General features: G+C 40.6%; 1 protein-coding gene and 2 pseudogenes across 2 annotated transcripts; 2 read left to right on the top strand and 1 right to left on the bottom strand.

Moving 5' to 3' along the window:
• The first annotated feature begins 507 nt into the window (after window positions 1–507).
• Window positions 508–12,570, top strand: LOC112830582 (striatin-3-like; annotated as a pseudogene).
• A 77-nt stretch (window positions 12,571–12,647) lies between these two features.
• LOC112830888 (PHD finger protein 6 pseudogene) lies at window positions 12,648–13,869 on the top strand (annotated as a pseudogene).
• A 15,670-nt stretch (window positions 13,870–29,539) lies between these two features.
• Window positions 29,540–70,894, bottom strand: LOC112830661 (uncharacterized). 2 transcript variants are annotated; one of them, XM_073904469.1, is made up of 9 exons: window positions 70,809–70,894; window positions 69,155–69,375; window positions 68,557–68,609; window positions 47,560–47,660; window positions 41,521–41,803; window positions 40,606–40,664; window positions 35,698–35,874; window positions 35,363–35,489; window positions 29,540–33,739 (listed from the first exon to the last, which is right to left on the bottom strand). In XM_073904469.1, the coding sequence occupies exons 5-9, from the start codon at window positions 41,597–41,599 to the stop codon at window positions 32,088–32,090; spliced, it is 2,094 nt and encodes a 697-aa protein (XP_073760570.1). In that variant the 5' UTR covers window positions 41,600–41,803; window positions 47,560–47,660; window positions 68,557–68,609; window positions 69,155–69,375; window positions 70,809–70,894; the 3' UTR covers window positions 29,540–32,087. The 2 variants fall into 2 exon arrangements, with proteins under 2 accessions (XP_073760570.1, XP_025736417.1); XM_025880632.2 differs by lacking the exon at window positions 35,698–35,874.
• Between the last annotated feature and the right edge of the window lie 1,195 nt (window positions 70,895–72,089).

Raw genomic sequence — 72,089 nt, 5'->3', positions numbered from 1 at the left:
CCTGTCTCATGTTTAGGTCTTTCAACCATTTGGAGTCTATTTTTGCGTGTGGTGTAAGGAAATGGTCCAGTTTCATTCTTCTGCATGTGGCTGTCCAATTTTCCCAACACCATTTGTTGAAGAGACTGTCTTTCTTTGTAGCAAACTTTCACAAAGGAATTGTCAATATGTTCTCCAGTTCCTCTCCTCCTATTCTCTCTTAGATTCTCTTTGCTCCGGGCACACCACCCACAGTCTTGGCTGCTCCTTCTCAGGAGCCTTTGCTAAAGGTTCTTCCACTCCTACCTGACATGTTCAAGTTAGACAGCCCACAGGACTCAGCCTTTGATCTTCCCTTCTGTGTCTGTACTTCTCCCTGGTGATTTCATTCTGTCTTGTAGTTCTATATGGCATCTGTATCAGTTAACAATTTATTGTATCTCTGCTACAAATTCATTATTAATTGCCTACTCTAAAAATGTTTCCTTTGACACTGGCATATGTATTAAGTTTTGTAAGTAGGGGGCGATGGAGAGACTTTGCAGGGGCAAGCAGTCTTTCTGCCTGGTTTTGCTCTGCTTCTTGGCCAGGCTCCTGCAGGTGGGTCATCTTTCCAGGGCCAGCGCCTCCAGTATGTGGTGCCCAGCAGCATCTGCTGGTCAGAAGGCCCCACTCTTTCTCCCCCTACCCCCACCTCCTGGCACTTTTGTCATGGAGGGACTCTCCTGAGACACCTACCTTTTCCCCAGCACCCAGATGGGGATTGCCAACAAGTTCCAGTGGTGCAGCACTGCAGAGACCGCCCTGACACCAGTGGACCGTGGCCATACCCCTTCAATGAGGTCTAGATCTCAGTTGATAGGGCTTGGAGTTGAGGAGGGGGACTCTTCCTGGGCCTTCTATCCCTGTCCTAGGGTAGTGGCTGCTCCTAAGATCTGCTATTCTTAATATTCTTTAGAGTTTTCTTCTTACTAGCCCATACCTCATTGCTCCAATTCCCTGTTGTAGTTAATAATGCTTAATGTAAACTTTTCCTTTTCAAATTACAGTGAGTTTCTCTTTCCTGATTGGACCCTTACCAGTACACCATCATTTGCCAACAACTTCCAAATTTAATCAATGACTCAGACCTCTTTCTTGAACTCCAGCTGCCTCCCTGACATATCCTTTTGTTTTGTTTTGTTCAAGATAGAATCTCCCAATTATTAATGCCAAAAAAGAAAATTTTACACATCATTTAAAGATACACAATAGGGTGCCTGGGTGGCTCAGTTGGTTGGGCAACTGCCTTCGGCGCAGGTCATGATCCTGGAGTCCCGGGATTGAGTCCCGCATCGGGCTCCCTGCTCAGCAGGGAGTCTGCGTCTCCCTCTGACCCTCCCCCCTCTCATGCTCTCTCTATCTCATTCTCTCTCTCAAATAAATAAAATCTAAAAAATAAAATAAAATAAAATAAAAAGATTTTCTTAAAAAAATAATAAGGATACACAATAAATCAGTTATGTCCTGGTAATGGAACCAAATAGCTTGGGGACAAAAGTATGGGGACTCTTCATGCATGCATTTACAAATCTTTTGAATTTTGAATTATATGAATATATTATCTAAATTAGAATAAAAACAAAAATTTTAAAAACTTTACAAAATCTTTTCTGCCAATTATTTTATCCTCCCCCTGTCCAAAAGTGTATGTGTGATGTGATGTGTGGTGGGACCTTTAAAACTGAGCTGACATATGCATTTGGATGTATAACAGACATCTCAAATGTAACATGCCAAATAGACTGGCTGCCAAGTTTTTATCTCAGTTGATGACGATTCCAGCCATAAAGTTGATTAGGCCAGACACTTCAGACACATCCGTGTCTCCTCTCTTTTTCTATCCTCCATATACAACCTGTCAGGAAATTCCTGTTGACTCTACCTTTAAAATACAACCAGAATCCAACCACTTTTCACCATCTCTGGTACTACCGTTCTGAGCTGAGCCCCGTCTTATCACACATGGATTAACACAAAACCTCTTGATGATCTTCCTGCTTCCACCGTTGCCCTTACAAATTCCCAGTGCAGCAGCCAGAGTGATCCTGTTAAAACATAAGGTGCCATTGGGAATTTAAATTGTTATAAACACTGGAAAATAGTTCAGCATATTATTACCGAGCATATATTTATCCTATAAGCCAGTGACATAAATATATACAGAAAGACATATACAAGAGTGTTCATAGCATTATCCAAATGGGGAAAACTCCAAAAGTCCATCAATAAAAGCATGAATAAACTAGTATATTGATACGATGGAATAATACATAATATGTAACAGTGAAAATAAACCACCATGAGAGACAACATAGATGATGTTTAGTAAAAGAAGCCAGACACAAAGGAGAATATGTTCTTTGTTTCTGTTTAAAGTTTTAAAATTAGGCAAAATTGACATGGCAATGGAAGTCAGGATAATTGTTACTTTTATAGAGGAGGGGAATATATGACTGGGAGGGGTCTGTGGACAGCTTCTGGAGTGCCTAGTAATGTTCTCTCTACTCATCTGGTGCTAGTTGATGGCTTGTTGACTTTGTAAGTAATTATTGAGCGATACACTTGAGCTTTGTTTACTTTCTGAGTGTATATCCTATTCATGTTTCTAAGACATGTTATAAGTCAATGTATATTCTATTCATGTTTATAAGTATGTATTTTGTAGTCAATAAATTGCCATGTTATGTTCTTTGCCATTTTTCTTTCCCATTAATACTTAACTATGGATTAAGTTTCCCCATTTATATCTAGGAACCTTACAGAGATTGCTGAGGGGCTCCTTAGAAAAAGTGATTCTTAGCCTATTTGGGGTAATAGATCCCTTAGAGAATTTGATGCATGTGCAGGGGCGGTGGGAGCCAGTGGCCTTCCAATGCAGCATGTGCAGGGAGCTTGCCAGGGGACCATTTCACACACATGACCATGAGCCCATTAGTCCCCTGAGAATTCACAAAAATCACAAGGTGTGCTTTCATTTCCAAAGTTGATGGAAATTTGAGCCAACCTTATGTTGATCTCATTGGGCTGATGGCTATAATGAGAGCCCCCAAAAATCTAATTAAAAAACTGTATCTTTCTGTGATAAAAGGACCAAGTCCAAGGAAAACTTAATATATTTGTCGCCCCGATTTAATGCTTTGTTTCTATTCGCACCTAGGGTAGCCGGTGAGACATAGGCAGTGGCGAGACGCTGCGCCCAGTCAGTGAGAGAGCTGAGGGGAGTGGCAGAGGTGCTGTCCGTGCCGGGGAGGCAAGACCATGGTGCAGTGGCCTTGCTGGGGGTGAGGCTTTGGGTCCTGAGAAACAGCAGGGAAGTTTGGACAGATTAGCAGCCGTGGGGAGGGCAATCGAGTTTTAGCCTAATGCCTTGTTGGCAGAAGAGCTGCGTGGGTCAAGTTTGCCTTTGCATCCAGAATCTGGTGACTGATTTTCTCTCCGCCTTGCTCTGTGTGTTGCCCTGTCCCCCGGTCATCTGGGTCTGCATGTCCTGCAGTAAGGGCCATCACGGAGCACCCCAAAAGGACCCCGCAGATCCGCAGTTCAGATCTCATTCCCCATGGTCTAACCCGAAGGGGTGAAAAAGAACCCACTCCTCGACCTGGGACAAATACAGCAGAAAGTGATAGTCAAAAGTGCCAACTAAAGAAAAAAAAACGTTTCAAGTGCAAACACCGCATGCTCAGCACAGGCTGAGCACCGCCTTCCGCATCGGCAGCCACTAAGTCGGCAGCTGTGGGGAGTAGGAGCTGACCTCCCAGGGCTACAGAGCTAACAGCTGTAGAGCAGGATTTTGTTACAGATAACTCCACTTTTTGATAGATAGGCTAACGGTGCTTTGGCTATTAGGCTCTCATTTCAGTTCTGGGGAACGGAGCTCTGGTAGAGATCACAGACATATACAGGGGATGCCTCACAGCAGCTAGAGCTCATTCCAGCAGCCTGGGCGGGGCCGCAGCAAGGAATGGAGGCCTGCAGGAAGGAGTCCACCCCTGTGCTCCATTGGATAGGCCTGCCCAAGAAGACCATGAGTGCGCTCTCTCTCTCTCTCTCTCTCTCTCTCTCTCTCTCTCTCTCTCGCTAGCTGCAGTCTTTCCCAAAGCTGAGCCAGCAGACCGGGGAGAGCACAAAAGCCCGAGTTGCTCTTCTAGGATGCCATATTCTCTGGGTAGGGTTTACTGTGCTGAGTTTCCCACCCCTTCCTAGGCTCGGCCTCTCCCCTCTGAAAGCCCAGCATTGTCATACCCGAGGAAGGGGTCTCGGGGTCTCGGAGTCCTAGCCTGTAGGAAATCCCGGGTGAAAAGTGATCATGGACATTTGAGCTTCCTAGTGCCATATATTCTTCCATTACAAGAAAGGCAGGGAAATAGGAGCGAATGACCTTGAGATAGTTTTTTGACCTCTCTGGACTTATTCTCTTTTTTATAAAAGGAAAATTTGGACTAGATGAAGTCTAAGTTCCCTTTATCCCTTGAAGAGATCTTCTAGTTGCAAAAGGAGGCTGAATGGCAAATAAACCAGGCCATTCCGTAAGTCATTTGCCAATAATAGGCAATAGAAGTTTTTTCTACATGGTTACATTTGTTCAACTGTATTCCTTGCAAAAGTAAAGTGGAGGGCCCAGCTTAATCCTGGGCAGGAGCTCTTACCCTTCCCTGATCTCTTGCAGGGATTAGGGAGTACAGACAGGCTTAATGGAGGTGGTTGTGTTGGTTTTGGTTTTGGTTTTGCCAGGTCACCTCTCATGGGGTCATAGTATGTTTGTAAAGGAAAATATTTTTAGTTAATTTTATTTTGACAGCTTACCTTGTAACGGGCAATTTGCTAAACAGCTTTCCATTTGGCATCTTCTTTAATTCCTTCACCCACCGTTTCTGAAAGTTCTACCTCCATCTTACAGCCAAAGGACTGAGGCTTGGCTAAGTGGCAACATGTCCCACCGCACAGCAGATGTAGATGATCAAGCTGAATTCAAACCAGGGCACTTAAAGCCTGAGATCTCAACTACTGTGCTCATCTCCTCAAATAACAGAAGAACAAAAGCAATCAGTTCCCTTGTTTCATATTAGTAGACATTATGGAATGTGAGCTATTGCCCAGCAATGCTTTGCACAGGTGTTCTCTGACAGTTTGGGGGTGCCCTATACATAGCAGTCCACCTGAGCCCCGTAAGCTCCAAATGTGTGCATGAGAGAAACACTGTGCTTCATGATACCAAAGCAAATCAACAAACAAATCTCAGATGGATTCAAAGCCCACTTTGAACTGATCATGTACCTTGCCTCTTGCAACAGTGAAGGAGGAGAACCTACATATACGTTGTTCTTCAGCGTATGGGACATGTTGGGGGGGCAGTAAGATGGTTCTGAGACTCCACACCTTGCACATTCTTACCCTCAGAATGGTCTGAAGTTGGGCAATAGGCCACGTCTATTGTTGAATCATAAACCACTTTACTTAGACTTACTAGCATACACTTTCTCCCATTAATGGTTTTATTGGTTTGCTGCCATAATGTTAGCCCTGGCCCATGTTTACATCATGGGTTTCCAAACATAAGGCTTCTTATTCAATAATTATTCTGTTTATGTGTCATTTCTTTTGAGTCACTGAATTTCTGAGAAAACCTTGCTACTGCCTTGTTTCTCCTATGAAGGACAATCTACTGGGTTAAAAAAAATATTGACGTCTGATTTATTTGTTCTTCTTCAGAAAAACATTTGGGCTATACTGTAAGTATTGTTACTAAAATTTTTGCTTTATATAAGTGATGCACTTAAAGAAAAAATTAGGAAAACAATGGAAAACTGAAACTATGATTTGTTTAGGTATGAAAGTCTATGTCGAATATTCTCACACCATTGTTATCCTGTTTTCTGAGGTGTGAACAAACAGACTGTGATAAAACATTTGGCAATTTTTCACTTCATATACTTAATATTTAAGTTTTTTTCTCTTTATTGATGTTGCTTCAACCTCACTTCAAATAGGATTACTGCTGGGTGGAAAAAATAGAATGTATCTAATAAATGACATCTAAATATTGATGTAACTAAAACATTTCTGTTAAATGAATGGATGAAATCTATTCTCAGATTCCATGGGGATTATGTGGCATAAGCCCTTTCCCCAGACTGTTACAACCAGGATAAGTGGACCCAAGGACTACAGGTATAATGAGGCACTTGTATTATAGCCTGTTTCTGGGTCCCCTTGGAGCCTGAATCACCTAGCAATCCAGGAATATGAATTGTGTCCCATTTTTTGCACATGAGACAGCATGGAGTCACTTGGAGAAGACTTTGAGGAATTGTTGGAACTTTGGTGGTAATGGCTCACAGACCCACTGTAGAGGTTGACAAGGCAGGATAGTTCAGGTGGAATCTAAATAAAAATGACTTGTATCCGTTTGTATAGCAATCTAGCACTGTGTATGGAGTCTGAATGTACTCATGGCCTCTAACTCAGAATTTCCCCTCAAGGAAATCATCAGGGAAACAGACATGGGGATGTCCCTCAGTGACTGGAATAATCCCAGTAACCTGAGAGAGCTGCCATCAAGTGCTCACTCTGAGACAGGACTCTGAGAAGCCTATTTCTCAAATACTAACTCACTTAATCTTTACAAGAGTGCCTAAGATGTAGCACTATTATCTCCATTTTACAGATGGGAAGACTGAGGCTCAGAATAGTTATATCATTAAAGGTCACAGGCTGTGGGGCCAGTGCCACAGTTCAGAGAGTGGCTGTCTACCTTTACCAGCCCAAGTAGTGCTCACTGTGCCACCTAACTGCAGGTCTGCTCATGAATTCTTGAGTGCCCACTAGACCAAGGCCTGTTTGCATTTGCTCAAGTGGCCCACCATTAAATTGAACCAAATGAGTAATAAAATCAACAGGTAAATATTGTGAGATACCAAACATGACATGTAAAGATACTTAACACCAAAGTTACAAAGTGCTTTAAGGATTGAGATAGTATTTAATTAGAGCTATTAGGGAATTGTGTCCTTTCTCTTTCCCTAAAAGATTTGAAGCAACTTTAAAAGTTTCACACTTTTACAGTACTTTGTGGTTTTTTTTAAGACTGTTTTTGTTTTTAAATTCATTTGAGAGGGAGAGAGAGCTTGGGCATGAGAGGGAGGAGGGGCAGAGGGAGAGGGAGAAGCAGGCTCCCCACTGAGCAGGAAACCTGATGCGGGGCTCTGTCCCAAGACCCTGAGATCATGACCTGAGCCAAAGGCAGACTCCCAACCATCTGAGCCACCCAGGCACCCCCACACTTTTATAGTTCTTAATGAGAGGGTAAGTTGGCTCCCAAATTCTTTGCCATTCATGTAGGAACATTTGTCAGGCTTTGGGACTATATAGCTTCTTTTGTCCACTCTTCATGTCTGGGAGTTCCTCATACTACCTGGTTGTCCATTACTGAGATAAAACTGGAGCCAGCCTTCCCAGATGCCCTTGTGGCTGCTGTGGCTAGACTGTGGGCTGAGGCTGCCAGCCCTGATGTAGGGGTGTCCGCCCCTGGGACTGATGTCGGTGGTGGGGGAGAACCACAGGCTGCGGAGAATCTTCTGGCAGTGGTGGCAATGGAAGTGGTGGCCAGACCCGAATCTCTACTTCCCCTAGTGATGAATATTTACATCTGATTTCAAAAACCGTATAAAGATGGATACAGTGGCAACCTTAGTGAATATGGGAATTAAGACTTTTTATCCATAGCTAAGAGAAAATGTACAAAGCCAATTTAGTAGACTCCTACATAGACCACATAGAATTATAAACACACACAAGGCACCTACCTTCTTAGCCCTAAATACATGAGTTAAATTAAATCTAATCACCTGGAAAACTTGGAGAACATCTGTCCTTCCCTTCCCTTGGGGTGTTAAAGGGAGATGTTAGGGCTAGGTGTTGAATGACTCAGGAGTGACAGTCTGGCTCCTTCAATTGAGGGTGATTTTTTTTTTTTTCTCTTCTCCATTTAGTTCACAGCTACATTCTCCTGCTATGGTTTAAGCTAAAACATAGGGTAAGGTGGGTAAGGATAGTGTTATTTTCATCTCTCTATCCCTAACTGCTCTTAGAATATTCATTATACATTAATATTTATGAATAAAATCTCCACCTTGGGAAAAATCTTTTCACATAGTTATAGATCACACAAAGGGGTGATAACCTTTGTAGTGCCAGTCCTCTCCAGAGCTGGAAACCTAGGACCCCAGAACCCCTGCACAAAACCTTACTTTCCCCCTTAAAATGACCACATAACATTGTGCTTAAAAAAATTATACTTGACAGTTAGGAAATAAACATCAAAGGAAAAACATCAAAGAGGAGATCTCCTAGACATGAAATTACGTGTCATCTGCAGTGGCAGTTAAGACCAAGACTTGAATCTACCCTGAGTTACTTGCTTCCCAACACACATTCTCGTCTTCACCAGACACCACTATTTAGACTTTTCTCCTCAGTGCTCCTCTGCTTAGTCAAGGGAGTTTCATAAGGCCCGAGCATATGTTGGGGATAAATATATGTGGATGTAATAAATGATGAGAGGATTTTCAAAAATCAGGGGAGGGAGACAAAGAGATGGTGATGTGTTAATACCCAACCCCCAGGCTGGAAACTTTCCGACCATCCTAGGATCATGCCTCCCTCAAGCAAGACCATTCTAGGAGACTCTTTTATAGCAGGATTCTCCAGAGAGACAGAACCAAGACTACATAAATACAGAGACAGAGATATATATGATGTATTTTAAGGAATTTGTTCATGTAATTGTGGAGGCTTGGCAAATCTAAAATCCGATGGAGGTTGGCAGACTGGAGACAGAAAGAGTTGCAGTCTGAGTCTGAGGACTATCTGCTCCACCAAGAAGAGCCAATATTGCAGATGAAGTCTGAAGGCAGTTTTATGGAGAATTCCTTCTTGCTTGGGGAAAGTCAGTCTTTTTTAAATTCAAGCCTTCAACTGATTGGATGAAGCCCATCTAAGAGAGCAATCGACTTTATTCAAAGTCCACCAATTTAAATGTAAATCTCATCCAGAACACTCTCACAGAAACATCCATAATAATATTTGACCAAATATCTGAATTCCGTGGCCCAGCCAAATTGACACATAAAATGAACCGTCACCGGGACCTGCTTATCTAGGGCATGGAAACACGTACAATCACCCTGGGGCTTCTGCCAGGCTTCCCCTCTGGAAGACACCTACCTCCCTTAATTCCACTACATGGCCTTCTCCCCATACTCATGTGGCTTGGTTTCAGATATAATATAAAAAAAATCTGTGCATTTGCTCTATCAATGAGTACATCTGTTTTCACTCAATAAGCTGTCAATATTTATAAATAACCCACTATCTTTTGGATAGCTTAATGATGAGATAAACATTGTATTTAGAGCTTCATTTGAAGTAGACAATTATATAGCATACCCAGAGTAGTCATGTGGGTCTAAATGATGGTACCTAATCTACTGGTGTTGGTCTGTCCTGAAGCAGCCCTGAGATTTTTTTTTTTTTTTAAATTTATTTGTCAAAAAGAGAGAGAGTACAAGCAGGGGGAGTGGCAGGCTCCCCGCTGAGCAAGGAGCCTGTTGTGGGACTCAGTCCCAGGACTCTGGGATTATGACCTGAGCCAAAGACAGACGCTTAACCGACTGAGCCACCAAGGCGTCCTACAGCCCTGAGATTATTAAACTCAGAGTTCTGTTTATCTATTGCCACTTAACAAACCACCCAAAAACTTGGAACAACCACAAGATTTTTCCTGTGTTTTCTTCTAAAAGTTTTATACTTTTAGGTTTAACATTTAGGTCTATATCCATTTTTACTTCTTTTTTATATATTGTAGAAGGTATAGATCAAAGCTTTTTTTGCATAAGAATATGTAAATGTTCCAATGCCATTTATGGCATTTTGCTCATAGACAGTTCTCCATATATATGCTGGTCTATTTCTGGACTCTATTTTCTGTTCAAGTAATACATTTGTCAATATTTATGCCAATACCACCCTGTCTTGATTTATGTAGCTTTATAAAACTTGAAACCAGGGAATCTTAATCCTCCGATTTTGTTCTTGTTTTTCAAAGTTGTTTTCATTATTCTAGGTCCTTTACATTTCCATGTGTGTTTTGTTTATTTTTATTTTTTTTAAAGATTTTATTTACTTATTAGATAGAGAGAGAGCATGAGCAGGAGGAGGGGCGGGGAGAGATGGAGAGGGAGAAGCCGGCTCCCCGCTGAACAGGGAGCCTGATACGGGACTTGATCCCAGGACCCCGGGACAATGACCCGAGCCGAAGGCAGATGCTCAGCAGACTGAGCCACCCAGGCGCTCCTTCCATGTGAGTTTTAGAATCGGCTTTTCAGTGTCTGTTTTTTGATAAAAGCCTGCGGAAGCAGATGGACAAGAGCCTAGAATGATGGCTACCAGCAGCTCCTTGCTCTGATTTACAGCAGAGCAGGATATAGCAGTGAACCGCCAACCCCCCCCACCCCCAGCTGTAGGCATCTTACGCTGTGCCCTGGTAGCAGGAGGGACCTGGGACCTCGGAGAAACGTGAGCCTTTCTCAGAAGTGGTGGGTAAAGGAGTGGGTCCTGCGGTGGGCCCAAGCTGGGCCAGAGAGGGCAGTACGCCATCTGGGGGCGCTGCACTCTATCTAGCACTAGTGGGTTTGTCTGAAGATAGACTGGGTGCACTAGGATGTGGGATGGGCCAAACTGCAAACCCAGAGAGCAGTTTTGCCGAGAAAAGGAAAAGATGAAGAAAATGTGAAGTACTTTGTGAGAATAATGGTGTTAGCATATGCACTAAAACAAGAAAGGGTAAAATATTACAAATTATATGGCACAAAGCTGAACCATGATGATCTGAAAATGCCACCCTTTGAATCAGAAGAAACCAAAGATACAGAAGCTGCCACAGGACCTCAGAAGAGCCAGTTAGAGTGGAAGCCAGGCAGACAGCTATTAAGACAACATCTTTAGGAAGTGGGTCACACAGATACATTAGATGTACAGTGTTAGTCGGTAAGGCCGTTACTTGGACTGTCTAATCCAGAACCAAACGGATCACTGGAAACAAAGAATTTAAAACAGATCCTGAATGGAGGGGAGTCTCCTAAGCAAAAAAGACAAATCAAAAGGTCCTCTGGTGGTGGTCCTGAGACAGTTTCTTAGAAAATGCTGATGACAGAGATGAAGAAGAGGATAATGACCTGACTGAAGCCATCCCAGAAAGAAAAGACAAACATCAGATGAATAAATACAAAAAGGTAATGAAGGTTTAGCTGCTGACCTAATGATCCTGATACTGAGGAAGAATGGAGAGAATCTGAGTCTTGTGTGATTGAAGATGTTGAAGGAGCTGAAGAAGCATGAGGGGCAGGGATGGCACAGAATGGGCTAAACCAATAATGTTTCTGTTTGGAGGAGGCTAGTCATTTTCTATGGGTTCCAGTGATGTTTGTGAAGTGTAATAGGCCTTGGAGACCTTGCAGACTTGACGGGAATAAAACATGCAGACTAGAGCTATGGCTTGTTTGGCTGTCAACAGGGATGTCTTTCAAAAGACACGGAACCCTAAGTATACACTACGTAGGCATTTAGATGGAGTATAGGCATTCGCTTTTCATCCTTTAGAACTAGTGCTGGTTACTGCCTCTGAGGACTGCTCTGAAACCTTGGAACTTGGAAAAAAACAGCTTCTGCTCAAAAGAGTGTCTCTTTAGAGGTAAAGCCTACCTACACATGTAGGGCCCACACTGGCCATGTTCTGTAATTCCCTATTAGGCCTCATGGAGAACAGTGTTGTAGTGGTAAATACTGATGCAACCATCCAGTGGTAGAATATGCCTAGCCCCACTGTGGACCCTTATGATACATATGAACTAAATGTTCTACCTGGCACTTCAGTTGCTTGTAATAGATGCTGTTTAGGGTCTTGCTTGTAGTGCAATTAAAAAAAAAAAAAAATCAGTTACTGTCTTGTTCAGCAGATGGCACTGTTAGGTTATGGAATCCAGGAAAAACTGCCATGTATTATTCACTTAGAGACAAGGAGTGTGTAATACCTACATCAGTTCACTCAATAGCTGGGATCCAGTTCATATGGTGACCTCTTTCAACACTGAAAGTACAGGTAACTTATGATTGAGAAATATCAGTCATTGGTGATGATTTCATCCGATTCTGGTTTACAATCCAATAAACATATTAACAGAGTAGCAAATCATCCCACACTTCCTATTACAAAAAACTGCTAATGAAGATAGACACATCAAATTTTTTTACAATAAAATGGGTAAAATGATCCATTCTATGGTTTTTCATTTGGATGCTGTTACAAGTCTAGCAGTAGATCCTACTAGAATCTATCTGATGTCTGGAGCCATGGCTGTTTCATTAGATTGTGGAATTTAGACAGTACATAGGAAGAAATTTGATAAATCAACATATGTTGTTTGCCATCCATCAAAAGCATGTATTACCAGTGCAGGGGCTGATACCCTTGCCAAAGTATTTGTGTGAATCAACAAAAACTTGCATCATAACAACAGATTCGCTTGGACAGAAAGAGGGTCTCTATCACTGCCATCAAGAGGTCACCGCTGTGGAGCCCGTCTCTCCTCGAACGAAAGGAAACAACCTCCAGCGACAGAGCCCTGCTCCCAGGCGCTGCCGGAGAACCGACACCGACTTCTTTCTCTTTTCCCTCATTGGCGCTTCTCCGCTGCCGTTCGCCTCTGGGCCCCGCCGCATTTCTTGAGGCTTAAAGTGGCATTCTAAAAGCAATTTAAAAATCATGTCAAGCTCAGTTGAACAGAAAAAGGGGCCTACAAGACAGCGCAAATGTGGCTTTTGTAAGGCAAATAGAGACAAGGAATGTGGACAGTTGCTTATATCTGAAAACCAGAAGGTGGCAGCACACCATAAGTGCATGCTCTTTTCATCTGCTTTGGTATCATCACACTCTGATAACGAAAGTCTTGGTGGATTTTCTATTGAAGATGTCCAAAAGAAAATTAAAAGAGGCACGAAGCTGATGTGTTCTTTGTGCCATTGTCCTGGAGCAACAATTGGTTGTGATGTGAAAACATGTCACAGGACATACCACTACCACTGTGCATTGCATGATAAAGCTCAAATACGAGAGAAACCTTCACAAGGAATTTACATGGTTTATTGCCGAAAACACAAGAAAACTGCACATAACTCTGAAGCTGACTTAGAAGAAAGTTTTAATGAACATGAATTGGAGCCCTCATCACCTAAAAGTAAAAAGAAAAGTCGCAAAGGAAGGCCATGAAAAACTAATTTTAAAGGGCTGTCGGAAGATACCAGGTCCACATCCTCCCATGGAACAGATGAAATGGAAAGTAGTTCCTATAGAGATAGGTCTCCACATAGAAGCAGCCCTAGTGACACCAGGCCTAAATGTGGATTTTGTCATGTAGGGGAGGAAGAAAACGAAACAAGAGGAAAACTGCATATATTTAATGCCAAGAAGGCGGCTGCACGTCATAAGTGCATGTTATTTTCTTCTGGCACAGTCCAGCTCACAACAACATCAAGAGCAGAATTTGGAGATTTTGATATTAAAACTGTACTTCAGGAGATTAAGCGAGGAAAAAGAATGAAATGTACACTTTGCAGTCAGCCCGGTGCTACTATTGGATGTGAAATAAAAGCCTGTGTTAAGACTTACCATTACCACTGTGGAGTACAAGACAAAGCTAAATACATTGAAAATATGTCACGAGGAATTTACAACGTTCTTCTGGAGGGTTAAGCCGGTGCAACAAGAAAAGGAAGAAAAATGTATAATAAATACCATGAAGGAGCAAAATAAAATTGTCAGTATTTGTTATTGATGTCATTGTCTACCAAGAAAATCCAAAGGGATCAACTCCATTTACTAAAATTAATAAAAGCTCAGGTTGCCGGAAAAAAAAAAAAAGAGGTCACCGCTATGAAACTACATGAGATCTGCCTGGTGAAGACTATTTGGGGCAGGCGTACATTAGTGGAAGTCACATCTTAATGTCTGGCTCATTCATTTAATGTAATTACTATATTTTGTGGGATAAAGAAAAGACTCCAGTATTTGTGGCCTGTACTGCATATGTTTGATTTTTAGGTGTCTTAAGCTAATATGGAGTCTGATCTTACAAAGACTTTTATTTTGGACTCTGTGTGCTGCCTTAGGGTTAGGAATGTGGTGCTTTTGTTGAGGGGAAGTGAGCTCTAAGAGTATATTTTTTTCATCTCTTAGTGATCTTCTGTTTATGAGGAATGCCACAGATTTCCTTTTAGACATTGCAGAAAATGTTTGAATAAAATTCTAGTTTTTGTCTTTTTACATATTTAGCCTATCACAACAGTGGCCAAGATTGCACTGAAGTTTTTCTGCATTATACAACCCTACACAGAGATCTCAATGATCTGCTGCTGTGCAACCACCTCTTTCCTTCTTTTACCTAATATAGATCACTCAGCTAAGTCATCCAATAAAGATGCTAAATCACCTTCATCATCACATAATCGTCTTCATAAACCAAGGACTATTAACGGTGTTAAAATGAAACAGTGGGGTTTAGTATTCCAAATGAACTCCTAAAAAAAAATAAAAAATCCCCAAATGAAACAAAACCTAATCTTGGCATCCTATCACTATGTGATACTTAGTCCATTTTACTGTATTTACAAGTTTATTTATTAAGGATTATCCATCTTTCTAAAAGCCTATTATTTATTTCACTTTTTGTTGATCTTTGTATCCTTTCATTAATGTGCTAAAGGAACCTATTTTGGAACTCCTTGATTATTCTAAAATAGACCAAAAAATGGAGTATTTCATAGTTTAGGTTATAAACCAAGGTGATTCTCCCAGATATGTGTCTTGGTTTACCAAGATTCCAAACGAAACTATCCTGTTTAAAACTATTTGTACTAAAATTTTATTTGCACTACTAACAGGATATAAGAATAGTAGAAACAAAATTCAGAAATCTGGACTGGTTATCCCTGTTTCATTTTTTCAGATGTGCTTAATTTTATGGTTTAACTAAAGATTTTGTTTGTGTAATGCATGATTAAAACAGTATTTTTCCTAGTCATCCAAAAAACTTTTATTAATTTATTTATTCATTTTAGAGAGAGAGTGCACCTGAGGGCATGCGAGCTGGTGGGGGGAGGGGCAAAGGGAGAGGGAGACAGAGAATCTTAAGCAGGCTCCACACCCAGTGTGGAGCCCAATGTGGGGCTTGATCTCAGGACCCTGAGATCATGACCTGAGCTGAAATCAAGAGTCAGACGCTCAACCCATTGAGCCACCCAGGTGCCCCCAAAACATTTTTTATAATTGGCTTGTGAGTTTTTATTAATTCTGTAAGATTTTTATTTTACAAACTATGCATCAGCAAATTTTAAAGATTGTACCACATAGCAAACATACAGCTACTGAAAAATAGTATATATAAAATGCATATAATAAATATTAAGTAATATGCCTGTAAAAAAAAAAAAGGCCTGCTAGGATATTAACTCAGATTGTATTTGGCCTACTTATCAATCTGGGTAGAATTGACATCCTAACAATAATCTTATAATCTGTCAACAGTGTATAATCTTATAATCTAACAACAGTGTATATCATATCTACATTTCTTTAGGTCTTTTGTTTTTCTCATTAATATTTTCTACTTTATAGTGTACAGGTCTTATTTATCTTTTCTCAGATTTATCCCTACGTATTTCCTATATTTTAATGCTATTGTTAATGGTATTTTATTTTTATATTCAGAAATATATAGAATATTTTATATTCAGAAATATATAGAATATTTTATATTCAGAATATATAGAAAAGATGCTCAACATCACTTGTCATTAGGGAAATGCAAATGAAAACCACAATGTCATACCACTTTATACAACTAGGATGACTATAATTTAAAAAAATAGAACATAGGGCATCTGGGTGGCTCAGTTGTTAAGCATCTGCCTTCAGCTCAGGTCATGATCCCAGGGTTGTGGGATCGAGCCCCGCATCGGGCTCCCTGCTCAGCGGGAAGCCTGCTTCTCCCTCTTCCACTCTCCCGGCTTATGTTCCCTCTCTCGCTGTGTCTCTCTCTGTCAAAAAAATAAATAAAATCTTAAAAAAATAAATAAAAAATAGAACATAAATATTGGCAAGGATATGGAAAAATTGTATTTTTGTACATTGATCTTCTATCCTGCAATCTTGTGAAACTCACTTATTCTGGATTTTGGTATTTTTGCTGACTCCAATTGGATTTTCTGTATAGATGATCATGTTTCTGTGAATATGGTTTTACTGATACAATGTGTATGCTTTCTGTTTCTTTTCTGCATTATTGTACTAACTCTGGTTAAATGGTTAACCTAAAATCTGTGGCACAGTGTTCAATGGAAGGGATCAGAGCAAACATCCTTTTTTTTGTACCGGTCTTTGGAGATGAGCATTCAGTCTCACATTTAACTGGTGATAGCCATACCTTTTTCATAGGTTCCTATTGTTTCTTTTTTTCCTCTCTTGCTCCCTACCTTTGTGCATTGGTGATCTGCTGTGGTGGTATGCTCTGATTCCCTTCTCTTTATCTTTTGTGAATCTACTCTAGGTTTTTACTTTGTGCTTACCATAGAGCTTCCATAAAACATCTTATACATATAACAGTCCATTTACACTGATAGCAACCTAACTTCAATTGCATACAAAAATTCTTTTATTCTCTTCTGTTTTTAATGTCACAATTTACCTTTTTATGTTGTGTATTCATTAAAAAATTATAGCTGCAATAGTTATTTTAATACTCTTTTCCTTTAATCTTTATATTATAATTAAGCAGTAACACATATTACAGACTTAGTTTTCTGAATCTTGCTATATATTTACCCTTATCAGTGTGTTGTATATGTTCATGTTTTCATGTTACTTGGTGTCTTTTCATTTTAGTTTGAAGATCTCCTTTCACCATTTCTTTCCTTTTTTTTATTTAAGATTTTTATTTATTCATTTGACAGAGAGAGACACAGCGAGAGAGGGAACACAAGCAGGGGGAGAGGGAGAGGGAGAAGCAGGCTTCCCGCAGAGCAGGGAGCCAGATGCGGGGCTCGATCCCAGCACCCTGGGGATCATGACATGAGCCGAACGCAGACACTTAATGACTGAGCCACCCAGGCGCCCCTCCTTTCACCATTTCTTAAAAGGCAAGTCCAGTAGTGATGAACTCCCTCAGCTTTTGTCTGGGAAACTCTTTGCTTCTCTTTCATTTTTGAAGGATACGTTTGCCCAACAGAATATTTCTAGCTGGTAACTGTTCTTTCAGTACTTGGAATTTATCTGCTGATAGCCTTACCTTTTTTTCTCTAGCTGCTTGTAGGGTCTCTCTCTTTGAATTTTGACAGTTCCATTTAATGTGTCTTGGAGAATATCATTTGGAATTGAAATAATGGATTAATGTATTAGCTTTATGAACCTGGATATCCAAGTCTCTCCCCAGGTTTGGGAAGTTCTCAGCCATTATTCTCTTCTTTTTTCCCCTTCTCCCTCTCTCTTCTTCTGAAATTCCAATTCTGTTATCGGTTCTTTTGATGGTTTCCCAGAGGTCACATAGGTTTTCTTTGCTCTTTTTCATCCTCTTTTCTTTGTTCTTATTTCTAAGTGCCGTCTTCTAGCTTCTGCCTGACCTATTCTGCTGTTGATGCTCCCTATTGCTTTATTTCATTCATTGAATTCTGCTGCTCCAGAATTTGTTTGGTCCTTCTTGTTATTTTTGTTAAATTTCTCATTTTGCTCACATATTGATTCCTGATTTTGTTGAATTGTCTTTGTGTGTTTTCTTAGTTTGACAAGTTTCCTCAAAACACTATTTTGAATTCTTTATCTAGTAGATTGCAGATCTCATGTCTTTGGGTTTAGCATTGGAGGATTATAATGATCTTTTGGTGATGTCAGCTCCTTGATTCTTCAAATTCCTTGGGGTCTTGCATTGCTGTGTTTGCATGTGAAGTAACAGTCATCTCCTCCAATCTCTACTAGCTGCCTTTATATGGGAGATACGTTTGTTTGGGCCTGTTTATATTCTGGGGCTTTCCCTGCTCTTGTATGAACACACCTCCTCCACACATCTTGCTCCCTCTTGTGGCAGAACCTTTAAGCGTGTATATCTCCTTTTGATCTTAACAACGTACCAAGTCAGCTGATGGTAACCTCTTTTATTTTCCCAAATGTGACAAAAGAGCTTAAGTTTGTGATTTCTCCCATACCTGCAGAAGCTGGCTTGTTTTCTGCACATACTCCATCCACCCAATCTTGCTCTTGCTATTGCCCTCGGAAGTCCACACAAGAAGCTGGCTGCAAAGTAGGGGAAGGTGTGGGTTTGGCATTTGGGGCATTAGTGGTGCCCACGCACCAGTTGGGGGAATCTTGGGTGACATTTTCTCAATGATTCCTGAGTGGGCTTCCTGCTGAAGTCTAGAATGCTGTCAGTAGGAACTGCATCCCTTTTATGCCCTTTGATATTCTTATCTGCATCTTTCCAGATCCCCTCCCTCCCTGCCTCGGAGCTCTACTCTGGGTGATACTGGAGAGATGGGTTTCTTTAGCAGCAGCCCACGCAGCTGGGGAAGCTGGGCACTCACTTGTTCCTCCCCCTTTTCTCCTGTGGGAGGGATCCCCAGCCTCCTCTTCCTCTAAGCTTTGAGGAAAGGTGTGAGGCAGGCAAGTTCCTCTTACAAATGTGTCCAAATTCATTTGTTTTGTTTTTGGTGCAAGGGAGTACTGGGATTTCTCCTCTAGAGACCTAGGCTTCTACAAAGGCTCTCTCATCACTGAGTGTTTTCCAGGTGTTCTAGAATGCAGTCAAGAGGTGTTATAATCATTTCACAGGTTCCTGTCAGTTCCACAGACTGTATGGGGATCTGTCTGCTTATTACCTGATACACAGGTGGGGAAGACTCCTCCTGGGTCCCTTGGAGGATTGTGCTCAATCTCACAGCTCCCACAAAGGTACTTTTGGTCGTGGGTAGATGCTGAATTTTAGGTGTTGAAAGGGGGATAACAAGGGATGTCTTAGGCTGCCATGATATTAATGTACGCTCCCCTGTATTTTTTACTTTGAATTATGAAAAAACTTTTAACCTTCAGGAAAGTACAGTACAAAAACTCATGTATATATTTTACTTAAAGACCAAATTGAACTTTCACCAATTGCTCTAATAATGCCTTTTTAAGAAGGATCCTTCAAGTGTCATGTGGTTTATTCAGGTATCCGATCTTTCTAGTCTCCCTCAGTTTGAAACAGTTCCCTTTCCTGAACTTTGATTACCTTGGATTTTTGAGGATTATAATCTACTTTGTAGAATGTACTTCAATTTTGCTTTGCCTGGTATTTTCTTTTTTTTTTATAATTTTTTATTGTTATGTTAATCACCATACATTACATCCTTAGTTTTTCATGTGTTCCATGATTCATTGTTTGTGCATAGCACCCAGTGCTCCAGGCAGAATGTGCCCTCTTTAATACCCATCACCAGGCTAACCCATCCCCCCAACCCCCTCCCCTCTAGAACCCTCAGTTTGTTTTTCAAAGTCCATCGTCTCTAATGATTCATCTCCCCCTCCGACTTACTCCAATTCATTCTTCCCCTCCTGCTATCTTCTTCTTTTTTTTTCTTAACGTATATATTGCATTATTTGTTTCAGAAGTACAGATCCGTGATTCATCAGTCTTGTACAATTCACAGTGCTCACCATAGCACATACCCTCCCCAATGTCTATCACCCAGCCACCCCATCCCTCTGACCCCCCACCACTCCAGCAACCCTCAGTTTGTTTCCTGAGATTAAGAATTCCTATCAGTGAGGTCATATGATACATGTCTTTCTCTGATTGACTTATTTCACTCAGCATAACACCCTCCAGTTCCATCCACGTCGTTGCAAATGGCAACATCTCATTCCTTTTGATGGCTGCATAATATTCCATTGTGTATATATACCACTTCTTCTTTATCCATTCATCTGTCAATGGACATCTTGGCTCTTTCCACAGTTTGGCTATTGTGGACATTGCTGCTATAAACATTGGGGTGCACGTACCCCTTCGGATCCCTACATTTGTATCTTTGGGGTAAATACCCAGTAGTGCAACTGCTGGATCGTATGGTAGCTCTATTTTCAACTGTTTGAGGAACCTCCATACTGTTTTCCAGAGTGGTTGCACCAGTTTGCATTCCCACCAACAGTGTAGGAGGGTTCCCCTTTCTCCACATCCCCGCCAACATCTGTCGTTTCCTGACTTGTTAATTTTAGCCATTCTGATGGGTGTGAGGTGGTATCTCATTGAGGTTTTGATTTGGATTTCCCTGATGCTGAGTGATGTTGAGCACTTTTTCATGTGTCTGTTGGCCATTTGGATGTCTTCTTTGGATAAATGTCTGTGCATGTCTTCTGCCCATTTCTTGATTGGATTATTTGTTCTTTGGGTGTTGAGTTTGATAAGTTCTTTATAGATTTTGGATACTAGCCCTTTATCTGATATGTCATTTGCAAATATTTTCTCCCATTCTGTCGGTTGTCTTTTGGTTTTGTGGACTGTTTCTTTTGGTATGCAAAAGCTTTTTATCTTGATGAAATCCCAATAGTTCATTTTTGCCCTGGCTTCCCTTGCCTTTGGCGATGTTTCTAGGAAGAAGTGGCTGTGGCTGAGGTCGAAGAGGTTGCTGCCTGTGTTTTCCTTTAGGATTTTGATGGACTCCTGTCTCATGTTTAGGTCTTTCAACCATTTGGAGTCTATTTTTGTGTGTGGTGTAAGGAAATGGTCCAGTTTCATTCTTCTGCATGTGGCTGTCCAATTTTCCCAACACCATTTGTTGAAGAGACTGTCTTTTTTCCATTGGACATTCTTGCCTGCTTTGTCAAAGATGAGTTGACCATAGAGTTGAGGGTCCATTTCTGGGCTCTCGATTCTGTTCCATTGATCTATGTGTCTGTTTTTGTGCCAGTACCATACTGTCTTAATGATGACAGCTTTGTAGTAGAGCTGGAAGTCCGGAATTGTGATGCCTCCAGCTTTGCTTTTCTTTTTTAATATTCCTCTGGCTATTCTGGGTCTCTTCTGGTTCCATACAAATTTTAGGATTATTTGTTCCATTTCTTTGAAAAAGGTGGATGGTATTTTGATGGGGATTGCATTGAATGTGTAGATTGCTCTAGGTAGCACTGACATCTTCACAATGTTGGTTCTCCCAATCCATGAGCATGGAACGTTTTTCCATTTCTTTGTGTCTTCTTCAATTTCTTTCATGAGTATTTTATACTTTTCTGAGTACAGATCCTTTGCCTCTTTGGTTAAATTTATTCCTAGGTATCTTATGGTTTTGGGTGCAATTGTAAAGAGGATCGACTCCTTGGTTTGTCTCTCTTCTGTCTTGTTGTTGGTGTATAGGAATGCCACCGATTTCTGTGCATTGATTTTATATCCTGCTACTTGACTGAATTCCTGTATGAGTTCTAGCAGTTTTGGGGTGGAGTCTTTTGGGTTTTCCACATACAGTATCATATCATCTGCAAAGAGTGAGAGTTTGACTTCCTCTTTGCCGATTTGGATGTCTTTGATTTCTTTTTGTTGTCTGATTGCTGTGGCTAGGACTTCTAATAATATGTTGAATAGCAGTGGTGAGAGTGGACATCCCTGCCGCGTTCCTGACCTTAGGGGAAAAGCTTCCCCATTGAGAATGATATTCGCTGTAGGTTTTTCATAGATTTATGATATTGAGGTATGTACCCTCTATCCCTATACTCTGAAGAGTTTTGATCAAGAAAGGATGTTGTACTTTGTCAAATGCTTTTTCTGCATCTATTGAGAGGATCATATGATTCTTGTTCTTTCTTTTGTTAATGTATTGTATCACGTTGATTGATTTGCAGATGTTGAACCATCCTTGCAGCCCAGGGACAAATCCCACTTGGTCGTGGTGAATAATCCTTTTAATGTACTGTTGGATCCTATTGGCTAGTATTTTGGTGAGAATTTTTGCATCCATGTTCATCAAGGATATTGGTCTAGAATTCTCCTTTTTGATGGGGTCTTTGTCTGGTGTTGGAATCAAGGTAATGGTGGCCGCATAAAATGAGTTTGGAAGTTTCCCTTCCATTTCTATTTTTTGGAAGAGTTTCAGAATAGGTATTAATTCTTCTTTAAATGTTTGGTAGAATTCCCCTGGGAAGCCATCTGGCCCTGGGCTTTTGTTTTTTGGGAGATTTTTGATGACTCTTTCAATTTCCTTAGTGGTTATAGGTCTGTTCAGGTTTTCTATTTCTTCCTGGTTCAGTTTTGGTAGTTGATACATCTCTAGGAATGCACCCATTTCTTCCAGGTTATCTAATTTGCTGGCATAGAGTTGCTCATAATATGTTCTTATAATTGTTTGTATTTCTTTTGTGTTGGTTGTGATCTCTCCTCTTTCATTCGTGATTTTGTTGATTTGGGTCATTTCTCTTTTCTTTTTGATAAGTCTGGCCAGGGGTTTATCAATCTTGTTAATTCTTTCAAAGAACCAGCTCCTAGTTTCGTTGATCTGTTCTCCTGTTCTTTTGGTTTCTAGTTCATTGATTTCTGCTCTGATCTTTATGATTTCTCTTCTCCTGCTGGGTTTAGGCTTTATTTGCTGTTCTTTCTCCAGCTCCTTTAGGTGTAGGGTTAGGTTGTGTATTTGAGACCTTTCTTGTTTCTTGAGGAAGGTTTGTATTGCTATATACTTTCCTCTCAGGACTGCCTTTGCTGTATCCTGAAGATTTTGAACAGTTGTGTTTTCATTTTCATTGGTTTCCATGAATTTTTTAAATTCTTCTTTAATTTCCTGGTTGACCCATTCATTCTTTAGTAGGATGCTCTTTAGCCTCCATGTATTTGAGTTCTTTCTGACGTTCCTCTTGTGATTGAGTTCTAGTTTCAAAGCATTGTGTTCTGAAAATATGCAGGGAATGATCCCAGTCTTTTGGTACTGGTTGAGACCTGATCTGTGACCTAGGATGTGATCAATTCTGGAGAATGTTCCATGGGCACTAGAGAAGAATGTGTATTCTGTTGCTTTGGGATGGAATGTTCTGAATATGTCTGTGAAGTCCATTTGGTCCAGTGTGTCATTTAAAGTCTTTATTTCCTTGTTGATCTTTTGCTTAGATGATCTGTCCATTTCAGTCAGGGGGGTGTTACAGTCCCCCACTATTATTGTATTGTTGTCAATGTGTTTCTTTGCTTTTGTTATTAATTGCCTTATATAATTGGCTGCTCCCATGTTAGGGGCATAGATATTTACAATTGTTAGATCTTTTTGTTGGATAGACCCTTTAAGTAGGATATAATGTCTTTCTTCATCTCTTATTACAGTCTTTGTTTTAAAATCTAATTTGTCTGTAAGTCAGAGGGGGAGACGAACCAGGAGAGATGATGGACTCTGAAAAACAAACTGAGGTTTCTGGAGGGGAGGAAGGTGGGGGGATGGGTTAGCCTGGTGATGGGTATTGAGGAGGGCACATTCTGCATGGAGCACTGGGTGTTATGAACAAACAATGAATCATGGAACACTACACCAACACAAATTATGTAATATATGGTGATTAACATAATAAAAAATTTTAAAAAAAATCTAATTTGTCTGATATCAGGATTGCCACCCCAGCTTCCTTTTGGTGTCCATTAGCATGGTAAATGGTTTCCACCCCCTCTTTCAATCTGGGGGTGTCTTTGGGTCTAAAATGAGTCTCTTGCAGACAGCATATTGATGGGTCTTGTTTTTTAATCCAATCTGATAGCCTATGTCTTTTGATTGGGGCATTTAGCCCATTTACATTCAGGGTAACTATTGAAAGGTATGAATTTACTGCCATTGTATTGCCTGTAAGGTGACTGTTACTGTATATTGTCTGTGTTCTTTTCTGATCTACGCTGCTTTTAGGCTCTCTTTTTGCTTAGAGGACCTCTTTCAATATTTCTTGTAGGGCTGGTTTTGTGTTTGCAAATTCCTTTAGTTTTTGTTTGTCCTGGAAGCTTTTTATCTCTCCTATTTTCAATGACAGCCTAGCTGGATATAGTATTCTTGGCTGCATATTTTTCTCGTTTAGTGCTCTGAAGATATCATGCCAGTCCTTTCTGGCCTGCCAGGTCTCTGTGGATAGGTCTGTTGCCAATCTAATGTTTCTACCATTGTAGGTTACATATCTCTTCTCCCGAGCTGCTTTCAGGATTTTCTCTTTGTCTCTGAGACTCGTAAGTTTTACTATTAGATGTCGGGGTGTTGACCTATTTTTATTGATTTTGAGAGGGGTTCTCTGTGCCTCCTGGATTTTGATGCCTGTTTCCTTCCCCACATGAGGGAAGTTCTCTGCTATTATTTGCTCCAATATGCCTTCTGCCCCTCTCTCTCTTTCTTCTTCTTCTGGGATCCCAATAATTCTAATGTTGTTTCGTCTTATCGTATCGCTTATCTCTCGAATTCTGCCCTCGTGATCCTGTAGTTGTTTCTCCCTCTTTTTCTCAGCCTCTTTATTTTCCATCACTTGGTCTTCTATATCACTGATTCTTCTGCCTCATTTATCCTAGCAGTAGTGCCCCCATTTTTGATTGCACCTCATTAATAGCCTTTTTGATTTCGACTTGGTTAGATTTTAGTTCTTTTATTTCTCCAGAAAGGGTTTCTCTGATAACTTCCACCCTTTTTTCAAGCCCAGCTAGTATCTTTAAAGTCATGATTCTGAACTCTAGGTCCGACATCGTACTAATGTCAGTATTGAGTAGGTCCCTGGCAGACGGTACTACCTCTTGTTCTTTTTGCTGAGGTGATTTTTTTCGTCTTGTCATTTTGTCCAGAGGAGAATAGATGAATGAGAGAACAAAATGCTAACAGGTTAACAACGTCTCCAGCAAGTATACTGTATACAAATCAGAAAAGACCTGAAACCAGGGGACAAGAAAGGGAAAGAAAGAAGAGGGAAAAAAAGGGAAAAGAAAAAGATAAAAACAAACAAAAACAGAACGAAACAAAACAAAACAGAATATGATCAAATATGATCAGGCTAGTGCATAGATCAGTGCCACACACTAGCTTTTGGGCATATTTTGGTCTGTTAGAAGAAAGTGCCTGCTAAAATTTTAAAGGAAGAAAGACTTATATATGTACAAAATAAGGGTTGATACAATGAAGGGAGGGAAGATGACTATAAAGATGAAAGTTATAAAAGATTTTATAAAAGGAATTGATAAGAAGTTGTTTTTTAAAAAGAAAGAAGATTGAAAAAGAAAAAAGAAAAAAAAAAGAAAAAAAAAGGGAGAGAATGTGATCAGGCAGGAGAATAGAACAAAGCCATACACTAGTGATTTAGGGTATATTTTTATCTGTTAGAAGAAACTGTATCTCAAAATTTTAAAGAGAGAACAACTTATATATATATGCCAAAAATAAGGGTAACTACTATGAAGGGATAAAAATATGGCCCTAAAAATGAAAAATAAAAAGTTTTTTTTTTAAAAAAGGGATTGATAAGGTGTTGTTTGAAAAAGGGAAAAAGAAAAATTCAAAAAAAAAGTTAAAAAAATTAACTTTGAAAAACTAATGAATTATGGTAAAAAAGCCATGAATTCTATGTGCAGTATTCCCCTAGCCCTGGAGTTCTCCCGTTCTCCTTGATCGGTAAACTTGGTCTTGGCTGGCTGTTCGTGCTGATCTTCTGGGGGAGGGGCCTGTTGCTGTGGTTCCCAAATGTCTTTACCGGAGGCGGAATTGCCCCGCCCTTGTCAGTCCGGGATGAGCAAGCTGCTCGGGTTTGCTCTCAGGAGCTTTTGTTCCCTGCAAGCTCTCGGTACAGCTTTGGAGGACCAGGATGAAAATGGTGGCCTCCCAATCTCCGCCCGGAGGAGCTGAGAACTCGGGGCCCCGCTCCTCAGTGTGCCCCCAGAGAAAAGCAGTCACTCCCATCTCCCCGGTCTCCGGCCGCACTCCCTGCTCACCCGGCCTGTGACCGAGCGTTTCTATCTCTGGCACCCGACCCCGTGTGGAGTCTCCAAACCCAGCAGATCCCTGCGGTGTGCTCCCACGCCACTCCTCCCGGGGGAGGAAGGGGTCTCCCCGGGTCTGCCGCTTGTTGGGTCCCTGCTGGAGGAGCAGTGGCCCGACTGGGCCGCGGATCACAGTTTATGGCCACCCCGAGCTGAGAGCCCGCGCCTCGGCTCCGTCTCTGCAGCCGGCTTCCCCGCTCCGATCTCTGGGAGCTCTGCCGCACTCAGGCACCCCGGTCTTTCTGTGACCCCGAGGGTCCTGAGACCACACTGTCCCAGGAGGGTTCCACCCCAGCTTCGCCACTGGAGTGACGTCTCTCAGCGGAGCCAGCTTCTAAAAGGTCCGATTTTGTGCTCCGCGGCTCTATCACTTGCCAGAAGCGGCCGACGGAGGCCCCCTCCCCCGCCGTCTATCCTCCCGAATATCGCCTCGGATTCACTTCTCTGCACGTCCTACCTTCCAGAAAGTGGTCGCTTTTCTGTTCAGAGTGTTGTTACTATTCTTCTCTTCGATCTCCTGTTGAGTTCATAGGTGTTCAGAATGGTTTGATCACTATTCAGCTGAATTCCTGAGACCAGACGAAATCCAGGTCTCCTACTCCTCCGCCATCTTCCTCCGCCCCCTGCCTGGTATTTTCTAATGACTAGACCCATGTTACCCATTGGTTGAATTGTCACTGAAATGTTGAATTTTCTCACTGAATCCACTCAGGCAGACATGATGTGGCTTAGAGGTGGCCCATGATGTTGATTAAACCATTACTGATAGGGTTAACTTTGATTACTTAAGAGGGTGTCTACCACGTTATTCTATTTTTTTCACCCTTTATTTTGTAGGGAGATACTTTGAGACCATATGATTCTTCATCCATTTTCATCCACTAGTTTTTTAGTATCCACTGATACTTGCCCAAAGTCATCATTACTGTGATAACCAAATGGTAATTTCTCAGTTCTATTATTTCCTTCTACATTTATTGATATCATTCTGTAAGGAAAAACATGTTCGTTTCCCCATTTATCCATTTATATTAGTATAGACTCCTGGATTCCTATTTTGCTCAATGTTGTACAATTATTTCAATTCTTACATTCTCCCAGAATCTGCCAGTGGAAGTCCCTTTGTTTTTAAGCCATGTCCTTTTGATGTGGTCCCATTATTCTTTATCATTTCTTTCTCACACAAGAAATGTTCCGGGCTCATCATGTAATTTCCCCGAACCACTCCTGGAATCAGCTATTTCTCTAAGAACTCTGGTTCCTTTTAGTGAAGAATGGTGTTTAGAAACGAAAATGTAGGAACTAGCTATGTCTATTTCTACTGTCTTTTTGCTGCTACTGTGCCATCTCTAGTGGACAGAGCTAAGAAACGTGGGTTTGTATACTTCCATATGTGCACTTCTGTATATTTACTTTTATCTATTAATACTAGAAACTATGCATAAATTCATGTTGGTAACAATGCAACACCACAGTATTTATTCCAATTTCCCCTGTCTGTAGACTAAGCTCTTCTTCTGCTCAAAGGAGCCTCATGCAACAAAAATCCTGCCTAATACATATTCCTTAGAGTAAATCCTATTCATAAATCATTTAACACTTACATTACAAATATAATGCAATCATTAGTATCATCCTTTGAAATTTATAATTTTTACTAGATTTTCTCTTGCAATTTCCCCATTAGTGTTTTTGATAGAACTTAATTGGGCTCTATATGTTTACTCAGAAATTCCCTCTGAAATTTACATTTTTAAAGTACACTTTCCAAGTCTTTTCTTTTCCCTTCCCACAGGCACTTTTGAACAGATACTGAGTCATTCACATATAGTCCATTTCTGTCAAATATCTTTAAATGTTGTAATATTCCTACTGATTTTGAAAAAGCAAACATCATCATGATTCATTATTCCTTCTAAGTAACTGATTTTGTTTGGAAACTTCTGATCTTAAAGTTCAAAATTCTTACTAGGATATTCATGTGTGATCTTTTTAATTAATCCTAACCAGTACACAGGGCTTCCATAACTTTTTTTTTAATCTGAGAGAAATTGGAATGAAATAATAAGCAAATACTGAACATACACTTATCATATGATCCAATGCCACTACTCATAGGTATTTACACAAGATAAATGAAAATCTGTGTCCACAAAAAGACTTCTATGGAATGTTCATAAGAGGCTTATTCATAACAGAAGTTGAAAATAAGTCAAATGACCTTCAACGGGTGAATGGATAAACAGGCTGTGGCACAGCCATACAATGGACTATTACTCAGCAATAAAAAGTAACAAACTATTGATGCATGCAATAACATGGATGAATCTCAAAAGCATTTATATAGACATAAAAGATTATATAACCCATGATTCCATTTACATGACCTTTTAGAAAAGGTAAAACTGTAGGGGCAGAAACAGATCAGTGGCTGCCAGTGGCTGAGCATGATGGTAGTTACACAATGGCATATATTTGTAAAAACTCAAAACAGTACACTTTTAAAATGGTGAATTTGATTTTACATAAAATTATACCTCACTAACTCTTACTTCAACAAAGCCTGTCTTTTTCCCATTGCACATTCTTTCCACCTTTGCTGAAGATTAATTGTATAATTATGGGTGAAAGGACTTACTCTATAATAAAAAGCATTAAAAAGCCATACTAATTAAAACATTACCTTTGGCATGAGCATAAACAAAGAATTTAGTGAAACAGAAATCAGAAACTGATCATGGTACACAGAATGTTAACATTTGTTGGCTTAATAATGAAACCAGAAAAACATGACAGTGTGCACCTATGGAATATATAGAACAAGGGAGTCAAGCACTGATTGACCTTGTGCAACATCAAGATTCTCTCAAATGTTTCTACATGTTAACTATTTTTCTTCATGCAGACACCTTCTCATGGCTGCTAGAAGTCCCAGGTCACCAACCACAAAACATGATGTTTTCCTTTTACAAAAATCCCACGTAGCGCTCTTATTGGCCCATTTGGATCAAATGTCCTTCCCAGGAATAAATGTGAAGCCAAGAGGATGTGGAATCTTCAGGAGATCTACCAGCTCCTATTTCATGAAGGCAAGCTGGCTACTAAAGAAAATACAGGGATGAAGTCCTGAGCTATAAAAATACTCCCTCCAAATGGTAATTTAGCACCTGATAAAGATGGTACTTCAAACTTCAATCACACGGTGTTGAGAACTGATTATTCATTTGGGAAAACATTAGATCCTTATCTCATACCTTATCTAATCAAGCAGTAACACAGAGACAGATCAATGGACAATTACATTTAACTTAATGTTTATTTCACATATTTTAAATGTAAGGCATACATGAGGTAATGATTTTCTAAGTGCTTTTCTTGTACAGATGCAACGAAAGCTCAATGAATTAGACACTTGTTTCATATGCTAAAGTAACAAATAGCTTTATTTCTAATGGTTGGGCTCACTATATGGAGATTTACAGGGCTGAAAAACAGCCACCCCTGAATCAGTTTCTCATGAGAAAATGTCCTCTCCGCAGGCTTATAAATGTATTTCTGAATTAATACCTCTTCAAAAAGGTCTATCTGTAAGTTGTTTAAACCACTTTCAGCTCTAAGAAACAGAAAATCCCAACTAGTATAATTAGAAAAAAATACTATCTCATATAAAGAAGCTCCAGGGTTGGTTGATTCACCTGCTCAAAAGACGCTGTTGACTCAACCTCTTTCCAGGTTTGTGTTCTGCCATCCTCAGATACTACCTTAGGATCAAAAACTACAATCAGATATCACAACCAGACATAGAAATATCCAGCAAAATCAAAGGGCTTTTTTTTTTTTTAAATCAAATGTTTGTTAACCACTGGGAAATTCCATTTTCCCATATTTCACTGAATATTCTTCAGAGTTTTTCACTGGCCAGAGCTGGGTCAGATGCTTATTTCAAATAAATCATTAATCAGGATACATTTTTCAAAATTAGGTTAGAGCATGAGGAGCTAATGTATAATATGGTAACTGGAGTTAGTAACACTGTATTATATAACTGAAATTTGCTGAGTAGAAATGTTCTCACCAAATAAATGTTCTCACCAAAAAGGGGGGCTGGGGCTGGTAAATATATGAGGTGACAGTTGCCTTAATTACCTTGATGGGGGAATCCTTTTACAATATATAAATTACTACATTATACACTTTAAATATTTTACAATTTTGTCAATTATGCCTCAATAAGCTGGAAAAAATTAGGTTAGATCAATCATCATTCATTTCCTGAATCTTCTACTGGCATGGAGTGAGGAACAGCTGTTGAGTAGGTAATCAAAAGCCTGTAAAAGCTCCAACAAATCTGTTGCCAGTCATATAACAGCTGACACGTGTAGCATTCTATACAGTGGTTTAGTACTTTATATTCATGAACTTACCTAGTCCTTACTAGAACTCCATGTGGTAATGTCAATATCATCATTTTGCAAAAAAGGAAACTGAGGAACAAATGTTAAGGGATTTGTCCCAGGCCACACAGCTAATGTGCAGCAGAACTGGGACTTGAGCCTAGCAAGTATAGTTCCAGAGTCCATGCTTTTAACCACTATATCAGGGGTCCACAAACTATGGTCCACAAACTAAATCTGGCCAAGTCTGTTTTTCAATGGCCCATGAGCTAAGAATGATTTTTTTTTTTTACATTTTTAACAGGTTGTAAAAAAAAAAAAAAAAAAGGTGACAAAAAGCACATGTAGCCTGTAAGGTTAAAGTATTTACTATATGGCCTTTTACAGAAAATGTTTGCCAACACTTGCACCATATCATGGTTGCCAATACTAGAAGTAAAGGTAAAGAACGTTACTATACACATAGTTCCCAGGTTACATCTAAGTTGGGTTTGGCACATTCAAACCTACTTAGGTTCCCCAAGTAAACATTTCAGGATATTCAGAGATGGGGTTGTTTTCTTAATGAACACACTTTATGGTGGTAAGTACAATGAGCTTACTATTCATGGCAGCTTTCTTAAATTCAGAGTTGTGCTAAATGTGAAAAATATATACTTGGCCTCTGCAATTCCTGTTACAACTTAAAAATTTTTTCTAAAGAAAAAAATTTCTGTATTTTCTAAATTGTTTCCCTTGGTAATAATTCTCTGAAATACAATAAAATGTTTTATTGAAAGCTTTCAGAAACCATGTGCTTATACAGTTTTAGTCTATTAGTTTACCTGAGGTTCAATGAGATAATACCTTTTTATAAAGGCTTTTTTAAATTTGTTGCAATTATCAAGATTTCTTAACTCTGATTTCTCCAGTTACAGTTTCATTTGTGAATTAGATTTCTAAACATCAAGATGTTGACAGAGGGGTGCCTGGGTGGCTCAGTCGTTAAGCATCTGCCTTCAGCTCAGGTCATGATCCCAGGGTCCTGGGATCGAGCCGCACGTCAGGCTCCCTGCTCAGTGGGGGGCCTGCTTCTCCCTCTCCCACTCCCCCTGCTTGTGTTCCCTCTTCTGCTGTCTTTCTCTGTCAAATAAATAAAATCTTAAAAAAAAAAAAAGATGTTGACAGAGATTTCTACTCTTGTGTGAGTTCACCAACACAGTGAGTGCTGACCTCTCATCAGAAGGCATTCTACATCCTACTCCGTAGAGAACATAGAATACAAAGAATTGCCATGGAGGCCATTATGTGTCATACCAGAAGTGAATTACATTATACTGACAGCCCATTGGCCAGATCTCATGCACATCATCCCACCTGAATGCAAAAAGCTGCAGAGAAATAAAGACTTGCTCTGTGCCCAGTTTGGTAAAAACACTGCCAGGGATGTCCCCTGTGAGAGTTCTATGATGTAAATTGAAGGCTCACTTCTGATAGGACTTCCCACATTCATTACAACCATAGGGTTACCTCCTTGGGTACACCTTCTGTCAGGCCAACAGTTCTGAGTTACAGCAAGACAGTGTTTCACCATCCATCTTTACAGTGTTTCTCTTCTGTGTATTTTCTGATGTGTGGTGAGAGTTGCTTTGTGGCTGAAGGTCTTCCCACATTCATTACATTTATAGGGTTTCTCCCCTGAATGAATCCTCTTATGTTTAGTGAGGGTCGAACTATCATAAAAACATTTTCCACATTCGTTACATTCATAGGGCCTCTCTCCTGTGTGTGTTCTCTGATGTACATTGAGGGATGCCCTCTGACAAAATGTTCTCCTACATTCTTTACATTCAAAGGGCTTCTCCCCTGTATGAATTCTCTGATGTTCAATGAGTTGTGACTTTTGGCAGAATGACTTCCCGCATTTGTTACATTCAAAGGGTTTCTCCCCGGTATGAATTCTCCGATGTTTACTGAGGGTTGACTTCTCAGAAAAGGTTTTCCTACATTCTACACATTCATAAGGTTTCTCCCCTGTATGAGTTCTCTGATGCTTAAGGAGAACTGACTTCCCACAGAAGGTCTTCCTACATTCACTGCATTCATATATCTTCTGCCCTGTGTGAAGTCTTTGATGTTTAATGAGGGTTGACTTCATATGATACATTTTCCCACAGTTGCTACATTCATAGGGCTTCTCCCCTGAGTGTATTCTCTGGTGTACAGTGAGTTTTGACTTTATACTAAAGGACTTGTCACATTTGTTACATTTATAAGGTTTTTCCCCTGTGTGAGAGCTCTGATGCACAGTCAGGTCTGACTTTTGGGAGAAAGATTTTCCACATTCACTACATTTGTAAGGCTTCTCCCCTGTGTGTGTTCTTTGATGTTGATGGAGGGCTGAGTTCTGGTAGAATTTTTTCCCACATTTAGCACATTCATAGGGTCTCTCTCCTGTATGAGTTCTTTGATGTACAGTGAGGGTTGACTTCTGGTAAAAGGATTTCCCACATTCATTACATTTATAGGGTTTTTCTCCTGTGTGTATTCTGTGATGTATTGTGAGGTTTGACTTCCGGAGGAAGGTTTTCCCACATACATCACACTCATGGTATTTCTCACACTCTTCACCCATGTGAATTCTAGGACGTTTCTTCCAAAGGGCTGACTTATCACAGCTTTCCCCACATTCATTAAATTTATACTGATTCTTCCTTGAGTAAATCATCTGACGTAGCATGTGGTTTGACTCACCCCTGAAAGTTTTCTCACATTTATTATAATCACATAATTTCTCTCCTGTCTGAGTTCTCTTATGTGTAAAGAAGAGGGCATTATTGTGGAAGGTTTTAATGCATTCATTATATTCAGGCAGTTGCTCCACAGTGTGAATCTTTTGTTGCTGAATAAAATCCTCATTATGATAGAAGATGCTCTCATTTTTATTAAATTCATTAAACTTCTCTCTAGTATGAGTTTTCTCATGATTAATATCAGGAAGCAATTTCTTGTACCCACTGGCATCATCGGATTTCTTTCCTGAGTAGTTTTTATTATTAGTGGTTAACTCCGACATATCTTCTAAACTGACTCCATCTAGATTATATTTACTGGACATTTTTCTGGAAGGAATAGAGTCTATGTACAGATTAAACGTTTTCCTTAATACATTCTCTTTCTCTGTAATCATCTTGCCATAATGTCTGTCTTGGTTTTCTTTGCTCTCTATTATGCCATCAACTTTCAATTCTTCTAGAAATAAGAAAAACATACCTTATGAATCTGAAACTACTTCTAATAAAATTGGGCTAATACACAAATACCCCTTATACACCCAACTCTTTGGTTTCAGAGACTCTCTTTTAAGATAAAAGTAATACCAAATCAGCATTTTCCATTCCCTCTACTTTTCTGAGGAGCTGGGGGAAAGAGGTGACAACAAACCAACCAATCAAAGCTATTGTGGTGGAAGAGAGGAAAGTAAAATTGGCAATGAACACACACATATTTATTTGGTCCTTCACAAATATATATTTCAAAATGGACATAAGGGGTAAAATAAACAAAGAATAGAAAATAAAGGATTCAGTAAGAGTGGATGAATCACAATGAGTGGAATTCACAGTAAGATGTACTCAATAAAAAAATTATATAAGTAAATGTGACATGGAAAACAGGTAGACAAGATTGTTGTTCCAAAAAACTACCCAAGGAATGAAAGTGTTCAGAGAGAATGAATTAGAATCTAGGTGCTGATTTTGTTAATCCTACCTTTGAAAGACAGCCTGAATTCCATTACTTTGCACACTCTACTACCTCAAACCTAGTCTATGGGGTGTCGTTTTTCCTAACTGGTCTCCTTGCTTCTACTCTCAACTCTCATGGCAATCAGCTTCCTGCACCTCTCTCCTGCTAATACAAATTCCATGAGATCAAGGGATTTATTTCACCACTGCTCTATCTCTTTCACTTAAAACATGACCAGCATGGAGCAAGTGCTCAATTAATACTGGTTAAACTAATTAATTCCTGAAAACAAAAGAAGTCCTTGAAAATGAAGGGAATATGAAGCTGAGAATGCTAGAGGAAGGAGACTAACCAACATAAAATATTAATATGACATGGGAATGAATTTCAAGGTATGAATAAAAAGGAGTAAACTCTTAAAAAGCCAACCGAAAAAAAGAACATATATGTGTGAGAGTGTATCTTTGGTGAATTTAGGTATGCAGGCTAAGCATCCTTAGTCACTTCCAAACAGAGCTTCTTAAAAACACTCCAAAGATGCACATACTTGAAACAACCACCTGGGATCTAACTTCCCCTGGATTACTCATCAGGGTAATACCAGCTTGCAAATTCTTTCTCTAACACCCATGGTGCCTTCTTGCTCTAACTTCAAGATCTCCTCTGGTTTGGTAATGCAATGTCCTGATAATGAAAAATGATAAAGGACACAGGAAAAGCTGCTTGGCTTTAGGAACTCAGAAGAAAAACCAAGGTCCAGCTTCAGGAGCTGCACAGTGAAGGAACCCACTGGAATCTTTCAGTGGGGAAGTGAGAAAACAATATTCCTGGTGTCCAAACCTAAGTATCATTAAACTCTACAAAAGATCCACATGCTTTTGGGCACCTGGGTGGCTCAGTCGTTAAGTGTCTGCCTTCAGCTCAAGTCATGATCCCAGGGTCCTGGGATCGAGCCCCACATGGAGCTCCCTGCTTGGTGGGAAGCCGGCTTTGCCCTCTCCCACTCCCCCTGCTGTGTTCCCTCTCTGTCTCTTTCTCTGTCAAATAAATTAAAAAAAAAAAAAAATCCACATGCTTTGATAACAACAAAACGACATGCTGATGTTACTCAGGAAAAGTTTTCCTTACCCAGTGAGATGAAGATGCTATAGTTCTCCAACATCACATCCCTGTACAAGGTCCTCTGATCAGGGTCCAGCTGACCCCACTCCTCCTGGGTAAAGTTCACAGTCACATCCTCAAATGAAATTGATCCCTGTAACACACATATCTGATCAATCAGAAGTGCTCAAAACTATATGACAGAAATATATTTAGGAAGCAATCCTTCACCATGTTTACTATTGAGTTTATTGGAAAAAGTTTATAGAGGAGACTTACCATAGTCCCTGTTTTGTTTTATATGTAGAGGGAGAAAGAGAAATATAAAATAATAATAATAATAATAAAAAAAAAACACATACAGGGATGCCTGGGTGGCTCAGTCGGTTAAGCGTCTGCCTTCGGCTCAGGTCATGATCCCAGGGTCCTAGGATTGAGTCCCACAGAGGGCTCCCTGCTCGGTGGGGAGCTTGCTTCTCCCTCTGCCTGTCACTCCCCCTGCTTGTGCACTCTCTCTTTCTCTGACAAATAAATAAAATCTTAAAAAAAACACAACACACACAAATACACACAAGCATAAGATATGTTATATACATGAAAGTGTCCTAGTTTCTGTGGATATTAAAATACATAAAAAACAGTGTTTCTACTTTCAGGAAGCTTACAATCTAGTATGGATGCAAACTGGATTAAATAATAGCATAAGATCAAGAGAGAACTGAATTTGGAGCTTTAAAGATATAAAATGCCGTAATCTGGTAATTTTGACATTGTTCATTTAGACAAGACTTCTCCAAAGTATTTGATGACTCACCCTTTTAAGAGAGAAAAACTTTTAAGCATCAAATTGGCACAAATCTGTGGCAATATATAGATATGTCTGAATGTCTCTAGAGGTAGTCCACACTTTGTATGGTCCTGACATGCACAAATTTCAGTTACAATTTATTTAGTTAAGTAACAACAGCCCCCCACAACACTGTCAGATTTCAGTTACTATGGTAACTCTGAGTAATCACATAAAGTATAAGCTTTGCTGCTTGCTCTTCAATCCACAAATCACTACATAAATAACAAACATCATGAATATTATCAACCATGTCATTTTTTTTTCAAAGTCCACCAGTGACTGATCACTGCACATCTGTTACTCAGTCCACACACAAACAACAAAACACATGTTCCCTCCTTGTCTCCTGGCAATATGGCATTTTGCAAAAATAGTTGAACGGTTTGCAAAAGGGAACTGGCCGACAAAGATGAAAGAGCAACAAAGAAATGAAAAGTGATTACATTAGAAGTGAAATTCAAATCAAATATAAATGGGGTTTTAGAAGAAATACCTGACTGTAGGAATGTTGAAACTGCCTCCATTTGAGACACTCTAAATCTACATCCAAAGGATCTTAATGAAGAGGTACTTAGTACTAAATATTATAGTATTTTTTCATTTTTATACACATTTTTAATGTTTTGACAAATATTTTTAAAGATATTTAAAGATCACAGAACTACCACTTTCCCCCATGATTAAGATTGCTTTGCATGGTTTCAGCGTATGTGCCCATTTTTATAGCCCCACACGACAGTGCAAAGTGAGAACTGCCTATGGGTGGCATGCATGTGTCTGCATGCATTCAGTATATAGTATATATAGCCATCATCTAAGCTCAAAGCGGATAGTGCGCTGACTGATTGGCTGAGGAATTAACTGAAGGAGTGTCAGACCACTCTGGGCATTTGTCAGTCTGTATAAACACAGCTGATAGTTTAAGGATAAACCAGATTAAAAAAAAAAATGTTTTACGTAAATGCTTCAGGGGCTCTAGCAATGGCCAAGTCAGCCAGAAAGAAAATGGATACTGGTTTTGCTTTAAGGCAGGTCTTTGATGAGATAGATCATGATGGTGTAAATCCACAGTATGGGAAATGTCCACTTCAAAAATCAATAGTCCCTTAAAGTTGCCTATATACTCCCTGCTGATAACCTGAAAGGAAATTCACCAGGTTATATCTTACCAACAATTCCCTTTATAAATCCTTGAAGTCAGTTCTTTTACTGAGGAGAGAAAACAGATAAAGGAACAGCATTCTGTATTTCTGAATAAACTCACAATAGCTACCTATATGAATCAAACCAAATCTTCACATATAAATGTAGACGGACAATGAAGGTTCACTAGAAATTTAAGAACAGGTAACACAAAAGACATGCACCAGATGAAGTGAAAAAGTGAGTAAGAAGAAAACAAAACTATGTAATTATTATGATTCCAAAAATAGGAAACGACTGTTTTTAAAGACAATGGAGAATAACAGTACTCAAAAGAACGTTACTTCACCTCACACCCATTAGCAAACAAAATAAAAGCATTGGTGAAGCTGTGGAAAAACGAACTCTTGTGCACGTTGGTGGGAATGTAAAATGGTACAGCCACTATGGAAAAGAGTGTGGTGTGTCCTCAAAGAATTAAAAATATAATTACCATGTGTTATTAGTTTGCTAAGGCTCCCATAACAAACTACCACACACTGGATGGCTTAAACAAAAGAAATTTATTTTCTCACAGTTCTGGAGGCTGGAAGTCCAAGATCAAGGTGTTAGCTCACTGACCTCTTACCTGTAGACATTTTAATCCAAATACCTTGGAAATTACAGAGAATAACCAGATAACTTAAATAAAAGATTTTTAAAAATTTATATTAAAAAACAATTCTGGGGCGCCTGGGTGGCTCAGCTGGTTAAGTGTCACCTTCAGCTCAGGTCATGTTCCCTACATCAGGCTCCCTGCTCAGCAGCAAGTCTGCTTCTCTCTCTCCCTCTGTGATCTCTCTCGTTCTCACTCCCTCTCAAGTAAATAAATAAAAATCTTTAAAAAAAATAATTAAAAAAATTAAAAAACAATTCTGATCACTTCTATAAAACATGAGATGTGGGAGGAAGGGACAGTAAAATATGCAAAAGATCAGGTCAGGTCTAGAAAGTAAAAGCTCTTTATGTTGATGGAAAAAATACAAATATAAACCTATGTTAACTGTTTCCAGGAGAAACAAAGGAAAAAAATACTGAATTTTCAAAACACTGGAAGGGAGAAATATAATCGACAGAGAAAAATTAAAGAAAGGAGAGAAGATGGGATAAATAAAAATACAAATAAAGATGGGGGAACTAAAACTAAACATCATCAGTGAGCACAATAATTGTGAATGAGTTAAATACCCAATATAAAAGGAAATCTCATGTCATGCATAAAAACAATTCAGCCAAGTACCGTTTACTAGTCACATGATCATAAAATATGTATATATTTATACATGTATATATGCATTTACTCACACATACACCCTATATATATTAACACATATATATGTATATATACAACACATACATACAACACAACAGAGCACTGTTATCTTCTCATAGGACTGGTAATGGTTAGTTTTATGTGTCAACTTGATAGGCTACAGTATCCAGTTATTTCACAAAACACTTATCTAAGTGTTGCTATGAAGGTATTTTATAGATGTGGTTAATATCTACAATGGGTTGACTTTAAGTAGATTACCCTCAATAATGTGGGTGGGCCTCATCCAAACAGTTGAAGGCCTTTATGAGCAAAAACTAATGTTTCCCCCAAAAGAAGGAATTCTGCCTCAAGACTGCAGCATTATGTCCTGAGTTTCCAGTGTGCTGGTTAGATTTGCCAGGCCCCACAATCACATGCGCCAATTCCATAAAACCAACGTATACATATGTGTATTTATGTGTGTCTATATTATATGCTATCTGCACATACACACACACACACACACACACACACATCCTATTGGTTCTGTTTCTCTGGGGAACACTGATACAGGGCTTACAAAATATTTATTTTTCTTCATCTTCGTTTTTTCTCCATTCTATCTCCTGCCTCTCTCCCAAAAGCCACCAGAAGATGAAAGAGATGGGGGATGGAATCTCCTCTAGAAGCTTAAGCAGGAGCACATCCCTGACAACACCTTGATTTCAGACTTCTAGCCTCCAGAACTGAAAGAATAAATTTCTGTTGTTTTAAGCTACTAAATCTGTGGTAACTTGTTATAGTATCCACAGGAAAGGAATATACCAACTCTTTGCAAAAACCATACAGAAAATCAACAATTTGCTTTGCTCAGTAAGAATATATCTGACCAGCAATAGCTCTCACTTAAACAAGCACAACATTCAGCGTTTGAATTTCAAATTGAGTGGTTGTGCAACCTGTGAAACAGTTAAAAATCCACAGAATATAAAATCAATCAAGAAATAATAAGGTAAGAATTGTAACAGACCAAAGATAATCACATGAGGATAAGCTTTGCTAAAAGGCAACAACAGGAAAAGGACAATACTGTAAAGTAGACAAAAGAAATCATCAACCTGAGGGGCACCTGGGTGGCTCAGTCAGTTAAGTGTCTGACTCTTCGTTTTGGCTCAGGTCATGACCTCAGGGTCGTGAGACAGAGCTCCACGGGGGGCTTCATGCTCAGTGGGAGTCTGCTTGAGATTCTCTCCTCTGCCCCTCCCTTCTCAAATAAATAAATACATCTTTAAAAAAAATCATCAGGGGGCGCCTGGGTGGCTCAGTTGGTTAAGCGGCTGCCTTCGGCTCAGGTCATGGTCCCAGGGTCCTGGGATCGAGCCCCGCATCGGGCTCCCTGCTCGGTGGGGAGCCTGCTTCTCCCTCTCCCTCTGCCTGCCTCTCTGCCTACTTGTTCACTCTCTGTATCTCTCTGCCAAATAAATAAATAAAATCTTTAAAAAAAAAAAATCATCAGCTTGAATCAACTAAGTTATGCTTTGGCCTTCTCCTCCCTGCACCCACTAAAGAATAATCAGAAGTGAAGATGATGGGCAGCATTCATCTCAGACTTGTTAATTCAGATTGTCAACTACCTTATTTTCAGGAAGACAAAGAATTTTTTCAAACTTCAGGCCAGGAAATCTTTGTGTTCTGTGAAGAATTACTTTTATTTTTATGGTCAAGGCAAAGCATTTCCCTTTTGGACAGAGTATCAAAGATAAATTTGCAATAATTATTATTATAAAAATTACTGCTACATAATATAATGTATAATATATATACTAATGGAAAAACAATTATAATTATCTCCACATAATTAACATGCTGACCTTTCCTTGTTTTCGATCTGTTAACTCTATGTATTCCTTGACAGCTTTTATCATTTTTATCTTCATTGTTTTATGCAATGGGAGACAGTGTGAGAAATGAAAAACAGCTCACCTGGGATTTGTTCTTTTTCTCTTCCTTTTGGGAAAGTACAGAGAAGGCTGAATGTACAGCTATGGGAGAAGAAAACAGTAGGTCATGTGAGATTTGGCTGCTATAGACTTTTGAGATTCAGCTCCTAAAACCCCATGCCCACCAGACGGTCAAATGTTACCCTGTAGGAAAAAGTTCTTTGGCCCCTGAGAATTAGCAAGAACCATGTGCAGGGAGAATTCACATGTGTGACTCTGACAGGAACTGTAGAGCCTGGTTGAGCAATTTTTCACTGGGTTTATTTCTTAATGATTTAAAAATTTCATTTTTCTTTTAGAACCAATCCAGTACTAATTTAACAAAGATATCAAAAGACAAATCTTTATTTTTCACTATCAATGTGGTAGGAAAAATACTCAAGATATTTGTTTACCTACATTCCTACTGAGTTGCTTACCCTTAAGAGAGAAATCACTCTGCAGAAAAAGATGAGGTTGCTTTATGGACAGGCCTACTTTAAAAACTGTTTCTAACTAAACTGCGATAGAACCTGGTGGGTGACTTACCTCGTGGATAGTTTTCCGGTCCTGGCACTGCCTCTAACAAACTCGGTGACTCTGGGCAGGCTACTTATACACTCAGAGTCAAGGTTTCTCAGCTCTGAAATTAAGCAGACACAGATGACCCTATTCTATGCCTCTATAAAATCAGGGTAGATGGAGTGGCAGCATACCCCTAGAGGGACATGGAAGAGCAGCTCAAAATCTAGAAAAAGTGGGTGGAGGCTGAAGTCCGGACATGTTTATTAAAGGCTGGAGACAGAATTTCTTCAGTTGTGCCTAGGGATCTCTCCCTGCAGACCATGCAGACATGAAACCTCTAATGAATTTTTTCCACACAGCCTGCCCCTCACCCACCACTAAGTGTCCCACTCACCTATATTTCCTGAAGCTTGGTCCAGACCTTTCATCATGGTGAGGCCCTCTGGATGCGGTGACAGTGAGGCAATGCTCATTCTGAGCACAATAAAGAACTGCTACTGCAGGCTATGCAAACCCAGCACCTGCTCCTTTCTAGCAGTATCCTGCCTCTGCTCTAAAGCTGTGGTTGAGAAGTCTGAGGTCCGAGGAGTGACCTTCAAGGTGAGATTCCTGTTCTTGGGGCTTCCTCCTTCTTACTTCATAAAAGCTGCTTTCTTCCAAGGGAGCTGGAACCTAGGCTTAAAAGACAAAATCATTTACTTAGAAGTTTGTTTCAGGGATCCAAATCTCACAGAACTTATCTGCCTAAACTCTAAGGCCACTGAGGATGCTGAAAGTTGGACAGTGCAGTAAGTTATGCAGTCTGATCCAAGGGTTCTGACACGCCAAGAAATCCCAAAATACATGACCACAAGGTGAGATTCAGTGTTCACACACTTTGGGGTTGTTTCCTTGGGCCCTAAAGAAGGTGCTGTGAGAAATACGATGGTTTTCGACAGGGTTGTCTACCAGAACTGTGAGACCTTGCGTATTTCACTTGAGCCCTCTGAGCCTCAGTCGTCTTGTCTGCCAAGACAGAAAACAGTTACATTAAAGGCCGTTATTAGGATTAAATAAAATTTAGCCAACGAAAAAGAAAAATATCTTCCAAAAACCTTAACAGCTAATATTAACTAAGCTCTGCTCCGAACGTTAAAACTGAAAATTCTATTTTAAAAACGTGTAAAAAATTTTAATCCTCAGAACCCCACGTAGCAAATAATCTTGTTTTACAGATGAAGAAACCTACTCTCACGCATCTCCGTCATCTTGCCAGCAGTAATCAACTTAGACCCGGCTCCACCTGGATCCAGAGCTCAAACCCCTTCCCGCAGCCCCGCCGACGCCGCGGCCCCACCTGGACGCCGGCCCCCACAGGACAGAGGCGCCCGGCCCGGCCGTCCCTCCCCGAGGCCGCCCTCACCCGCCTTCGGCTGGCCAGCTCCCCACCGCCGCCCCCGCGGGCGCTCGCCCATCCCGCCGGGGCTCACCCACCGCCCCTGCTCGCGCAGCGCCAGGGCCCCCGGATCGCTCCAGGACTTCCCCCGCCGGGCGGGGAAACCCGCGGAAAACACCTGGAGACCGAAGTTACACATGCGCACAACAAGCCTCGGGGAACATGGAAGACCCTTTCCCTGAACCTGCGCCGTGTGAGACGAGGAAACGTAGGACTACGTTTCCCATAAGCCCTGGCACCACGCCTCGTCTGAAGAGTTTCCCGTGGAGGACAGAGGTGCTCTCAGGGCTTCTCCCAGGGGCTTGCTGGGCCTGGTTCTTTCTGGCCCGCAGGGCATTGCAAAACGATGCAGTGTGATGCGAGGTTGCTGAAGGAATTATGAAAGAGTAAGCTGTAAAGAACATGTCAGGGACCACTAGGGAACCGTGAATTATATGGTTACAATATAAAGTGGTTCATTTTGGCCTGAGTAGAATAGTAGAATAGGATCTCCTTGCCTCCAAATTCATGTCCATTAAGAGCCTCAGATTGTGACTATTTTTGAATAGGGTCTTTGCAGATGTCATTAGTTAAGTTAAAATGAAGTCATACTGGATTAGGGTGGGCTCTGATGGCTGGTGTCCTTACGAGCAAACAGAGGAAACAGAGGCATGGGAGAATGCCTTGTGAATGTGGAGACAGATTGGAGGGATATGGCTACAAGCCAATTGGTGTCAAAGACTGCCAAAAACCATCAGTTAGGAGAGAAGCATGGAACAGATTCCCTCTTAGAACCTCTAATAGGAAACAACCCTGTTGACACCTTTTTTGAAGCGGGCATCCATCTTGTTAGTTCGGATGAAATAATGAACACTAGGGGTCATGTTGTTCCCAGGCACAGCTGGACCAGCCAGGGAACACACAGATCCAGGACCAAGAGATAGGAATGCTTGTATCATTCAAAGGAACGTGAAGGAAAGCAAACCCACTAGCTTATGCACACACAAGCAGATACAAGCAGCTGATTAGCACTCTCCTAAACACATAATCACCAGGTGTACCTAATGAAATCTCTAACATATATAAAGATATTTTTCAGATTCCAAGCCTCCTGAGATAGAACAGACCTCCGTGGGACCAGATGAAGTGGCACCAGAAGTAAATATCATCTGTTAACATTACTTCCTAGGCCTCCAATCAATGGCATCCACCTTCTCAGGAAACCCCTCCCCCAAATTTTGCCCTTAGAAGGCATCACCTGTAAGTTTGAGACTTTGAGCATTAGCTCCCCATTCTCTTGGGACGCACCATACCAATAAATAGCTTATCTTTCTTCACTGCCGAAGCTCAGTGTCAATCTTTACTGGCTTGTTGTGTATGGGGCAGATGAACACTGGTTTGGTTCCGGTATAATTTCAGACCTGGGAGAGAATACATGCCTGTTGTTTTAAGCCACACAAGTTGTGGTGCTCTGTTAAGGCAGCCCTAGGAAACTAGTACACCATTCAACTGTGGAATTGGCACTCTAGGCACATTTGTCAGGCGTCCCTAGGCTGAATCACTAAGCTTTGATTTTGGTCTCAATACTGGAATATAGACGCACATCCTGTGTCATGGTATATCCAGAGGTCTATGGTCTTATCTGGATGGCTCAGGTCTGATCAGCCTAAACTAACATCTCTTGGTTTCAGTGATGTTCATTGTCAAAGGGTCCTTTTCCACTGGAGTCCACATGGGCGACAACAGGAGTAAGGGATCCTATACAATCTGTTATCACAATGTGTGACCCCCCAGGGGCTTAGGACTTGATCCTGCTGCTAGGTACTGAAGCACCGTGCCATCCTGTTGGCTATTGCTCACGAGTCAGTGAAAATGTAGCAAGATGTATTTTGGGGGAGTGTTTTACTGGACAAGCACCACAGCCTACAACTTGGACCATTGGTGGAATTTTATTTTGCATATAAGGCTTGTAACAGTTTCCTCTGTGGATACACAAGCCATAGTGGCTCAGTGCACTACCAGCCTTTAAATTAGATAATCTCTTCATCATCGAAGTCCAGACCTCTTCAGGGACTTCAGTGTTCCAACACCCCCAAGAAGCATAAGGTGCTGGCACAGACTCCAACCTCTGAGAAAGCCACATCGACAGAGTTAAATGTCCACCTTCATGAAGGTGGGAAGTTTGATGCCTGACTGGTGCTCTAGTGTGCATACTGGTCGGGTCACTGACATTTACAGCTCAAGAGGCTTATTAGGACTGATTGACCCAAGTGCGAGAGCACACCGTAGAGCCTTGTAAATAGTTAAGTACCCCTATCTCTACCAGCTCTTTATCAGGATGTTAATCCATCCCCCCATGGGCTTTACTGATATTACATGGCTGGGCTGGGAGAGCCTCGCTGGGCACTTGTCCCAGTACCTCTGTCCTAACATTCCTTACAATTAAGAAAAGCATCACACATACTTAAAATATCAATTTTTACAATACATTTAGCAGTATCAGTTACAGCCACTTGGGTGTGTGGAATGTCCATTTCACAAAACATGATATGGTTTAGTTTCAAAGGCTGGAAAAGCCAAACATGAAAATGTCAATAGCAGTGAGGCATCACTGACAAACCATCAAAGGTTTAATGTAGTCAACCTATGAGGGTCTTGAGTCCCCTCCCACTCTCCCCCACTCTCCACCAAATGTGGCCTTCCCTCTAGCCACATGACCCCTATCATTGTATTTTGTGAACAATTTGTTTTCAAGTTTTACAGGTCTGTGGACAGAGAATAATTATGCCCCAGAACAGCCTATACCTAGAATCTCACTGATTTCTGATTTAGATGATTTAGAATTTGGGATTGGGGACTTTTTGAATTATTATATTTAGATGAGATTTTGGACTTAGAGTTAAGGCTGGAATAAATTAAGAATTGGGGGGTGTGTTGGGACTTGGTGAATATATTTTGCATAGGAAGGACATGAATTTTGGGGGGTCAGAGGGCAGACTGTTATGGGTTGAACTGTGTTCCTCCAAAAAGATATGTTTAAGAGCTAACACACAGTACCTGTGAATGTGACCTGATTTGGAAACAGGATCTTTGCAGATGTAATCAAGTTAAGAGGAGGTCATACTGGACTAGAGTGGGCCCTAATCCAATGACTGGTGTCCTTATAAGAAGGAAATTTAGACACACACCATGTGATCATGGAGATAGAGACAGGAGTGATGCCTCTACAAGCCAAGGAATGCTAATGACTGTCAGCAACTACCAGAAGCTTGGAAGAGGCAAGGGAGGAGTCTTCCCTAGAGGCTTCAGAGAGTGCAAGGCTGTGCCAAGACCTTGATTTTGGATTTCTAGCCTCCAGAAGAGAGAATAAATTTCTGTGTGTAAGCCACCTAATTTATGGTACTTTGTTATAGAAGCCCAAGAAAACTAATACAAATGGCAAAGGAACTCCAGGGCACACAGCCTGGGGCACCAGACCTGGCGGGTCCTGGCAGACAGACTATCCAGACTCTCTACCTTCCTTTTGAGGGTACCTCCGGGCATTGACTATTCAGGTATGGCACAGCAATTCTCATTCACACAGCAGATGCAGGCCATACTATTCAAGAGTTCCTAAGTAGACTATATTACACCCTTTAGTTCCCAAACACATCCTGTCAAAGAATAATGCCATCTCTGTTGCCAAGAGTACTTAGCAGTAGGCAACTCTCTGCAGCATTCACTGGACATATACTTCATATCATACCCAGGAAGCATTAAAAGATAAAACGTACTATTAAAGGAGAACCTAAAAAGCTAAGTAGACAGCTAATACTCCCAGTGAAGCACACACTTAAACAGAAAGTATGCGCTCTCACTCTGGCAATTTTCCAAATGGATGCCTCCCTACTGGATAAATTATGAGGTTGGGATATGGCGGAAGAAGAGGCACACTAACTGTATGAGACCCAAACCACATAAATAATGCTTCTCGCTCGTAGTTTGCTCTTATCTACCTCTGAGAAACTGGACTGTAGGAACTTATGGTGGTAAAGAAGAGCTGATGGTGGGAGAGTCCAACCTGGTACCTCTTTTACCACCTGGTTATACCTGCTGCATCTGAGAAGCTCTGAATATTGATGGTAACACAGGGAAACGATATGTTCTAGGATGGTACAAGGAAGAAACCACTGCATGATTACATGGTATATCTGGTTGAACAGTATGGGTTGAAAATTATTAAGGATGAGACAAAAAGAGGAGGTAGTTGTTTCAGGGATTGGTTATACTGATCACATGGTCATACAGGTAAAACCCCAGCTGCTGGGGAAGAAACACCTTAGACTCTAGGAGGCCAGGATTGGTGGGAGGGCTATTAAATTCCCTTGGCTCTCATCTGCTGAACACCTGGGCTGGACTGTCCTATCAGACTATCACCACTGCCCTCAACTTAACTACTGGATTCTATTCTACTGGGTGTCCTTCAACTGAGGCCTGAAAATTTTAGAAGTGGATGACCCCCACCCAAGATGACAAAACAAGCTTAATTTTCCATACAAGCATGAGTCCCCTCAGCCTTATATTGTTGCTGATACCCTGTAGTCCCCATATTGCTTAAGGAGAAAAAGAACTCCCTGTATACTTATCCTAGACCATAGATATGGCTCTGAAATTTATTGCTGGATTGGTCACCTTCAGCCTGACTGTGCTGATAAAAACCTAATAACTGTTCCTTTGTACACATCAGAAAGTAGCATCCCTCCTACAAATCTTCCTCACATTATAATCCCAACTTTTAGACAAAGATTTGGATCCTGACCAATGACCCTGAAGAGGTCACTACAACTAAGAATAAACTTTCTAGTGTGAGTGGTGATGAACAATCACACCATCCAGGATTTCCTGCTGGCCAGACAAGACAAAGTCTGTGTGACTGCTTCAGCTGGATTCTCAAACACGGAAAGTAAAAAAATCAATCTCCCACCTAAGAGAGAAGCAGCTCTTCACAGTTAATCTCAATGGTATCTGCAACATATTTACCTGGCTTGGATCTGGATGGGGAACATAGCTACAATCCTCCCTCCAAGTGGGATTGAGCATCCTGCTGATGCTCAGTTGTAATCACGTTCATCTAAGGTTGTCTAAGACAAATAGAAAGGATGGGTACAATTAATTAAGGTTTATGATGGGATATCCTATGCTTCAAAAAAAAAAATCTTAGCTGTTAACATGAAAGGTTGGGGTACAGTTGTAAAAAAAAATGGCTCTGCCACAACACACTAATAAGCTGGTACATCTCTTGAGTCTTGGTGGAACATCCTACAGTTCCTTTTAAAGCAAGGGGAGATAAGCCTGTCTAGGATGGGACAAAAAGAGGAGGTAGTTCAACCAGATATACCATGTAATCATTCAATGGTTTCTTCCTTGTACATTTTGTACCATCCTAGACAGGCAAGGAGCTGCCACGAGACAGTTTTTATGCCTGTCTTATAAGAGACTGCTACAAGGCAATTTCTCATCCATCCGCCTAGTGTCAGATGAGTGTAAGACTTTCCACCTTTCCCTCTTCCCCTTTTCAGAGGCACCTACAGAGGGCTTATTGAAAAGGGGGGGAATGATCTTTCACTTGGGGGCCCGAGATCTGGGTACACCATTTTTCCTCTGATCCTCTGAAGAAGTGCGAAAAGCCTCCAGAGAATAAAAGCCACACAGGTCCCGCTTTCACTGAGCCCAGCCCCCTGACAAGGGGTGGGGCAACACCAGCCAGGCAAAGACACCTGAGAAGCAGCACAGCAGGCCCCTCCCCCAGAAGACAGACTGGAAGAACAGGTGGACTACAACTTAATGGATCCCACAAGACTGTAAAGCTCCAGCACCAGGGGAAAATAGTATACTGAGCTCCAGGTATTTTCTCATGACTCGTTTATCTTTCAGTCTAGAATTTTCCATTTCCTTTTTTTTAGCCTTTTTCCTATTTCAACTAGAATCTTATTTTACCAACTTAGGTTGTTAAGTTGCTTTTTAACTTTTATTTCTTATACCTACATTGTATAGATACATGCTTCATTTTAGTCCTTTTTCACTCTATTCAATTTTACTTTATATATATATATATATATATATATATATATATATATATATATATATAAGTTTTGCTTTCTTTGCAATTTTGTGATGTAGTGTCTTCTAACACACAGACCAAAACTCATTCAGGAACAAGTGGACCACCCTACTTTGTCCACCTTGTGAGATTATAGTCTCTCTTCCCCCCCCTTTTTTTTAACATATAATGTATTATTTGTTCCAGGGGTACAGGTCTGTGATTCATCATTCTTACACAATTCACAGTGCTCACCATAGCATATACCCTCCCCAGTGTCCATCACCCAGCTACCCCATCCCTCCCACCCCCCTTCATTCCAGCAACCCTCAGTTTGTTTCCTGAGATTGAGTCTCTTATGGTCTGTCTCCCTCTCTGGTTTCAACTTGTTTCATTTTCCCTTCCTTACCCTATGATCCTCTGTCTTGTTTCTCAAATTCCTCATATCAGTGAAATCATATGGTAACTGTCTTTCTCTGATTGACTTATTTTGCTTAGCATAGTACCCTCTAGTTCCATCCATGTCATTGCAAATGGCAAGATTTCATTTTTGATAGCTGCATAATATTCCATTGTGTGTGTATATGTGTGTGTGTGTGTGTGTGTATACACACACCACATCTTTATCCATTCATCTGTTGATGGACATCTAGGCTCTTTCCATAGTTTGGCTATTGTGGACATTGCTGCTATAAACATTGGGGTGCACATGCCCCTCCAGATCACTACATTTATATCTTCCCCCCCTTTTTTATTATTTTGTTTGGTTTTGGTTTTGTTTGCTTTTCTGTGGTGGCTTCCAACCACTTTGGATTTTTCTAGGTGTATTTTGCTTCGGTCATGGTTGATATTTTGGACTCTGCTCAGTCGTTCACCCATCCTTCTCTGGGCAAAATGATTAGGAGGAATTCACAACAAAAGAACCAGAGGCAAGGTTCTCTGCCACAGAGGTAATCGATATGGATATAAGATGTCAGAGACAGAATTCAGGATAGCAATTATAAAGTTAATAGCTAGGCTTGAAAAAAGCATAAATGACCAGAATCTCTAAGGGCAGAAATGAGATCTAATCAGGCCAACCTAAAAATGCTATGAATGAGACAGGGGAGGAGACAAGATGGCAGAGGAGTAGGGGACCCCGTTTCAACTGGTCCCCTGAATTTAGCTGGATATCTATCAAACCATTTTGAATACCCACAAAATCAGCCTGAGATGTAAGAATACATATCTGGGTCTCTACAAGCAGAAAAGTGACTGATTTTTGCAAGGTATGACATGCGGTCGTGAACCTGAGGGGAGATATCAGAAGATAACCAGAAGGGGGAGGTAGCCTCCATAAGCTGGCTCCTGGAAAGTGATATAACACTGGACCACAAAATTGGAACCCTTAGAAATCTGCTCTAGTGAGAGCCATCCCTCTCTGAAACGGGCTCTGGAAATGAAAAGGCAGAATTCTAGGTAGGACATTGTGGTCTTGGGATAGAAGGAGCCGCAGAGCTAAAGGGGGTGAAGAACTGGTAGAGTGCCCAAGCAGTGGAGCCAGGAAGGAGGTTATGGTCAGCGAACCCAGGAGGGACTCTCAGCCCAGATCGCCATAAACCATGTGCTGGGCTGGTCGATAAATGGCCTGAAAATCTGGAACCTGGCCCGCAACCAGGCAAAAACTCACAGAGCAGTAGCCCCAGCCCTGAAAGGGTTTAGAGCAGTACCCAGACATGGCCCAGGAGCTTCAGGTGTGTGCACGAGCCCACGGCTGCTTTATGGTTTTAGAATCACAAAGGGTGCCTGCGTGGCTCAGTCATGAAAGCGTCTGCCTTAGGTGCAGGTCATGATCTCAGGGTCTCAGCAGAGAGACTCTGCTTCTCCCTCTTCCTCTGCTGCTCCCCCTGCTGTGCTCTCTCTGTCTGTTTCTCACTGTCAAATAAATAAATAAAATCTTAAAAAAAAAAAAGAATCAAAAAGGGCAGTGGCACTCCTGGGCCCCTGGGACGACCTCTGAGAGAGTTGCTGTGGGTGCACACCATGGGAGGCTGCAGTTTTCAGCGGCACTTGCAGAAGTGAGGACTGTCCTGGAGGGTTTATTAAAGAGGGCAGACTGCAAATTTTCTGCTCTGGGCCAGAGGTTTGGCTGTGGCCATTTTTGCTCTGATCCTCTGAAGAGGTGCAAAAAGTCCCCAAGGAACAGAAGCCACACAGAAGCCTGTTTTCCACTGACGGGCTGGGGCAATTCCACACAGACAGGGTTACTGCAGCAGGCCCCACCCCCAGAAGACAGGCTGGAGGAACAGGTGGACGACAATCCTATGGATCCCATAAGACTGTAAAATCCCAATGCCAGGGGAAAATTGTAAACTGAGCTCCAGGTGTGGCCTCATGACTTGTTTATTTTTCAGATAAAATTCTTTATTTTTTTTATATGCTTTTTGTTTTTTTTTCTTTTTACCTTCTCATTTCAACTAGATGTTTATTATATCAACTTATTTTCCATAGTTGCTTTTTATCTTGTATTTTTTTCAAACCTATATTTTTTTATACCTATATGCTTGCCTTTTTTCATTCTACTCAATTTTACCTTTATATATATACGACAGATGAATGGATAAAGAAGATGTGGTATATATACACAATGGAATATTATGCAGCCATCAAAAGGAATGAGATCTTGCCATTTGCAACGACGTGGATGGAACTGGAGGGTGTTATGCTGAGTGAAATAAGTCAATCAGAGAAAGACATGTATCATATGACCTCACTGATATGAGGAATTCTTAATCTCAGGAAACAAACTGAGGGTTGCTGGAGTGGTGGGGGGTGGGAGGGATGGGGTGGCTGGGTGATAGACATTGGGGAGGGTATGTGCTATGGTGAGCGCTGTGAATTGTGCAAGACTGTTGAATCACAGACCTGTACCTCTGAAACAAATAATGCAATATATGTTAAGAAAAAAAAAAGAAGAAGAAGACAGCAGGAGGGGAAGAATGAAGGGGGAAAATCAGAGGGGAAGACCAACCATGAGAGACGATGGACTCTGAAAAACAAACTGAGGGTTCTAGAGGGGAGGGGGGTGGGGGGTGGGGGGATGGGTTAGCCTGGTGATGGGTATTAAAGAGGGCACGTTCTGTGTGGCGCACTGGGTGTTATGCACAAACAATGAATCATGGAACACTACATCCAAAACTAATGATGTAATGTATGGTGATTAACATAACAATAAAAATTATATATATACGAGTTTTACTTTCCTTGTAATTTTGGGACATATGTCCTCTAACACAGAGACCAAAATACACCCAGGAACAACGGAAACACCTTGCTTTGTCCACACTGAGAGATTATAGCCCCCCTTCTTTAAAACTTTTACATTGTTTAATTTTATTCTTGTGTTACATTTTGGCTTTGTTTTTTCAGTGGTGGCTTCTGACCACTCCAGATTTTGCTAGGGTGCATCTTGCTTGGGTTGTGGTTGATATTTTGGACACTGCTCATTCACTCAACCATCCCCTGACAGAATGACTAGGAGGAGGAACTCTCAACAAAGAAAAGAACCAGAGACAATGTCTTCTGCCACAGAACTAATGGATATGCATATAAGCAAGATGTTAGAGTTAGAATTCAGGATGGCAATCATACAGTCAATAGCAAGGCTTGAAAAAAGCATTAGTGACAATATAGAATCTCTAAGAGCAGAAATGAGATCTAATCAGGCCGAACTAAAAAATGCTATGAATGAGATGCAGTCTAAACTGGATATTCTAACAGCCAGGGTAAATGAGGCAGAAGAGAGAATTAGTGATCTCGAAGATAAGCTGATGGAAAGGAAGGAAGTTGAGGAAAACAGAGATAGGGTGCTAGTAGCACATGAAAAAAGGACTGGAGAGATTAATGATGCCATGAAATGTTCCAATGTCAGAATTATTGGGATCCCCGAGGGGGTGGACAGAGAGAGAGGGCTAAAAAGGTACAGTTGAGCAAATCATAGCTAAGAACGTCCCTAATCTGGGGAAGGAAACAAGCATTCAAGTTCAACAGGCAGAGAGGACCCCTCCCCAAATCAATAAAAATAGATCAACACCCTGACATATAATAGTGAAGCCTGCAAATTTTACAGCCAAAGAAACTGTCCTGAGAATAGCCAGGGAGAGGAGGTTCCTTATATATGGCGGGAGGAACATCAGACCTGTCCACAGAAACCTGACAAGCCAGAAAGGGCTGGCAAGACATATTCAGGGTACTGAATGAAAAGAACATGCAGCCAAGAATACTTTATCCAGCAAGGCTGTCATTCAGAATGGATGGAGAGATAAAGAGCTTTCAGGACAGGAAGAAACTGAAAGAATATGTGACCAACAAGCCAGCCCTGCAAGAAATACTTAGGGGGATTCTGTAACTGAAGAGAGAACCCAAGAGTCAGAAAGACCAGAAACAGTGCCAAGCTACAGAAACAGGGACTTTACAGGCAATACAATGGCACTAAACTCCTATCTTTCAATAGTTACTCTGAATGTAAGTGGGTTGAATGCTCCCATGAAAAGACAGGGTTTCAGATTGGATAAAAAGTAGGACACATCCATATGCTATCTACAAGAGACTCATTTTGAATCTAAAGACACCTCCAGATTGAAAGTGAGGGGATGGAGAACCATTTACCACGATAATGGACCTCAAAAGAAGGCTGGGGTAGGAATCCTCATATCAGACACATTAGATTTTAAACCAAAGACCAGAGTAAGAGATGTAGAGGGACACTATATCATACTTAAAGGGTCTATCCAACAAGAAGATCTAATAATCGTAAATATCTATGCCCCCAACATGGGAGCAGCCAATTATATAAACCAATTAATAACCAAAATAAAGAAACATATTGATAATAATACATTAATAGCAGACCTCAACACTCCACTCACAGCAATGGATAGATCATCTAAGTAGAAGATCCACAAAGAAACAAGAGTTTTGGATGACACATTGGACCAGATGGACTTCGTAGATATATACAGAACGTTCCATCCTAAAACAACAGAATACTCATTCTTCTCGAGTGCACATGGAACTTTCTACAGAATAGATCACATACTGAGTCACAAATCAGGTCTCGATCGATACCAAAAGACTGAGGTTATTCCCTGCATATTTTCAGACCACAATGCTTTGAAACTGAAACTCAACCACAAGAAGAAATTTGGAAGAAACTCAAACACTTGGAAGTTAAAGAGCAGCCTGCTAAAGAATGATTGGGCCAACCAGGAAATTAAAGAACTTAAACAATTCATTGAAACTAATGAGAATGAAAAGACATCAGTCCAAAACCTATGGGACACTGCAAAGACAGTCCTAAGAGGGAAATACATAGCCATCCAAGCCTCTTTCAAAAAATTAGAAAAATCCCAAATGCACAAGCTAACCCTCCACCTAAAGGAGTGGAGAAAAAACAGCACATAAAACAAACCAAGCAGGAGAAGAGAAATAATAAAGATTAGAGCAGATATCAATGAGATATAAACCAGAAAACAGTAGAATAGATCAACGAAACTAGAAGCTGATTCTTTGAAAGAATTAATAAGATTGATAAACCTCTGCCCAGACTTATCCAAAAGAAAAGGGAAAGGACCCAAATCAATCATGAATGAAAGTGTAGAGATCATGACTAACACCAAGGAAATAGAAACAATTATTAGAAATTATTACCAGCAACTATATGTCAACAAATTAAGCAATCTGGAGGAAATGGATGCATTCCTGGAAACTTACAAACTACGAAGACTGAAACAGGAAGAAACAGACAATGTGAACAGACCAATAACCAGTAAGGAAATTGAAGCAGTAATCAAAAACTGCCCAAAAAACAAGGGTCCAGGGCCAGATGGCATCCCAAGGGAATTCTACCAAACGATTAAAGAAGAAATAATACCGATTCTACTGAAGCTGTTTCAAAAAATAGAAATGGAAGGAAAACTTCCAAACTTGCTCTATGAGGCCAGCATTATGCTGGTCCCAAAACCAGACAAAGACCCCATCAAAAAGAGAATTACAGACCAATATCCCTGATGAACGTGGATGCAAAAATACTCAACAAGATCCTAGCCAATAGGATCCAACAGTGTGTGTGTGTGTGTGTGTGTATATATATATATATATATATATACATATATATAAAAACACATATATATATATTTAAGATTTTATTTATTTATTTGAGAGAGAGAGAGAGAAACAGCATGAGAGGGGAGAGGGTCAGAGGGAGAAGCAGGCTCCCCGCTGAGCCAGGAGCCCAATGTGGGACTCAATACCAGGACTCCGGGATCATGACCTGAGCCAAAGGCAGTCGCTTAACCAACTGAGCCACCCAGGCACCCCCAACAGTATATTAAAAGGATTATTCATCAGGAACAGGTGGGATCTATTCCTGAGATGCAAGGGTGGTTCAACATTCAGAAATCAATCAACATGATAGAGCACATTAATAAAAGAAAAGACAAGAACCATATGATCCTCTCAAATGATGCAGAAAAAGCAGCATTTGACAAAATACAGCATCTTTTTTTTTTTTAATTTTTATTTATGAGAGGGAGACAGCACAAGCAGGGGGTGGGGAGAGGGAGAAGCAGGCCCCCTGCCAGGCAGGGAGCCCAATGTGGGGCTCGATCCCAGGACCCCGGGACCACAACCCGAGCTGAAGGCAGCCACCCAACTGTCTGAGCCACCCAGGTGCCCCTACAGCATCCTTTCTTGATTAAAACTCTTCAAAGTATAAGGATAGAGGGAACATACCTCAATATCATAAAAGCTATCTATGAAAAGCCCATAGTGAATATTCTCAATGGGGAAAAACTGAGAGATTTTCCCTTAAGGTCAGGAACACGAAAGGGATGCCCACTCTCACCACTGTTGTTCAACATCATAGTAGAAGAGCTAGCCTCAGCAATCAGACAACAAAGAGAAATAAAAGGCATTCAAATTGGCAAAGAAGAAGTCAAACTCTCTCTCTTCGCAGATGACATGATACTTTATGTGGAAAACCCAAAAGACTCCACCCCCAAATTACTAGAACTCATATAGCAATTCAGCAATGTGGCAGGATACAAAATCAATGCACAGAAGGGCACCTTGGTGGCTCAGTTGGTTAAACGTCTGCCTTCAGCTCAGGTCATCATCTCAGGGTCCTGGGATTGAGCCCCACCTCAGGCTCCTTGCTCAGCAGAGAGCCTGCTTCTCCCTCTCCCTCTGTCTGCAGCTACCCCTGCCTGTGCTCTCTCTATCTATGTGTCAAATAAATAAATAAAATCTTAAAAACAAAACAAAATCAATGCACAGAAATCAATTGCATTTCTATACACTAACAATGTAACTGAAGAAAGAGAAATTAAGGAATCGATCCCATTTACAATTGCACCAAAATCCGTAAGATACCTAGAAATAAACCTAACTAAAGAGGTAAAGAATCGGGGCTCCTGGGTGGCTCAGTCATTAAGCATCTGCCTTTGGCTCAGGTCATGGTCCTAGGGTCCTGGGATCGAGTCCCACATCGGGCTCTCTGCTCAGTGGGAAGCCTGCTTCTCCCTCTGCTGCTCCCCCTGCTTGTGTTCCCTCTCTCGCTGTGTCTCTCTCTCTCTGTCAAATAAATAAATAAATAAATAGATCTTTAAAAAAAAACAAAGAAGACATACAAATGGCCAACAGACACATGAAAATATGCTCCACATCACTTGCCATCAGGGAAATACAAATCAAAACCACAATGAGATACCACCTTACACCAGTTAGAATGGCTAAAATTAACAAGACTGAGAACAACAAATATTGGTGAGGATGTGGAGAAAGGGGAACCCTCTTACGCTGTTGGTGGGAATGCAAGCTGTTACAGCCACTCTGGAAAACAGTATGGAGGCTCCTCAAGAAGTTAAAAATAGAGCTACCCTATGACCCAGCAATTGCCATACTGGGTATTTATCCCAAAGATACAGCTGTAGTGGGGTGCCTGGGTAGCTCAGTTGTTAAGTGTCTGCCTTCGGCTCAGGTCATGATCCCAGGGTCCTGGGATCAAGCCCTGCATCAGGCTCTCTGCTTCACGGCAAGCCCTGCTTCTTCTCCCACTCCCCCCACTTGTGTTCCCTTTCTTGCTGTGTCTCTCTCTGTCAAATAAATAAATAAAATATTTAAGAAAAATAAATACAGATGTAGTGAAAAGAAGGGACTTCTGCACCCCAATGTTCATAGCAGCAATGTCCACAATAGACAAACTGTGGAAAGAGCTAAGATGTCCTTCAACAGATAAATGGATAAAGAAGATGTGGTCCATACATACAATGGAATATTACTCAGCCATCAGAAAGGATGAATACCTACCATTTACATCGACATGGATGGAACTGGAGGGTTATTATGTTAAGTGAAATAAGTCAAGCAGAGAAAGACAATTATCATATGGTTTCACTCATATGTGGAACATAAGGAATAGTGCAGAGCATCTTAGGGGAAGGGAGGGAAAACTGAATGGGAAGAAATCAGAGAGGGAAAGGGAGGTGGGTGGGGATGGGGTAACCGGGTGATGGGCATTAACAGGGCACGTGATGTGATGAACACTGGGTGTCATATGCAACTAATGAATCACTGAACTCTACATCAAAAACTAATGATGTACTATATGTTTGCTAACTGAATTTAAATTAAAAAAAAGAAAAATAAGTAAATAATTGAACAAAAACATCAGGATGGACTTATGAATATTTATTTTTTCTATGGGCTATAATTAAATACAATTGTTATTTATCTTCTTGCTCACATTGTTCAAGCTTTGGCCATTTCTTTTTAGTTTTTGCAGGTTGGCTCTTATGCCCTTTCCACATGAGCTTATCCTTTTTTGGAGTACTTCCTTCCTTTCTGACACCACAAGGTGGACTAGGATTATCTGTTCCTTTCTGTCTCAGTCCTGAACCAATCACTTCTCCAAGAAACACTGGTTCTTTTTATTGGGGAATGGTATTTAGAAACCAAGATATTGGTATGAAATGCGCTCACTGTTATACGGATATTAGCACTTCTAGGCCTTCTATAGACAGAGCTTGGAAATACTGTATGAATACTAACCCTTGCATGCACAGACATCTCTATTTATTTTTGTATGTCTCCAACCATATGTATATGTGTATATGTAAATATATGTATGCATATGCATACATATGCACTGCATTCAAAACACATGTGTAATTGATCACTTGTGCCAAAATTACTGCAAAAGATTCCTGCTTCCACCTTGCCTTCTTGCCTATAATATCTTTTCTTAACACTGAAACCAGTGATTCTCAGAAACATAACTTAGATCACACCACTTTTTTGCTCTACAACTTGCAATGGTTCCCATCTGACTCACAGCAAAAGCCCAAGTCCTTATAAAGCCTTCCACTGTGCCACATGACTTGGTCTATCAACTCTAACTTCATTCCCTACTATACTCTTCCTCACTCTTCTATGCCAGCTCAACCAGCCTCCTTACTGCTCCTTGAACAAAACAGCATCTTTGTGCTATGTGTTCCCTCTGTGTTGTGTAAGTGCCTGACACTAAGCTTTTGATTGCTGAGGCATCCATTTCAAAAGAATATCCATCCTGGGCGCCTGGGTGGCTCAGTTGGTTAAGCGACTGCCTTCGGCTCAGGTCATGATCCTGGAGTCCCGGGATCGAGTCCCACATCGGGCTTCCTGCTCAGCAGGGAGTCTGCTTCTCCCTCTGACCCTCTTCCCTCTCGTGCTCTCTGTCTCTCATTCTCTCTCTCTCAAATAAATAAAATCTTTAAAAAAAAAAAAAAAAAGAATATCCATCCTGATTAAACCTATTGTTAGCTGTATAACACAGCTGCTAACAAAACAACCAAATAAGGAATTAGGCTGCCTCCACCTGTGAAGTACCCTCTTTCAGAAAGCCCTGGGCAAGGTAGACAACTGACAGTCTTAGTGACTGAGCTTCTCCCTCCTGTGCCCTAGTTTCTGCTCTTATGATTTAAATTAGCTAATAAGGAGTAAACCCACAAGACCTTAGACACTTCACCCTTGGACTGTAATAAAGGCAGAGCCCCAGGTCTATTTTCTTCTCTACCTGTGACCTCACTACTGTGTGACCCCTGGGCATGCAGTGTACCTTCTAGGACTTGTGAGTAATAAATCTTGTTCCTCAAAGTTTCCTGATGGTTTTTGAAGTGCATCCTGCAATCACAAGCATGAAGGCTGGTCTAGCCACGACACTGGCTTTGGTCAGGGAAATGTCTGTCGGGGGCTCACTTCAAGGAACACGGGCCAGAAGAGTGCCTCAGGCATTCCTAGCCAATAGCATCAGTATCAACAGGTTGGGACTGACACAACCTTCTGGGATGCATTACTCTAGTAGTTTGGCAAGGATGGTCCCTGGACTAGAAGCATCAGCACCACATGGAAACTTCAAAGACAAGGAAATTCTTGGGCCCCACTCCATACATACTGAGTCAGGAAATCTAAGAATGGGACCCACAATCTGTGTTTTAACAAGCCCTCCAGGTAATTCTGATACCTACTAAAGTTTGAGAACCACTGCTCTACCTCACTTATTGTTATTGTTTAAATGTCACCTCCTTGTTAGTTCCACCCAGCCTATCCTATTTAATAACCCTGCAATTTCCCATGTGCCTTATCCTACTTGATATTTCTACCACTTATTTTCTAATAATAGGCTATATATATATATATATATATATATATATATATATAAGTATATAATTTACTTAGTTATGATGTTTATTGCCTTTTGCCCTCTCCTCTAGGAAAACAGGGTTATTTTTATTTTTATTATTTTTTAAGATTTTATTTATTTGAGAGAGAAAGAGAGAGAGTGCATGGGGGGCAGGGGGCAGAGAGAGAAGCAGACTCCCTGCTGAGCAGAGAGCCTGATGCAGGGCTGGATCCCAGAACACTGGGATCATGACCTGAGCCGATGGCAGACACTTAACTGACTGAGCTACTCAGGCGCCCCAAACAGGGTTATTTTTAGTCAACATTATTCATGGCCGGGTCCAGTGATTGCTGGAACTAGCTCATACCAGCTTAAAAGGGTTGGTATGTATATCTCTCCCCAACTCCATGTTCAGTACTGTCAGGTTGGTAGCCTAAAACTGGCTACGGTGGGTGCATTAACACTCCAGAAATCAGAAAACACTACAAATCAGAGGGTGGGATTCTCCTAAGAGAACTAGTTGTTAAACATTTACCAGCATACCACTGACAGTATCCTGAACACATAAAATACTGTCTGGCAAAAAGCAATGCTCAATTAACAGTTAAAGAACTAAGGGATACAAACTAATTTCCAGCAAAAGTGCAAAATGATACATCACTGTTCAGGGCAATTTTGTAGTATCTATGAAAATTAAGAAATGGCCTAGTTTCGACCTATGACTCCATTATTCTAATTCTAGTAAACTTTTCCTTAAGATTCACACATAAGAAATTAGGTTTACATAAATAAGGTTATTCAATGAAACACTGTTAGTAACAGCAAAAGAACGTAAACAAGTGTCCTTCAACAGAGAACTGGTTAAATAATCAATGACAAATGCACACAACAGAAACCATGCACCTATACACAATGAGGAGCAAAAGTAATAAGAAGCAGAGTAAAGACTTCCATAAATTCCTCCATAAAATAATTAGGAAAACTAGCAAAAATTGTAAGAATCAACTTTTTAGAAGTCTGAAACTATCCAAACGCTTGCATAAATCCAGGGAGCATTTATTCAATAAACACTTAGTTTCACCAAACACGGCTGAGGTGAGATTTGTGGCATTTTTACTTGCTTCATTTCTTTTTTTTTTTTTAAAGATTTTATTTATTTATTCGAGACAGAGAGAATGAGAGAGAGAGAGAGAGAGAGAGAGAGAGAGACACCACATGAGAGGTGGGAGGGGCAGAGGGAGAAGCAGACTCCCTGCCAAGCAGGAAGCCCAATGCGGGACTCGATCCCGGGACTCCAGGATCATGACCTGAGCTGAAGGCAGTTGCTTAACCAACTGAGCCACCCAGGCGCCCTTACTTGCTTCATTTCTATCCTTTATAATCCAGCTCCACAGGAGCCTTGAAAATGAGCAGCTTGTAATCACAATGAAAAGCAGCAACCAGGCAGCCACCAGAAGAGCAGAATAGGGATGGAGTTCTTTCAAAGCCTCATTCCCAGAGAAATGTCATTATTTACCTGTCTGATCGTTCCCTGGAAGACTCTACAGTCTTTAAGCTAACTTGGAGCTTCCACAGTACAAACAGCCTTTTCCTTAGGCAACATGCTTGGAAAAGAATTAGAGGAAAATGATTAACTTCACAGCTGCCTGCAGTGATAAAAATAACAGTTGGAGCAGGCAACTTGGAAAGGCTAATTTAAAAGCTGAAAAGGGAAAAGCAAGTAATTAGATGCCCACAGGAGCTTTGAAAGCTTCAACATATTCCTGGGAATCTAGAAAGCCACACGAATGCCCAGGGGTATGCACATGCTCAGGAAAGATCTAAGAAGATCCTAAGCTCTTATCCTCAGCTGACCTTGAAGCTTTGGTACATGTAGGAAGTAAAGACTATGGCAGAGTTGTCCACAGCATGTCTGAGTGTTGAAGATGGGTGCCAACAATGCACGGAGAGCCCTGGGCACAGACAAGGAGACTTATTAACTCCAGGCATTTGAGAAAATCTGGTAAATCATTAGCTGACTAACCTACTGAGTAGAGATTTCAGTGGCTGCACATGATAAAGAATAGAACTTTACATAATCAGTTTAGAAACCGCACTAAGTAACATAACAGTGACAGCAATAACAATGAACAATAGGGAGGAGAGACTCTGAAAGCCACCAAATACTATTTAAAATACACAGTTTTCAACAAAAATTACAAGACAAAGAAACAAGAAATTATGTCTGATACAATAGGGAAAAAAACCAATTGATACAAATTGTCCTAAGGAAGTACAGATATTGGACTTGCTAGACAAAGACTTTAAATCAATTATTTTAAATATGTTTAAACGACTAAAGGCAACCACATCTAAAGAACTACAGAAAAGTATGAGAACAATGTCCTTCTATGTAGACAATACCAATAAAGAGTTAAAAATTATTTTTAAAAAACCCATAAAGATATTTCTAGAGTTGAAATACAGTAACTGGAAATTAGAAATTAGAAGGGCGCAACAACAGATTTGAGGTGGCAGAAGAAATAACCAACAAACTGGATGGAAGACAGACAGGTCAACTGAATTTATCTAGTCTGAATAACAGAAAGAAAAAATGAAGAGTTGAGCAGAGCCTCAGAGATCTGTGGGACATCAAGTGTATGAACATATGCATTAATGGGAGACCCAGAAAGAGAAAAGAGGAAGAAGAAACAACAGCTGAAGAAACAGTGGCCACAATCTTCCCAAACTTGATAGAAGGTAGGAACCTGCACATCCACAAAGCTGAACAAACTACAAGTAAGACCCAAAAAAATCAATTAACTACACACATCATAAACTGTTAATGGTCAAAGACAGGGTCTTGAAAACAACAAGACCAAAGCAACTCATTGTATACAATGGATTTTCAGTAAGACTAACAGGTCATTTTGCTTTAGAGACCACAGAGGCAAGAAGGCAGTAGGAAGGACATATTTAAAGTGTGGAAAAAGACTGCCAGCCCAAACTGTCCTTGAAAAATGAAAGACATATTAAAACATCCACAGATTAACAAAAACTGCGAGAATTCATTGCTACCACATTCATCTCACAAAAAATACTACAGGGAGTTGTTCAGGCTGAAATGAAAGGACATTAGACAGTACCACAAATCCACACAAAGAAACAAAGAGCACTGGTAAAGGTAATACTATCTAAGTAAAGGATAGTATAAATGTATTTTTTATCTGTAATTCTTTTTTTTCTCCTACCCGATTTAAAAGACACTTTGTAAAGAAAAAATAGAAATGTGTTGGTGCCACAAAATACATGAAGATATAATCTGTATGGCAATAAAAATACAAAGGGAGAGTAAGGGAATGAACAGAGCTATACAGAAGTAAAATTTTTATATGCTATTGAAATTAAGTTGATATTATTCCAAACTTGATTGTTAAAAATTAAGATGTTAATTGTTATTCCCAGGACAACCATCAAGAAAATAACTAAATACAGCAAAAGAAATGACAAGGGAATTAAAATGGTACATTAAAAAATATCCATTGAACAGAAAAGGCAGTAATGGAGGAACAGAGGAACAAAACGATCTAGAACACAAATAAGAAAACGGCAGGCCTAAATCCTACTCTGTCAGCAATTACACTAAATATAAATTGATCAAACACTAATTAAAAGACATATAGTGGATATCATACTGGATAAAAACAAAACAAAAACGTGATCCTGGTAAACAGGGTCTGACAGACTCACTTGAGATCTAAGGACATAAACAGAAAATAAAAGGATGGACAAAGATACACCATGAAAACTGATGAGCAAGACAGTCTCAGGTGTGTAGTCTTTCAACCCCCACTCAGCTACATAAGAACGAGCCTTGGGCATGGAACACTTCCTTACAAAGAGATAAAGAGACCACACAGCCTGTACAAACCATTTGCCTTGTGGGAGTATCTTGTATTTAAGTGTTCCTTCTTTCTGATTAAGCATGTAATAAATGCACCTCTGGCACCACCTCAGCTTTCAGTATTCTGGACTCCACAATAGTGGGGTTGGATTCCTGTTGTGGCATAAGAGGAGGGTGCATAGGCCAACTGCCCTGTGTCAGCCGCTGGGGGCACCGACTAGCTTTGGGGACCAGTGGCATATTATCAGAACTTATCTTGCTCTATCTCTTCTCTGTGTAAAAGCATTATTCCATCCAGTGCTTGTCTCTGTTGTGTTTTCCTTGGTGACTCTGATACCAAGATGCAGTGGGCATAAGTATTTAAACTTCTATTCCTACAGGCTGGTATAGTGACGGTGTTTGCTATCTCCAACATGGTCAGTCTTCCCCAGCATCGGTAACTTGTGCCTAGTGTTCTGCTCAACACGTCACCAAAAGACAGCTAGAAAGGCCTATATTAATATCAAGTAAAAGAGACTTTAAGACAAAAATTGTGACTTTGAAGAAAACACAAGGTTGAATCAAGATTTTGGATTAGGCAATGGTTCATAGGTATGACACTTAAAGCATGAGCAACTAAAGAAAAGATAAATTGGACATCAATAAAATTATAATTTTTGTGCTTCAAAAAACATTACCAAGAGGCACCTGGGTGGCTCAGTTGGTTAAGTGTCTGCCTTCGGCTCGGGTCATGATCTCAGGGTCTTGGGATCAAGCCCCATGACAGGCTGCCTGCTTGACGGGGAGTCTGCTTCTCCCTCTCTCTCTGCCCCTCCCCACCACTTGTGCTCTCTCTTTAGCTCTCTCTTGAGCTCTCAAATGGGCATATAAAATCTTAAAAAAAAAAAAAATTACCAAGAAGGTGAAAAGATAATCCACAGAATAGGAAAAAATATTTATAAATTATGTATCTGACAACAGTCTGCATCCAGTTTATATAAAGAACTCTCATAACTCAATGATAAAAAAATAAACCGATTAAAAATGGGCAAAGAATTTGAATAGCCATTTCTCACAAGAAGATATACTAATGGCCAAGAGGTGCATGTAAAGATGTTCAACAACTTTAATCATCCAGGAAAATCAAATCAAAACCACAATGACATCCCATTCCATACCCACTAAAATGGCTATAATAAAGAAGATGAACAATAACAAGTGAGTCAAGGATATAGAGAAATTGGAATGCTTATATTATATATTGCTGGTTAGAATGCAGAATTATGCAGCCCCTCTAGCGAACAGTTTGGTAGTTCCTCAAAAAGTTAAATATAAACTTACCATATGACCCAGCAACTCCACTCCCACTCCTAAGCATATACTCACAGCACTAAAATCATATGTTCAAAAAAATAAAAAATAAAATAAAATAAAATCGTATGTTCATGCAAAACCTTGTCTATAAATGTTCAAAGCAGCTTTATTCATAATAGACAAAAGGTGGGAAAAACACAAATGTCCAAAATAATGGATAAACCAAATGTGATATATCTGTATAACATAAGAGAGCCATTAAAAAAAAAAGTACTAATACATGCTACAGTAAGGATGAATATTGAAAACATTATGCTGTCAAAGACACCAGACACAAAAGACCTCAGATTATACGAAATATCCATGATGGGCAAATCTATACAGACAAAAAGTCAATCAGTGGTTGCCTGGAGTTGAGGCAAAATAGGAAAGTAACTACTAATGGGTATGGTGTCTTGTTTTGGGATGATGAAAATGTTTTGAAAAAAGATACTGGTGATGACTGCACCACTATGTGAAAATACTAAAAACCACTGAACTGAACTCTTTCTCCTTCTTCCCTCCCTCCTTCCTTCCCTCCCTTCCTTCTGGTTTTATTTTTAAGTAATCTCTACACCCAATGTGGGGTTCAAACTCACAACCCTGAGATCAAGAGTTACATGCTCTACACTCTACAGACTGAGCCAGCCAGGCATCCCTGAACTGAACACTTTAAAAAGGTGAATTCCATCTCTATAAAAAAAATTTTAAATAAACTACATAAATTTTACTATGTACTAATTTCAAAATATCTCCAGTATATATTCTTAAATGCAAAAATTAAGGTGAAGAACAGGTTATTTTACGGTATGCTTATATTCTTTGGCTAAGAAGGATTAAAAATAAGTACATACATATATACACACATATATATATACATGCATTAATACACATGTATATATGTATTCACACATATATACATATAAATACATACAAGAAAAAGGTAGAAATGCATATTTACGTGTACATAGTTTATATACATACCTATATCTATCTACCCAGATAGCTATAAAATCACATTTACTTGTCTCTGCATTTAAAAAAATGGAGAAAATACACATACACAAAATTTGTTCCCTAAATTACAAGAGGAGGTTGCAGTGAAAGACAGACATCGGAGTGTGAATTCACTTCTATTTATATTGTTTGTATTGTACTGACTTTTCCAATGTGAATGCATTACCCAACACACACACACACACACACACACACACACACACACACACACAGATAAAAAAAATACATAAAACCATGACAGCTTGGTATATATTAATGGTTGGCATCACTACGGCAACTCTGTGTCCTCTCCTGGCAAAGCATTTCAAGAATGCTATCACCATCTGAAAATATCAATCCTGGGGCACCTGGGTGGCTCAGTTGGTTAAGTGCCTGCCTTCGGCTCAGGTCATGATCCCAAGGTCCTGGGATTGAGCCCCGCATCGGGCTCCTTGCTCAGTGGAGAGCCTGCTTCTCCCTCTCCCTCTGCCTGCTGCTCTGCCTACTTGTGCTGTCTATTTCTGTCAAATAAATAAATAAAATCTTAAAAAAAAAAGAAAATATCAATCCTATATCCACATGCTAGAACTTTAGGCTTTCAGATATATGACTAGCCAGACTACAGTTTTTCCATTTCTAATCAGCAGCTTCTACATTAAAGTGAAATTTAATAACTGATAAAAATTGGAATAAAAAATTAGCATTCACAGTAATAAAAAAATTAGCATTCACTAAAGATTTTAAGTCAAGTCTTTTAAACATACTTATGCAAAGAAATTGGAAAACTTAAAAAAAGTTACAATTTTTTAAATAAATGTGCCCAAAATTGAACCAAGAAGTTCAGAAAACCTGAAAAAAACTCTATACCATCTAAGAAATCAAATTAGTAACCAAATCAATCCTTATGGGATCTAGAAAAACTACTAAGTGTAATGGACATTTACAACTTAAGGTTTAGGAAGAAACTTACTTAATGGGGTAACTGGTGTGTACCAAAACCCAAAGAGACTATGCCAGTGTTTGCTAACACTTCCTAAGTAATCTCTGAAAACCAGGCACAAGGTAAGGATGCCAGGTTTCATCCAGTAGGACAGAAAAAAGGTGAGAAAGGACAAGATGAACCTAAAGAAGAATGAATTAAGGATTAATGGAATGAATTAGAATGGCCAGAAACAGACGTATGCAGACACAGTAATATACGGGATAGCTGTGGCATTATAATTCATTGAGAAAAACATTAGTAAAGAACTGGTACTGGGGTGCCTGGGTGGCTCAGTCGTTAAGCGTCTGCCTTCGGCTCGGGTCATGATCCCAGGGTCCTGGGATCGAGGCCTGCACCGGGCTCCCTGCTCCGCAGGAAGCCTGCTTCTCCCTCTCCCACTCCCCCTGCTTGTGTTCCCTCTCTCGCTGTGTCTCTCTTTGTCAAATAAATGAAAAAATCTTAAAAAAAAAAAAAAAGAACTGGTACTTCATGTGTTAAAAGGTAAAACTAGATTCCCTCCTCATATTATCTACAATAACAATTTCCACATTGGTTCAAGGCTTAAATATTTTTAATAGTATTAATATTAATCAAACTAAAATTTTAAATATTAAATTATCTTAAGTTAGGGAAAAATTTTTAAATTGAAAAATAAATAAAATGGAAAAGATCAAAAGATTGGTCTAAGTAAAAATATAAAACTCTAGGGGCGCCTGGGTGGCTCAGTCGTTAAGCGTCTGCCTTCGGCTCAGGTCATGATTCCAGGTCCTGGGATCGAGCCCCGCATTGGGCTCCCTGCTCAGTGGGAAGCCTGCTTCTGAACCCTCTCCCACTCCCACTGCTTGTATTCCCTCTCTTGCTGTGTCTCTCTCTGTCAAATAAATAAATAAAATCTTTAAAAATATATATATATATAAAACTCTAATAAGGCCAAAGGCTCTGTAGAGGTAAAGGTCAAGGGACAGAGTTGGAGAACAAGTTCACAACAAATATAATAAAGAATTACTGTCCAAAATATATCAAGTATTCTTAAAAATTAATATAGAAAAATTAAAAATGAAGTCATTCACAAAAGCAATGAAAAGCCAATAAATAGGGGCACCTGGGTGGCTCAGTCGTTAAGCGTCTGCCTTCAGCCCAGGTCATGATCCCAGGGGCCTGGGATCAGTCCCACATCAGGCTCCCTGCTCAGCGGGAAGCCTGCTTCTCCCTCTCCCTCTACCTGCCACTCTCCCTGCTTGTGCTCTCTCTCTGTCAAACAAATAAATAAAATATTTTTTAAAAATGCCAATAAATATATGATGTACAAGCTCATTAGTAATCTCAGAAATGCAAATTAAAATGATGAGTTTTTCTCAGAAGTTAGATTGGCACTAAGTCTAAAGTCTGACAACACCAAGTGCTGACAAGTAAGCAAGGTTAAGTAGCAGTCACACGCATAGTGCCACAGTCTAGGTGAGGGAAATATTTATGCAGAGCTATTTAAAGGACACATAGGCCATTCAGCCTTCTTCCAGATATTCTATACCGCTGGACCAAGCAAGACCATTAGAAAATTATGTACTCGAACTCTGTTATGAACCGAACACTTGTGTCCCCCCGCCACCTACTCTCTCCCCACCATGTGAATGAGAAGAGATCCATGTGCAAACTGGATAAGGGTCCTCACTAAGAACCAAATAGGTTGGCATCTTGATCTTGGAGTTACCAGACTCCAGAACGATAAGAAATAAGTGTTTGTTAAGCCGTCAGTCTCTGATAATTTGTTACAGTAGTGCCAGTGTTTTAGTGCCCTAAAAGACTCTTTTTCCTCTGGTTCTCCTCTGCTGTCAGAAAGATTAGAAGGCAAACTTGCAGTTCAAATTTGGTAACTCTGGGACTTTATAAGACCAGAATTTATCTATATGCTGACTTTACTCAACTCTTGACCTGATAGTCTATAGGGTCTCTGATGTTGATTTTCATCTATTTCTATTTTTCTATTTTAATTTCTGTTCCCTTACAAACCTCACAAAATCCACAGTGAAACAAAGCAGGAATAAACTCACCTGTGATTCGTTCATTTCCTGTTGCTCTTGGAAAACTGAAGAGAACTATAAAGCTGGGAAAGAAGGTAAGAAAATGAGGTCCTGTGCAACCAGGTGAGCTGTGCAGTTCTCAGGCTTACCTGCCTAGCAAACTTCACACACACACAGCAGCTACATACAAAGCCCCTGTGGGCTGGGTCCTCCAACTCTAAGGGCACGACAGAGCCTGTGGAGGAGCACCCGGTGTCTATGCTGACTCTGCTCACAGAGAGCTTAGAATGCGGTTTTTCGTTGAATGAATGTAAACATTTCCGACTAATTTCCTACTAAGAATTTATCTTCCCCTCTAGTGACCAAAAAAAAAGTAAAAAGTACTAAGAACTAATTAAACAAAGAACAATACAGGGAAGACATTGCCTTTATTTCTCTGCATGCCTAGTAACAATGTTTGGCCCTTGGGTTAGCATCCCCTCATCAGCATCCCCTGAAAAGCGATGGGGGTACTTTGTTTATTCTAACCTGGTTATGGTTTTTCAAAAAGATCTTGTTAATGGGGGACAGCAAGGAGTTCTCTGGGCATGCCACTAATAAATCATGTGACTCTAAACAAGTCACTTACCTTTTGGTCCTCTTTCTTTTTCACCTCTTAAATAAAGGCAAAACTTTAAAATCTTCAAAGTCTAGGGGTGCCTGGGTGGCTCAGTCGTTAAGCGGCTGCCTTTGGCTCAGGTCATGATCCCAGGGTCCTAGGATCGAGTCCCACATCGGGCTCCCTGATCAGCAGGAAGCCTGCTTCTCCCTCTCCCACTCCCCCTGCTTGTGTTCCTGCTCTCGCTGTCTCTCTCTGTCAAATAAATAAATAAAATCTTTAAAAAAATAAATAAAATCTTCAAAGTCTATACATTAGTTATTTGATTTTTTACTGTCAGAAAAGAAGGAGCAGTGATACACTGCTCTAGGTTGTAGAGCGAGCGCAGAGTAAAGGGAGTGTGGCTGATGAGAGTGAACAAGAAGGGCAATTTCTCCTTCTGTGGCTGGTGATTCCTTTTCCCGAACTGTGTCCTCACCAAGCCTCCGGTGAGGTCCCCCAGCTGTGCCGCCTACCCTTTGCTCATGCTGCTAGCCTTATTTCAGTTCTTAAAGCTGATCAATGGACAGCCTGCAATGACTTCTGGTTAAGGTGACATCACCCAAGCATTGCTCATTCTGTAGGAGGACCAAGAATTACTTTTGTCCTGTCAGTTTTAGGATATAGTCTCTCCTGGGACCCTTCTGTCTCTGTGTGGAGCTCTGGTGAGAGGTCTCACTCAGACCAAGGAGTAATCTTCCAGGTGAGGTTCCTGGGGACTATTCTTTCTTACCTCAAGAGCTGTTTTTCTTTAAAAGAGCTGGGACCTGAGCCATGGGGACAAATTAAACATGGTTGGAACTTTCAAACAGGACTCCCAATCTGACTCTCAGGTCATACTTTCCCCAAAAATCAAGGGCTTGGCCATCTACAAACTCAAATGAAGGCCTCCAAAGACAAAAGCTAGACAGGGCAGACCTGGCCCAGAAACTGTGCTGCCTGAAGAATAATAAAAAATCCTATAAACACAAGCGCCAAGAAATTATTCAGTCCCCATATACTTCACAATTATTCTCCTGGATTCTGTAAAGACACTATCAATGCTCAATGCTATGAATAACAATGCTGGGTTTTAGGCAGGGCAGTTTATTAGAAAGAACATGAGATGGAGAGAAAAAAAGATCAAAAACTAGATTCCCACCGCTGCTGGCTGTATGATCTTGGGTAAATCACTTTGCCTTTGAGCCTCAGTTTTCCTATTCTCTTAACATGGAAACAGCCAACTTACCTCAAATATGGAAGTGAGATCTCTTGATGACAAAAATCTAAATATATATAGCATATATGTTAACAGCGCAGAACCACCGCAAGTTGGTATTAAACCAACAGTCTCAGTCAGGTATTAAATTATTCTCACTCTGCACAACGGGAAACTGAAAGTCATTCCCAGAGTTGCTCAGTAACTTGAACAGAGCTCCGGCAGGAGCCGCGACATTGCGCACGGATTCTGCAACCTCCCGGGACCTGCGCCCAGGTCCCCACGCTAGACGTCAGCTCCTTCCTCCTCCAGGCCGAGGCCACCCCCATCCGCCCCGGGCAGGCTCAAGTGCCAGAGGTCCCGCTGCGGGGTCCCCTCTACAGTCCCCCTGCCACCCCTGAGCCCTACGGACCCTTGTTGGCCCTCTGCCAACCCTCAGGGACTCACCCGCCACTCCCCTAGCCGGTAGTACTGGCCCCTAGGGAGTGCAAACACTCCGCGACCCTGGAAGCGCCACCCACGCAAAGGTGTACCCTGGGCAAAGACAATTTACAGATGCGGAGTGAAAGTGAACATGCGCAAAAGCAGCCCAGAAGTCCAACACCAGAGTGAAAACTACATTTCCCATAAGTCTTTGCTCCCGTATCTTTGGGGTGTTTACCAACCCCCCCCACCCTCTCCCCAACCCAGCTTTTTGGTTCGAATTGACCAATCCAGCCTTACCCTGGGAGCCCTAAAGCATTTTATTCAAAGACACAATAAAGGCTTGTGCCCCAGGTGATGCCTCCCTCTCTCTGCCTGCAGCCTGCCTTGACCTTCCCACGTGGCTTCAAGGCCTTGAGTAATAAACTTGTCTATTTTGATTTCTTTTGTGGTCTTTTGTTAAATGGCAAAGAACCACCTTTTTCCATATTACTAAGACTTACCACAGGCCCCTTGTTTACCTATGACAAAACCAGACACAAAACCACCACATTCCCATTCTGTCTCATAAATGATCAGCCAAACCATTTGTCCCCATGACCAATCAGAATAAAATATCTGTAAATTTTACTTGACTAAATTTTTCTTCTCCCCCCACGGGACCCTGAAATTTGACTTACTCCTAAGTTTAAACAAGTATAGGAATGCCAAACAATCCCTCTCAAAACTTGGCTGACAATAAGGAAAGATATTTCCTGATCTTGCCATCCACTCCCCTGCTCCTGACACCCAGTTCCTTCTTGCCTTGTCTACACCTCCATTAAAAAAAATGAGTTTCTCTCTTAAGTTTTTTCTTTTTTTTTTTTTTAAGATTTTATTTATTTACTTGAGAGACCGAGAGAGAGCACAAGCAGTGGGCAGGTAGAGGGAGAGGGAGAAGCAGACTCCAGTCTGAAGAGGGAGCTCGAAGCGGGACTTTGATCCCAGGACCCTGGGATCATGACCTGGGCTGAAGGCAGACGCCTAACGGACTGAACCACCCAGGAACCCTCTCTTTAGTTTTCATTGCTCTGTTACCAGTGGGAGAGTCTACATTGTGTAAATGGAGGTGTTGATTATTGGATTATCCACAAAAGATTTACGTGAGGATCTACGCTCCAGTAAAAACCGCAAGCAGGAAAGTAGCAAGCCCAAAGCAGTTTATTAAGGACAGTACACTCTGGAGAAGGGAGAGTTGGCAGGCCCAGAAGTGGTAACTGCACCGGGGTTAAGGATGTCTTTTCTTTTATCCATAAAAAGATAAAA

This window comes from Callorhinus ursinus, unplaced genomic scaffold (genome assembly GCF_003265705.2).
Source record: "Callorhinus ursinus isolate GAN/ISIS: 27379988/994484 unplaced genomic scaffold, GSC_fseal_2.0 scaffold20, whole genome shotgun sequence".
Classification (NCBI taxonomy): Eukaryota; Metazoa; Chordata; class Mammalia; order Carnivora; family Otariidae; genus Callorhinus; species Callorhinus ursinus.
Note: the sequence above shows the minus strand (reverse complement) of the source record. Positions and strands in the feature narration are given on the sequence as shown.

Bases quoted from the DNA above. Each gene is read 5' to 3' on its own strand.
- LOC112830661 (XM_073904469.1), bottom strand. From the start codon at position 41,599: ATGAGCATTGCCTCACTGTCACCGCATCCAGAGGGCCTCACCATGATG. The intron at 40,665-41,520 runs GTGAGTGGGACA...CTTCTCCCATAG, and splicing joins CCAAGCTTCAGGAAATATAG to CTGTACATTCAGCCTTCTCT. The intron at 35,875-40,605 runs GTGAGCTGTTTT...GTTTTTTTTAAG, and splicing joins AGAAAAAGAACAAATCCCAG to ATTTTATTTATTTGTCAGAG.